Consider the following 72089-nt stretch of genomic DNA (forward strand, 5'->3'; position numbering starts at 1 on the left):
GTCATCAGAGGACGCCAACACTGTACACTCATCCTGGGTATTTGTTTTCCAAGTGTGTGTGAGATGTGATTATCTTTTAATGACCAGGGCCTGCGTCTCACCAATGCTCTGGCGTAAAGTTTATTTTATTACCTTGTGGGGATATATTTGCTCATCTTTTCCTTTTTCACTCTCTATGTTTGTTCCATTCTGCTTGAAGTGGTGTAATGTTACAAAGGGGATATCTGCGTAAAGAAACGGTTTGCGGAGAACATCACATTAGTGCCTTAGCAGAATTTCACAATTTTAATCAGAACCAGGAATTTGCATCTTAGAAACAGCATCAAATATTTTAGTCAAATATTTCCTTGAATGCTGAATAATTATAAATCCAATGTGCACACATAATATCAGACAGAAATACTCCTCAGTCAAAACCTAAAGATTTTGTAGGTTTCTTGTCCACAATAATGTGTCTTTGTAAATAGTTCATAGATACGAATATTATGACTGTTTTGGAGTAGTTTTAAGACCAGTTCTTTAGCCCACTTAAATTTACAGCTTATTATTCAGTTATTTATAATAAAGCATATTATTCAGTAACTACTATGAATTATTCAGCAACTACAATGAAACTAACAATGGAAGGTAATGAAAGTCCTTTCCTTTTTTTTTTCATCTGTCCTACATCCATTGCTGTCTCAGAGTCCTTCTGCCAGTTTTACCTCAGGACTGAGATGTTTTTATTGCCCCCTTATGTGCTTTTCCGCAATGGCCTCTATTTAGGACACCTCAGCCCGGGTTGTATAAAGCCATACAGTCGTTAGAGAGAGTAAAATTACATTCCTGCTTTACTAATGTTTAATTACATTAATGTGCAATATCAGTCGTTAACGGGCATTAATTATAAATGAAGACATAATGACGGCCATTAATATTTAATTAAAGGGCAATCAAGTGTTATTTGGCAGTGTTACAAAACTAGACACTAATAAAAGAAGATTCTGCCTGTAATGGAAGAAAATGGGGACAAAGGAACACTATCATTATTAGAAGTAAAGAAAATGTGAATACTGGGCAGATAGATTATGATTACATTTATGCATGCTTTTCACTTCTGAAGTGGTTTGCATACTGGGTTTTTTAAAGTGAACAGTAATCTATGTGAAAGTAATCAGGTTTGTATTGCAGTACTTAGTGCAGTAATGCAATATTTACTAGAACCTAATAGGTAATAATGTAGAACTTGCAAGTTCATACTTGTGCATATTTATACAAGTGAAAAATGCCAATTATGTTTCAACTTCAACAATGTTAAGAAGTAACATAATAGTGTTAACTACTACCAAGCTGCTTCAGTAAATACATGTGATTAAGTATTGATAACAGATGTGTAATAATGCTCGTAAATTTATTCATTCACCAGAAAGTAAAAGGTTATTGATAATGTCATTTCCTTATGGATCTTAGCTTCAACGAGTGCCAAATATTTTTTTTCACACCTTACTGTGTGCTTACACATATTTGTAAAGAGCACATATTTACTCAAGGTTTAAGCAATTATTGCACTGTAGCACCAAGTCCTGATGTACAAACTTAAAAAACTTATGTACAGTCCCGATGTAGTAAAAATCCAAGATGTTAATTGTGACAGGTTATTTAGTTTTAGTCTTAGACATAATAACTTTAGTCATATTTTAGTTATATAGTTATTGTTAGTTTTAGTCCAGATTGGGTTGATGAAAAACTACAGCAATTCTGGTCAAGTAAAACTGAACTATTTTAATGAATGAAAATAAAGGCTAGTAGTTATTTATATATTATTTAATTATCATTTAGTTTTCATAATACTCATTGACAAACATTTTTTAGATTTTTGTTAACACTGATACAAGTATGTATGAAACATGACTTATTGTAATTACTGTATATTTACCTGTAGTACTTACTGAAGAATAAACTGATACCATGCATTATATCAGTGGCTCTCACAGTGGGGTCTTGGGAACCCCAGGGGTCTCTGAGGCATAGCCAGTGGGTCTTTAAATTTTTTTTGTTACAATGATTGAAAGCACAATGGTAGAAAGAGCCCACTATTTTCAGATTTTATTATAGTTTTTGAGTAATTCATTTACTTAAATTGAATGGGGTTTATCAAAACCTCAATAACTCTTGGACCTAATGGACCTAATGGACCTAATGCGTACTATTGGTGGAATGTTCAAGAATAAAAAGCTCTATTTTCAGTATGGCTCCAATAAATAGCCTAAATATGATTGTATACATTTAAATAATATTTAAATATTTGTGTTATGTTCCCAAATAGATCTGTACTGAGGGGGTCCATGGAGTATATTTTACAGATAAAGGGATGCATGGCTGCGAAAGGTTTGAGAACCCCATTTTTATATTCATGTTATTCATTTTTCTATAGTCAAAACAAAATAAGTACTTTACCTAAGTGTAAAATTTGTTTAAGGATTAGGTAAATTCTATTCTTGTAATCCAAAATTTGAGAAAAATTAACACAGTAGAACAGAAAAAAAACTCACAGCAAAACTGAGTAAAGTGCTTCAAAAGCCATTTTTACTGTAATTGTTTGCTGTGAAGAAATAAAAATGAAGTGGGCTGTTTTTGTACACTCCGAAGTCTGTTTGACATTGAGCGAGGCCTCCGCATTTGCCTTGTGGCCCAGCCTGTTGTGCTGAAGAACACCCATGCAGCTCTATTGAGATGGTAAGCACAGCTTGTTTACTCAAAGTTTTCCTTTCTTCCCATTCACAGTCACCAGTTAGCAAAACAAAAGGGCCTATGAGGCAGTCATTTGTCGAGTGGGCTCACGAGCATGCTGGTCAAGCAGAGGAGGCTGGTTTGTGGTACAGCACATGTTTGTTAGGGTGGATCTCACCATTGTTTTAACCCAGGATGCCCTCCCTCTGTTGCTTGTGATGTCTTTGAGTGAGTTCTTGTGGCTTTTAGATGGTGCCCTCTTCCATTCTGGTGGAACACTTAAGAGGAAAAGTAAGCTTATTGTTTCATATTTATATGCATGTTAATGTACCTATATGTATCCTTGCTGTGAAAGCCTCTATTCTGGCAGTTTATTTTTAACGGAAGCTAACAGTTGAATATGGATGGGACCCAATCTTCTAAATGACCAACTTCAGTTCAATTTTATTTGTATGATGCTTTTAACAATAGACATAGTCACAAAGCAGCTTCACAGAAATGTATATAGGGATGTATATTTAGATCACTAATGAGCAAGCCATGACTGACAAAGGCAAGGAAAAACTCCCTGAGATGTCATGAAGAAGAAACCTTGAGAGTAACCAAACTCAAATGGGAACCCATCCTCTTCAGGATGACATTGGATAGTGGGATTATAAATTATTTCTCTCCGACATTATAAAGTCAAACAGTACTAAGTGTGTTGAAAGGATGTTTATTATGAGCATTATAGTCTTTATGATTACAGCAGCAGTTCTTCGGTACAGTTGTACAGGATACAAGATTATCCAGTAAGGGTGAGACTTATTCATAAACTGTTTTTAAGAAAAGTGCAAATTTTAAACTTAGAGTTCACAAACATATGCTTCCAAATGATTGTCCATGCAATTAAAATTCACAAGTCTTATTTTTTTTATCACCAACACTTAAATTTTGCTTTTATTGTACTATAATAAAAATGTCAACAAAAGGTTGTGTAAGGAGACAAGTAAAATTTCTTTGCAGCTCTAAATCAGTGGTTCTCAAAGTTGAGTCTGGGGACCCCAGGGGGTCATGAATTCTTTTTACTATTTAATATTTAGTTACATTATTCTTTAGTTCTTTTAGTTATTAGTAAATTTTAAAAATGGCCTATAAATAATGTCAACATATGTGTTCTGTTGTTGAAAAGTTCAGGAAGCTCTATGGCTTTAGTAAAGTGCCAATTAATTTATGTTCACATTCAAATAATGAGCCTAATATGAATAGTGGGATTATGTTCATAAAAAAGAGGTTCCTGGTTGCAGAATATTTGCAAACTCCTGCTCAGTGTGTGTATGTGTGTATTTACTTTCTGCTGAAGATTTATCTTCTTGAATTTCTTTGCATAATGTACATTGTAGATGGATTTAGGAGGGCCGGTTGGACTGCCGTTTCGTCTCAGATGATTCTCAGACATCACAGAATAGTTTAGAATGAAATTACATTTCTCATTAAATCTGACTCCAAAGGATGAGCTGCATATATTTTGTAATCTTTCATTTATCTCCCCACTGACATTAATGACCAAATGTTACATTTCATCTAAGCCATTATTACAGTCTACATTTCTTCTTTTTTAAAAGTTCATTTCTGTCTTCTTTCCTCCAACTAATATTGTGAATCTCGATTAGAGCTTTGTTACTGAGATTTTTTTTAAGAACTGAAACTGTAGCACATGTGACTTAGACTGATATTGTATTGTCCATTTTATTTTGCATCATTTTAAACTTGCTTCACTAATACAGTGATAGAAAAAGGGCTCCTTAAGAACTCTGTGGATAGTTACCAGTTCTACTTGGAGCTTTTTCTGAAAAAAAAAATCATCTGTTGTAAGGTTTTATATAGAACAGTTAATTTTATTGCTAATTTTAATTCCCTTTTTAATCTCTGCATGCATGCTTGTGTGAATATATGTGAGTATGTGTGTGTCTACATGTCCTCATGCATGTGTAATTGGAATGCATGTCTCAGCACTAGTAAAAGCCAGTGTGTGTTTGTAATAGACTTCTGGCAGTACATATCTGCCATTCCTCAAGTCTTCAGTATGCAGAAAACATGGTGCTATAATTAACCAAAATCTCCTATGTCACTCCATCGTCCATGCTGCACTGACCCTGTAATATTTCATCCAATTTGTGTGGTTTGACGGGCAATCCCTTTGCGAAGGCTTTTGGACTGACATTGGAGGTCTGGGGACGCCCACACCACGGACTGCTTTAGCATAGTTCAGAGCCTTCACATATAGTTTGTTGCAAGGATCACTCCTTTCAAGTCCAAAGCCTGGATGTGAAATACTTTTAGAAAATAATAAAAAAAAATCAGGTCCATTTGGCTCACAGAAGTAATCATTAAATGTTCCTTGTAGAACCATAAAAGGTGTTTCCTTTCTAAAAAAAAAAGGTGCCTCTTTATATAGCTGGAACTGTTAATCATCCACAGAGCTAAAAGATTAAAGAATTATATCAGATTTGCCTACTCTATTATATTCTATTTTTCTTTGGTTCCTAACTATAAACTCTCTTCATTTCACACTTGTGTACATCTTTTTAAGACACTGTATGGTTAATTCCACAACTGATATCTTTTATGTCCCACTGATACAAAATGGCACCCCGATCAAACCATTAGAAATCACTTTAATACTCTTGAAAGGGATCAGTCAGGATTTGGTTTGCGTTCCAACTGCACTATAACCTGAAATACCACTGTGGGTGTTTTCAAAAACATTAAAAAACATGAACTGTCTCTAACAGTCTTCTGCTGTATGCTTTAACATACCTTCCTGAAGGTGTGTATTGAGCAGTGTGGTTTTGGAGCTGATAGGAGACATAGTACAGTGTTGCTCATGGCCTGGAAACCATAAAGATGTGCATGGAGCTGACACTACACATTTAAAGTGACCATTAACAGACAGGCGAGTTCAGAAGCCACCTCATTGCCCTTATTCTCCAACCATCTTAATGTAGTTGTAGAGATACTGTAGTTGGATCATTAGTCAAATACATTCCATTATTGTTATTAGTTACACTCACTGGTGTCTAACACTGTGGAACTGGTTTGAATGGTTTCAGTAAGAATCTGTGAATTTCCCTCAAATGAGAAAAAGCATATTGCCATTATGAAAATAGTAACTTATAACAAAATAAATATTTATTACATATTAACAACACATGGAGAATTTTAATACTATTTGGAAAAAATGTAATAAGTATTCACCCATTAAAATGTCACAATATTCCGTTATATACTGTAAATAGTGTAATCATGGTCCCTTTAACCTCTGATCACAGACTGAGATCATCAAGTAATACTATTTTATACACGATAGTATTTACAAGTATATATGGTAATTGTAATATGCAATAAGAATACACAAATATGTATACTCAATATATACTAAAGCTTAGACATAATGCTAGAAAATGGCATTATAAGACTTCTCAATGACACAAAGAAACAACAGTGTATTTGTAGACTCCCTGATCAATAATTAACACAAAACAGATGAACACAATCAAGTAACAAACCAATGATAGGACAGGGTTCAGGCAGGAGTAGAAAAGGAAAAAAAACATAACAACATGGAGCTTGTTGCCATAGAAACTGTGACATAAAGAGGAAATCTGTGACAATAAAGTCCAAAATAAATTTCCAAATAAAGAATCTTAGCATTGCCATACACTCTTAAAAATAAAGGTGTCAAAACGTTTCTTTAGAGCAATACCATAGAAGTGTTTTTGTTTCCAAAAATAAGCTTTTGGCCCATGATACTTTAACCATTTTTGTTATTTCTACAATAAATGGAATAAATGTTTTTCACCACATAGTTCTTTCCATGTTTTAATAGCAGTAATGGGGGGAACAAAAAGACTGTTGACATTGATCAAAAGGTTCTTTAGGAAACAACAAAACAAAGTTATTCTCTCGTGCAATTCTGGCAAACTTATTTTTAAGAGTGTATCTGATTTTTATTTATTTACTTTTTTTAAATTTATTTTTATTTTTTCATATTAGACACAGTGTACTTCCACTTTGCAAAGTATATACCCCAGGTATAAGTCTAGTACTGCTGTACAAACCTAGTACTATTCACATCAGTTACTTGTAAATGCTGCATATTTACTATATAGTTTTTTGTACTGTGAAATTGTGTATAAAGTCTATAAAGAGTTCATAATTTTGCACTATTTGTTTAGCATACTTCTGGATTGAAAACCCGTGCTCAGCATTTACCTTGAACATGTGTTTGCATTGCATCTTAATCTTCTGCTGCTGACGGAAATTGCACTTAGCAAATGGCCATCATTTGTAAGTTGTTTTGCTTGGGCGCTTGTGCTACAGGTTTAACTGTAATATCATTTACACATTCCTACTACCACATCAAATAGTAACATTCCCTTGAGCACTTTGAATATCCCTGAGCTCTGAGCTTTGGGAGTGTCCATGCTGTGGTGACACATTACTAAGAGCTGACGCCAGGCCCTAGGAAAAGCTCACACACTCCTTCCCCCCCTCTTGCATCTTGAATGCACTGGCTTGTGTAAAGGGCAAAGGGGAGATATGAAGTTTGAGTGACACTGACTCTGCTTTCCCTCCTTATTACTCAAACATGATGAGCATCTCTAACCTGCAGCAAGAAACTCCATCCACCTGGTGTGAATTTCATGAGTTTATATTGAGATCTCAATGGTGATCAGGAATGCTGCTTATATTTCTCCTAATGGTCACCTGAGCCTTGTTCGTTGTATGTTGCTTAATAAATGCAAGACAAGTTGATGTGTGCCAGATTTACCAAGCGTGATCATTTCTAACAGATTAATCTTGTTCTTTGATTACTGTACAATCAAAACTAAAAGTTTTTTTTTTCATGCATGAAATGTAGTAAAAACCTGTGCATGACTTATTTTTATGTGGCAATGAGACACTAAATTGAGGTCATGAAATTTTAATTCTTACACATGGTTTATAATTCTTTATTTGTGCTTGATTTGTGCTTGATTTGTGACCTCTGATGTATTAATTAAATTGACAAACACACAAAAACATACATGATTTAATAGAAAATGTGAGTTTTACTAAGTGTAGTTCAGTCTCCTTCACAGACACACACATAGAAAAGATAAAAAATAAAGATAAACATCCAAAATACATGTGCAATATGGAGTCCTTTTATAGCAATACCATGGAAGGCAATGGTAATGCATCTCAAAACCTCTCCATCTCCATGCCAAAAGACAATTTTAATGAAGTAAAATTCTTTTCTACAGGAGAGACTCCATTTCTAACTCCATCTACTTAAACTGAAGTGTAAACTATTTGTTTGGTTTATCCTTTAATCCTGGGCAATTTTTTTTGAGTGAGCACAAATGAACTAAAAGTGGCCACAATTTTATTAATTTTATTAATTTATTAACTCGTAATAGCAAATTTACACACATCTGTGCCCTCTATTCAGTATCTCATTGCCACCTTAAACTAAATTGTGAGTGCATTTTACTAACTCTTACACATATAATGTACACAATGTTATTAAATACATGATGTAATCTAGTTTGCTAGCAGGTTTAAAAAAAGGATAAATCTGGGATGTCAAATAGTAAACAATGCAATCCAGCTAATTCAGTAATCCTTGTAAAATTAAAAATGTGGCCCTTCAGTGTCTGGGAAAAATTCCGGGGCATAAAAATTTATGGAGGGGTTGAGCTATGGGTTAATGATGATCCCATATGCTATAGTTGTTACTGATATTTCTTAATGGAGACTTACCATTGAAACAATACAATCTAGGCAACTAAGGGATAAGGGCCTGGCTCAAGAGCCATCCTGGGACTCAAACCTTCTGATCACTAGTGCAGAGCCTTAACCACTGAGCCACCACTGCCACACAGTTAAATGACCTTTCTGATTATATGATCGTGTAGAGAAGAGTAGAAGCAAGACATGGATTTGTAATGAGATGTGCAATGAAGGAAATGCCATTCCTCTTTAATTCTCTAGTTTGTGCCAAGCAGAGAGATAGGATAGCCTTAAGATTAGTAGGTAATAGGCATAACAAGAGCAGGAGTGATGTTCCCAGAGGTGAGAACTGCCCTTCCTTCCTCCTCCCTGTGCTGGAACGTCCTCACCTTATTAGCTAGGTGAGATGTGAAGGGGCGTTAGGGAAAGTGGCGAAAGTCGCAGCCCCATGCCGAGGGCTCTTCACTGGTGGGGAGGTGGATGAGCATGCGAACTGATCACAGGAAATCACACACACCCTGACTCTGTTTGTGATCTCGGGCCATTAGTTCTCACCGCTTTTGGCGCTCTGGCCAACACCAAGGGAAGTTCTTTGAGCGCGTTCGTAAAATACGTCAATTAGCATTGTCACAACAGCATTTAAAGCAGTGCTACTGAAAAGGCAGCCACGCACTTCAAAGCCAGCTGAGAGACTTTGTACAAGTGTACACATTAGTTTCAGGTAACTGTGAATGATCTTTCAGGGTACAAGTTATGGTGTTGATTACTGGCGTGACAGGAACCATGATTAAAACAGGGAGATGGTAATGGCAAAGCATTCGTAAATTGGCTCTGTGTGCCTTTCTAAAGGGTGATGTATGACGCCATTAGAATAACCTCATAGCCCTTAAAGACACCAGTCTTCCCACCTTGTCCTTCACACATGATTGTCTTGACATTTGGGAACCACAGAACAAATGTGTATGTACAGTATCATATATAGTGTATCAGTATGATATATATGTATGAGGGAGCTAATATGAATATCTAATCAAGTGGCAATCGATGTATATGATTAAAAGCTTTGCTTAGACTTACCTGTTATCTACCTCTTATACCTCAGCACTGTTTAATTCTCAAATCTGATCAGTGAGAAGCTCTGACAGTAGTTTTGACTCTAATTCAAATCACAGGTTTATATAATTTTAATATGTTATCATTTTTTTAGTAACAACTTATTCACAGGGACTTCTATGATGAACGCTCCATTTAATCTAAGTCTAATAACTAATGGATTAATGAATGTGTTGTTATTAAACAAAAAAAGAAAGAAAAAGATGGAAGGAGTCTCCAGTGTCAGCACTTTGTAATAGTGTTTTGTTTTATTAATTTTCACATAGAGAAGAATAGAGAGGCTAGTGAGGGAACAGCTGTTCATAGCTGATATAAGTGTTAAAAGAAACTAATTTGCCTCATGGATGTTCAACAATATTAGATGTTTCTATAAATGGATAGAAAGTACAATGTGTTGTTCATTACTAAACTTAAAATTGTAATCTTAGTTAAATTGATATGCTATCAAATGAATAAGATGTTTAAATCAATAAATCAAATTTGGGGTGTTAACAGTAACTCCTCTTTGCATTGGACACCTCACACCACCCCAGCATTGATTAAAAACATCATGTTTTATTCCTTACTTATTCATTTTCAGTAACCACTTTATCCTGGTCAGGGTCACGGTAGATCCAGAGCTTATCCTGGGAGTACTGGGTGCGAAGCAAGAATTCACCCTGGACGAGACACCAGGCCATCACAGTACTTGTTCCATATTTATAATAATAAGACGTGTGGTTAGAGACTAGGTCAGGCACACATGTACATTTCATTGCTAAACTATCTTCTTTAATACCAGTAACACAGGTTTTTAAACATTACTTCTCTTCGAATACAGTACACACACTTTGCTTGTTGGAAGTTGTCTGTGAGGCGTTGGTGTAGCAGTGGCTGTAAACACACTGCATTACAGTTTTCCTAGCTAGGCCACACTGGACAAATGTTTGCCAAAACACCTCTGTAAACATGTCCACCCCATCAGGGTCAGTCAAAGGGTGGCTGAAACTCAAGCCGACTCACTGATACCGCAGTCATGTCAACGGAAGTGTAAGCATATACTCAGTTTTCCTAAAGAGTCAACCTAAGACTACAAACACATGTCTTGTCCTCCTGCGTCCCAAAATACACACAGCTTATTCCAGCCAGCGAATTTGAGAAGATTATGTTCTGCTTGCTTAAGTGCAGAAGGCAGGCAGGGTGATTGAGTGATGGCTCTGAGAAACATGAAAGATGATGGTTTATGAGGGAAGGGATACGATGGGGTAGTGGGGAGGGGCTCTGATTTTGATCCCACTGGTATTTCAAGAGAGCAGCTCATGTTTCTTTACTCCCTGTATATCTCTCTCTGTGTCAGTCTGTCTGTCCTGATCCTGCTGACTGAGCCTGGAGTGTAGCGAGAGTAGATGAGAAAAACAGCTACAGTCTTAAAAGTCTTAAGTATACTTTGTTCGCAGAATAATATTTGTATGTGAGGTGCTTAGTGGAGGGTGTCAGAGGCTAGGATCATGGTGTTGTCTAAACTGTGGGGCCTGCTAACACTCGGCGGACTGTAAACACAGTCAGAAAAAGGCAGATCTCCTGCCTCAGCTGGTGTGGGAGCCTCTACAGGCAGGTGTAAGTTATAGCAGGATGTTTGCTTTACACTTGTAATAGTGTTATAGTGCTCTAAGACTATACTTTCAGGGATCCTATATGTACTTTCAAACACCATCTTTTAGGAAACATTTTAGATCTTTATATATCTTTATATATCTGGATATTATCTGTATATACGTTGTGTATTTTCCATGAATAATCTGGGTACTGTTGTATATACAATGTACATATCTCTTACACATATTTATGACCAATACTTGCATATTGTACTTATTTATATTTATTATACATTATACTTTTTTATACTTTTTATACTTATTATAGTTTTTCTATTTTAACATAGTGCAATTACTATTCATATCGTTGTCTACTCAGTAGCTACTGCACATATTCACCTCCCCTAGCCTTGTTATTTATTTACTATACATCGATCAGCCATAACATTAAAACCACCTGCTTAACTTTGTTTATGTCCCCACTGTGATGGCAAAACAGCTCTGAACCTTCGAGGCATGGACTCCACCAGGCCTCTGAAGGTGTGCTGTTGTCTCTGGCAGCAAGACGTTAGCAGCAGATCCTTTAAGTCCTGTAAGCTGTTATGTGGGGGCCTCCATGGATCGGACTTGTTTGGCCAGCACATCCCACAGATGCTTGATTGTATTGAGATCTGGGGAATTTGGTGGCCAAGTCAACACCTTGAACTCTTTGTCATGTTCTTCAAACCATTCCTGAACAGTTTTTGCAATTATCCTGCTGAAAGAGGCCACTGCCATTAGGGAATACTGTTGCCATGAAAGGAAGTACTTGGTCTGTAACAGTGTTTAGGTAGGTGGTATGTGTCAAAGTAACATCCACATGAATGCCAGGATCCAAGGTTTCCCAGCAGAACATCTCCCAGAGCATCACACTGCCTCTGCCTTCTTCCCACAGTGCATCCTGGTGCCATCTCTTCCCCAGGTAAGTGAGGCACATGCACCTGGCCATCCACAAGATGAATACATGAATGTAAAAGAATACATGACTCATCAGACCAGGCCACCTTCTTGCATTGCTCCATGGCACAGTTCTGATGCTCACATGGCCATTGTAGGTGCTTTCGGCAGTGGACAGGGGTCATCAGTGAGCATTCAACGCCCATGACCCTGTTGCCAGTTCACCGGTTGTCCTTCCTTGGACCACTTTTGGTAGATACTAACCAGTGCATACTGGAAACACCCCACAAGACCTGCCATTTTGGAGATGCTCTGATCCCCTCATCTAGCCATCACAATTTAGCCCTTGTCAAAGTTGCTCAGATCCTTACGCTTGTCCATTTTACCTGCTTCCAACACATCAACTTTGAGAACAGACTGTTCACTTGCTGCCTGACATATCCCACCCCTTAACAGGTGCCATTGTAACGAGATAATCAATGTTATTCACGTCACCTCTCAGTGGTTTTAATGTTATGGCTAATCGGTGTATATATTACATATTCAACCTGCACTTTGTTAATTTGCAAAATGCTTTGCACTTCTGGCAGATGCTAAACTGAATTTCATTGCTGAGTACCTATACACTGCAGTGACAATAAAGATCTATCCATCTATCTATCTATCTATCTATCTATCCGGGGACACTAGGCATGGGGCAGGAATACACCCTGAATGGGGAGCCAGTCCATCACTGAGCACCATGCACACACAGTCACCAATTCACCTATCAGCAGGTTTTTGGCAGCTAGATGGAAACCAGAGAACCCAGAGAAAACCAAAGCAGACGCGGAGAGAACATAGAAAACCTCATATAGACCTGAGCTCAGGACCAAAGCAGTGACCCTGGATCTGTGAGGCGGCAATGCTACCTGGTGTGCCATCATGCCGCCCAAAATTCTTACAAATTTGAACAAAGAAGTAAAGAAAATTTTTCAGACAAATACAATTGTAAGAGAAGGTCCAAATATTAACTCTATCCCTAGTCCTAACCTTTGTAGCATTTCATAGTCGTGTAATGTAAATTTCAATTAATTTGCAGCTGTGATTTTACAAAAGATGAGAGGGTATTTCTCAGATGAATCAAAATGCCGTCTACTGATTTTGAAATTTGTATCACCGGGTACAAGAATAGATTTTTCTGAAGTGTGGAATTGCTGTGGCAAATCTGTCTAAAAGCTTTATGGCTTTATAAAAGAGCAAAGTCTCCTCCTATTCAATCATTAAAAACCCAAAAGAGCATTATTACTCTGAATTTAGTTGAGTCCTGTGATGGGCACTTGACATTTTCAGAGCAACTGGTGGGTGTGTTGGTGGTTAAATATAAACAGCAAGTTTGTGGCATTGATTATTTGAGACAATCTTTGGAGTGGAGAAATAAGAGCCTGCCAAAAAGATAAATGATCTTGGGGTGGGTTTCATCACGGCAAAGGCCAACGCTCCCTTCTACCACCATTTGTGCTTCTAGTAGTATTAAAGTTTAAAAGTAAGTTGTACAAATGACCTGCTGGTGCTTCTATCTCCCAAATGGCAAGTCTAAAAGGAACAACTCTGATATATCACAGCTTGGGGTTAGAGAGAAACTTGATTCGCTGGGCTGTTACACTAGATTTATTAGTTGCTGTATTTTTCTAGCGTCAACTGATGTTCCATAAGCCTGAGCCTCCGGGGTTTAGGGTGGCCTCTTCCCCTCTGGCAGCTGATGGAAAAGTGTTTGGATGCCAGTCTATTCCTGTGAGGGTGTTAAACACAACAGATTAAGACGCTCTGCAAACCTCCAAAGCTAGCATTAGGCCACTTATCATATTAGTTTGGCTATACTAATCCATCTGATATCATAGTGTGTCTGCTTTAACTCCCACGCTCCACCTTCGACTTGGTAACAACTCTGTAACCCGAGAGGCATCAAAGCACGTAAACGTGGAGAACTGCAGCATCCTGGATTCCTGTGCTAAACCCGGTTTTGGCTTCCACTTTGTGCTGGGACGGGGAAACCTAAATCTGCACATGCCTTGGCATTTCACACAGTGGAAAGCTTAAACACTTGCTCAGCAGTGGTTGTTGTAGTGTGTGTGAGGTAAACAGGTGTAAGTCTGAAGGAGTTCAGAGTCTCTTCATATAGTGAAAGGTCAAATGACTGCTTTCTGTTAAAGGTGTCTGGTCTTCAGCTTCATGATACCATATAGAAGTGAAATATGAATGAGCATGGCTTAATGATTGGTTAACAGTTATATGAGTATGCTTTGGGATGTTACTAAAGATACTAAAGTATCAGTATCCACACATGTTTAGTCAGATATTCTGTATCGGCATAGTGGTCATAGTTGGAGGATGACACTGCTCACTGAGCTTTGCCTACTATATCAGATTGCAAATGATGGTGTCACACTAAAGCTTTACTGATTTACATCAGTAAATGTTGTTTATATTACCATAATATCCATGCAAAGCACTTCCAGATAAAACCTCTAACCTACTCTCCTGTTAAATATTGCAAAGCTGATTGCAACTTTACTTACTTAACCTTTAAGTTATTTTTCATTACATTTTCTATTGCAGCCACCATCTTGATCTTTCACTTCATTTTCATAGCAGTGTTACAAATAATTACAGACACCTAGAATCAGCTGAATGTTTTACCTGAAGCAAGCACATGCTTACTGATAATCAAGTAGGGTGCCAATATTATCTGTTGGTTTAAAGTGATATTTCTTGTTAAGCACGTCCTGATGTGCACGTCCTATATGATGAGTTCTTCTTATACCACAGCAATTTGAAAACAGTTACAATGGTGAGGTTTGGGACTTGTAAATACACATACAGTGTACATTAAATGGCTGCATTTGCACACCCATAAGCATGCCAATGTAAGTCTCTGTAATGCAGGATATGGTCCTAATGCATGTTTTTATAAGGGTTGGTGTACAATATCCCACACCTCGCACCTCTCCTTGTTTTGCGCTGACTGACACACAAGCCTCAGGACAGCGCTTTATCCGGCTTAGAAATTTTCCTGGGTCAGGGTCGGGGTTGGACAGACCTCTTGTCTCTTGTTCACACACACACACACACACACACACACACACACACACACACACACACATATGCACACACAGCTGAAGATTCTGGCAGGTCAGCTACTTTCTCCCTGTCGCGAACACACGTGCATGTTGTTGGTTGTAAAAGTAGCCGTGCTGGCAGATGCCTAACTCTCTATCCATATAGGAGCTGTGTGAAGCTTTCTCAGCTGTTACACTCAGATCAGTTGTAATTAACCTGTGCCTGTTTTACTTCTGCTGTACTTTCTCTATACTTTCTCTACAGCAACCTGATCTGTCAGTGCCATTGAGCGAGTGATTGAATATAGACGAGTGAGTACTGACAGATTAGACATTAAAATGTTTATATGTGAACAGTAATCCTCATTTGGATACAAACCAATATACCATATGCAGTTTATTTGCTTTTGAGTGCAAGTGCAATAAAATTTAGAAGGATCTCGCCTTCTCGGCCTTGTCAATATAACTATCATTTAAAAAAAAAAAGAAAAAAAAAGATTGAGAAACATTGAGAAATATATTTTATTCTTCCCATGATCTTCATGAAATTTGGAGTCATGATGATTCAATTTCCTGTTAAACATTTGACTTGCAGAATATTCCAAATAATTCATGGCGATGGACATGTTCAGGTAACAGGGACAAAAATGTAAAAAATTTCTCATAAGCTATGTATAATGGATGATTTGTGGAAAAGTATTCAGGCATGACATGTTAAATGATTTCAGACATGAATGCAAAACTAATACAATTTTATTTTATTTTATTTATTTTAATGATTACATTTCAAGGCAAAGTGTAGTTATAGTGGATAGGGATAGATAAAAGCATTGTTTTCTAAGCACTGTAGAGGTTTTCATTAATTAAAAAAGTTTTAAGTTATTTATCTGAAACATGCGTGTTTATTTTACGTACATACATGTATTTGTAACTGTAATATCAGTGAGACACAAATGGCATTTCATAGGGCATCTCAAGCACAATAATAATCTCTTCTTTTAGATACAAGAAAGAAGCTGAAAGGAAAAAATGTGTTGGAGAAAGAAAAATCAGTCGGCTTTGTTCCCTGGCCATGTGATAAAAAGTTAGTGGTGAAGAGTGAACTCCATGACACAAGATGTACCATCTAATCGATCTAAGCTGCATCTTGCCAAGACAGTAAGGTAAGCATTGGTGTTAGGATCCTCTCTCTCTCTCTCTCTCTCTCTGTGTGTGTGTGTGTGTAAAAGATCACTACGCTCTGTTCCCTTGTGTATGTCGCATGTGCCTGAGGGATTTCTCTGAGATTGAACAAAGTGGTTAACATGACATTGTACACCGCCATTCATAAAGTATTCTTAGAGTGATTCTTGGCCAACTGCTGTCTTGTGGCAGCAAACTATAAAACCTGGCAAAGAATTACTGTAACATATAACATTGTAAGACAACTTAAGTTATAAATACACCATAAATGAAAAGGCGATAGTGTTTATTGTCAGCAAAAGACAAAGTAGAAATTGTAGACTTATGGAAAAACTGCATACATTTCTAATGTGAGAAATATGTGATCACGTTTAAAACGTGAATGTACATTTCAATGTGTTATGCTCTGAAATAGCACACGCAAACACATATGACATCATGTGAATAGTGTGTGATCAATGAAACCATATTAAAAATAAACATGTGAAAAAATAAGCGTATGTAAAAAAATCATGTGAAAATAAATGAATCGTGTCGAAAAATAATGTGAAAATAAAGGAATTGTGTGAAAAATCATGTGAAAGTAAATTAATCGTGTGGGGAAAAAAATCATGTGTAATTTTCACATGAGAATCATGTGATTATTCACATGTGACATTCATATGTTTTTTCTGTAAGGGCATCTCCTAAACCCAAAGCTTATTGTTGGTTATAGGATAAAATTGATATTTCAGTTTACTCAAATAAATATAAAAACTATATTTCAATGTTAATCCTTGTTGTTTTTCTAATTAATGTTTCACTGCTTTAGTATTAATGCATCACTGCGTCAGAAGCCTTGTGATGTTGAATAATCACACATTCGACTGATTACACAAATATATTCTAAATTGTTCAAAAGGCTCAAAACACACTTCATCATTCTTTCCAAAGCACTATAATAGAAACATTACCTAAATGGCTGGCAAGCTGTGGCTGTTAGCTGAATGCTAATAGGTGTCAGAAAAGGGGGCTAGAATTTATGACACACCATCTGTTCTCCAGCATGCAGCTCAATGTGTACTTCCAATGTTAGCTCTGGTAAAGACTTCCCATTCAAACTCACTAATCACTTCTCCTAACAAGAATTAGCTTTTGGTTCACTCTGCACAATAATGTTTTCAACTCCTCTCCTCGACGGAATTAAAGTGTCATTAATTCTCTTTCGGATGTCTGTGAATAATCTCCCCTCACATCCGACGTCATTGTGTAATTAAAAAACAACCATCATTAGCATATTTTGCTCATTAAACATGTTATTTATATTATTTTCTGAGCACTACACTTCGGTGTCATTGATAACACATAGACAACACAAACAACATAATAGAAGTAAAATAGTATCAAGGTTCACAAATAAGCAATATACTAATACTTGACTAATATTTTCATAATGATCAGATATTACATCCTAATCCTAATCCATTAAGGCTATATAATGAAGTATATAGTGCATTAACAGCCTCTGAGTCATATATGACTAGCCATTAATAATGCTAACAGTTATGTATTACTGTCTTGTTACCTCACTCTGTTAATTAATCTCATGACTTGCAGTGTTTTTGTACACAGTGTAGCTTAACCAAATCTTTAAGTAATTCACGGTGCAAAGCCAAAAAAAAAGTTCTCAAGTTACTTCTAACAAGTTGCTTTGAGATCATATGATCCAAATCAAACCACTTTATCAGTGTGATGTTACAAAAATATTCAACAGGGCCTCTGTGTGCTACACATCAATCAAATGGGCTCGAGTTAGCATTCATTCATTTCTCTTTAGCATCCAATGTAGAAAAACCTATTAATATTTCTATATTTAACTAAGTTAGCCTCTTTTCTTTGCTAATGCCAGGTTAGACTAGCATCGCTTCCAGTGGCTAACATATATTGGCTAGGCAGCGAGTGAGATTTTAGCTAATAATGTTGGTTATTTATATTAGATTTTACTTCTGATTCATTAGCAAACTACGTAGCATTAGTCATGCATGAATGATGGTTTCAGACAAACTAATGTAGTTGCTTTCAACTGAAAAGCATGTTTAAAAGTAGCAACTTTTTGACTTGAGTACGTTTTTGGCTTCATACTTCCACTTTTAATCGAGTAAGATTTTAATTGAGTAAAATTTCTCAGTACTTTGTTCCACCCCTGTGCCGCATTACTTCCTGATGTGCTAAGTGCATATATTAATTCATCATTATGAGAGCATTAGTTAAGTATTAGTATATTGCTTATTTATGGACCTTACAGTAAAGTATTACTTCAAAAATATACAGTATATAAATATAGAGATATTTAATGAAAAAGATTTGCAAGTAGAGAACTTCATCCAATCCATCTGTCCAAACAAGTTTACTTTGGCATTCGTCTTTTCCAGATTCCCCCAGGTCTAATGATGTCTAATACAGTCTGATGAAGCTTTAAAGATTTCCCATATCCTAAAACAGTAAAAAGCTAATTGTGGAGCCTTGGCCTGATTTAGTGTTAAGTGCTTTATATGGCTGGCATCTGTAGCCCTTTAGCCAGGTCTCTACAGAGGCATATGTTACGATCCTGCTGTCAGTGAAATCAATCCTTATCAATTTTAAAGTTCAAATTTTGGTTTCATGACTTTCAGGGGACCAGCTCAGAGTGAAAATAACTGTTTCGCCCGCTTTTTCTATTCTCCATCTGCTTGTGTATTGATTGTCTCTCGCTCTTTGGCTGCGGCTCAGCGAGAGAGAGAGACTGAGTGTATAGAGGCGAGAGAGAGGATAGAGAGGGTCACAACAGCTGAAGGTTTAGTTGAAATAAATACTGCTATATAGAGTCGGGGTAAACCTGTGGGTAAGCTTGAATGTGACAGACAATGTGACAACTGTGATTACATTTCTGTGTATAACTATGAACCTAGATGTGTCGTGAACTTTTATATGAGCGAGCGTCTTTACAAGCGCATGTTATTTATCCTCGGATCGATCTTAAGCTCGGGTTACTGTCTCTGTGGAGTTTCTCCCCATGTCTATGTAGGTTCCCTCTGACTTCTCTGGTTTCCTCCCACCTTCCCAAGACATGCCAAAAAATGCCTCTAGGTGAGAATGAGTGTGTGACTATATATGTGATTAATGCTCTGCAATGGACAATGGATCAAAAGCATAAAAACCAAAACTGGAGGAGATTTTGTACTAATTATTATACAATACAATGCCAGCTTTTAGCAAAATATGTCTAATGTCTAACATCAGATCCCCAAAAATCATATTATGTAATCATATAAAATATAAATTTTCCAAACAAGGCATATTTGCAAACCTTTATCACATTATCTTAACATAATCACATTTTTAAAATCTCTGTACATTTTTCCTAGCAACCTAGCTGCAAACATCGCATTGTGGGTAATATATTGGGCCAATGATAAACCAATGCTCCTGCGCTAACTGCCCACTAAGTGGGTGGGACAAGGATGCCATGACCCTGCTGGCCTTCCCACCAGTCCCTGCTAACAGCTTTGGCCCAGAGGTCAGCCCAATTTCCCCAGTGCTGAGTGCTCATTACACACGCGCGCAGTGATAAATGCCCACAGCTGCACGTGGCTGCGTTGTCACGGCGCACGTCGCTAGGGAGGCCTGCAGAAACGGATAGGCTCGGGGTCTGAATGTCAGTGTGGGAGCCGTTACCTAGCAACCCTTACCTGAGTCCCTCTCTCCTATCTGGCCTTATTTCATTTTCGCTTATGTGTCTCACTCTTTCCACGTTTTTGGTTCCTCAGTTTCACTCTTGCTAGCTAATAGCACAGGCCCTGCCGTTTCTATCTCATATGTAGAATGAAGAATTGAAGATTAGGTGCAAAAAAAAGATGCTCTGTAATTAACTTGCTTGTACACAATTTCAGGTTGAGCCCTTGTGTAAAGCCACATGGTGTGATTTTTTTTTTTTTGTACATCATGTGCTCATTGAATGTAAATGTGGTCTGTAGATTTTCCCAAATCATTTCTTCAGCTTTCTAGCAAAGGAAATTTGTACATTTAATGACAGTCATTATTATGAACAGATTGTACTTTTAATTTGGGCTTGCAGCTCACCTCTGTTTTATTTAATTTCTTGTGCAACTCTTGTATAATCCTTGTAGCATTAAAATGCAAAAACAATTTGCTCGTTCCACCCTAGTGGCCAGTTTATATGTCACTTAAACAAATGTAAATAGATTCATCTTTATGTAATTATATGTTAAATAAAAGTATATGTATTTTGCATAAACAATGCCTAGTTTGTGCAATGAAGCATAATACAATTACAATGAGCTAAAATTAGAGGGTGGGACTCCTGACTCAGGCCCTGGAGGAAGCCAGTCCTTAACCAGCTGACTCAGAGACAGAATGGGAAGCTAACCTTTAGTCATTTCTATGTGTGTGTGTGTGTGTGTGTGTGTGTGTTTGTAGAGGTTTATCCAAGGAGCCATCCTTCTATGTGGGAACTTCAAATAGATACAGAAAACCATCTCGCATACTTTAAGTGAGGGTTTGCAAACCCTTTTTTTTTCTCTGGGCCCCATCACATTACCACATCCATCAGATTAGAAGAAATCGAACTTGTAAACAATCCTCAGAGTAACTTTCATGTAGCCAGCAGTGCTACAGCACAGAGTAAAGCATATTCTCTCAGACCTACACTGACAAGCACTTAGAAAGTATGCTAAACATACAGTATACTGCATATTATGCCTAATGTTCCCTCTAATTTTTTTCTTGCTGAGCAAAACCTATTTCTCTTGAGCAGACCCTTCTTCCTTTTGAGCAGAAATTCCCCATGAGCTGAACTGCCTGGTTAGCATTAGCCAGCTAGCCTGGGAAGGCAACTCTCGGCAGCACCGCTATGCTAACAAGATTTAACAGGGGTGATTTTCAGAGGTGTTGCTCTGACAACTTCAACACCTCAAATCTATTCAACAACTAAGATGGTGTGCTAAGTTCACAGTTATTGTAGCTAGCTTGCATAATTTGTGGTTGGGACTGAATTTTAGTGGCAACAGGACTGGCTCTTTTTTGACATGCATTCCTGTTTGAGCTTATAACAAAAATGTAATACTGTTGTGAGAAGTGTACCTGTGGCTTGTCAGAGCTGCACTGCAACTATCTGTCACTTATTCCAACTGACTACCTTTTTTTATACACATTTCCATGTCAGTGTTCTGTGCTGATCTTTTTTTTCAGCATGGGAGAATCATCAGAAGTGCACAATCACACATGCACACAGCTTAGTGGGAACAATGGTTGTACCAATAGTTAGTGCAGTACAAAGAGCCACTGGTAACACTTTATTTGAAGGGAATTCATAACACATTTGTAAAAATTGTTTGTGTCAGTGTTTGTGTATAAATGATCGGAGGCAGTTTGGCAAGAATATGTGCTAAAACATTTCCTCACAGACCTCTATTCATCCCAGAAGAAACAAACACTTCCTGTATTTGTACTGAAGATGCCATTGCAGACCTTCAAAGCCCAACACTCTTTGAAAGCATGCGTGTCTGAATGTGTGAATGAGTCTTAAAGAATGTGTGCCAATATTTACTTTTCTTGCATCTACTAAGCGCTTAATACTCTGTATCAGGATCTGAAAATGTTTAATGCTGTAACATGGAAGTGTAACATTTAACAGATGTTAGAACTGCTTGGTGCGAGTCGATGTAGTATATATTGGCCTTTTTTCATTGGACACTTTTCCAGTATCAAACGTCAGAGTTGTATAGTTTTTGGTAACTCAAGATTGGTATTAAAAGGAAATAACAGTATGTAAGGCCAGAGCTAGCAATATTCCTTCTTCCTCATTGATTACACATAACACATTACACAATGTTCGATGCCATACACACTGACAAACAACATACAAAAATAAAACAAAATAAAAAGACTAGGTTGAAAGTTGGTTGTTTGTTCCATCAGAAGCAGTATTGTACCATTTTATTTTTTTCAACCTCTTACAATCTTTTCTTTTCTCATACAAGCACAACAATGTCTATGGCACACACACAGCAGCAAACAGAAACACTTTCATTTTCTGATCATAATGTTAAATGAGAATTTACAAATGTAATATGAGATTTTCCAGTGTGATTTTTATTTTATATTATTAATTAATTTTTGAAATGTATTATATGTTATTCATTATGTATTGAAAATTGTATTGTATTGAAATTAATATTTATATATTTATGTATTTAATGCTCTCATTCTGGTACATTAGATTTTTATAGTAACAACTAATTCCCAGGGTTTTGTATTGAGGGTGCACCACAAATTCAAAATGTGTGTAGCTGATGATATGGTGACATTTTATCTTTGAGGAGACATATTAGTTAGCATTTTTTGGACGGAGTCTCCAGTGTCAGCATTTTGTAACAGAGGTAAAGCTGTTCCTTTAAGTCATGGGAAAGTCTTCATTACAGTGGGTTTTGCAGTTCCTAATATGAGCTAACTTGCTTTCCTGGATGTTCCAGAACATTAAATATAACTATAAATGGATAAAATGTACAATGAGTCATTCTTTAATAATTAAAAAAATCTTTGTGTTGGCAATTTTTTGTGGTTTACAAGGAATTAAACAACTTTGGTTGATTATAATACTAAAGTACTAACAGGTATGTCATTATTTTTGCCTTGTTATTTTTATATTATAATAATAACAATAATCAACCACACTGTTGATTATTTTTCTAACAGCACAACCCCAAGTGTTTTATCCCTTACTTATTAAGTTTGGATTAAAATGACAACAATAATTGCATTGAATCTTTGTCATGTTTTTCATCTTTTTATTTCTGATTAAATTTCAAAATACTCCAATCACTGATCAAACAACATTGATCTATAAACTTTTTTGATTGTGTTTTTTTTCTACCACTGCGAGCTGAAATGATGCAGTTGCATTTACTGTCGCCATGGTAACTGTTCCACTCATCTCTCAAATCAGTGGAAATTAAAACCAAGGGTTTTACTTCTAAAACCAAGTTGGTTACTGCTGGTTGCTTGGGCCAGTTGTTGGTTCTGAATGCACCAACCAGTAGAAAACCACCATACCTTCATTAGCACAGTTCACAAGAACACTGTGTTTTATAAGTGTGACTAAAACACACACAGCAACACGAGTGAGGAGAAACAGATTGCTGGTGGAGCAGTGCAGAGTATGCCATCCTACCCATGATGTATTGGGAATCAGTCTGACACTAATTACCTTAGATTAACAGTAGAGCTTGGTGTGACAGTTCACGTAACTGTTTTTTCTTTTTTTTTTTTTTTTTTTTTTTTATCAGTTTCAGATGAATGGGTTGGGGGAGTTTTGTGAAGGATGCTGTTGACAATTGGATTCCACGACATGTGCTGTAATCAATTTTTTCCCTCCTCTCCTCCTCCTTCTCCTCCTCCTCCTCTCTCTCTCTCTCTCTCTCTCCATCAGTTTTTCATCTATCCTTTTCTCCATCTGTGATGTGAGGGAGGCATAGACAAAACCACACCAATTGAGATGTTCTGTGTTTCTGTGTGTGTGTTCACTAGGTAACAGTTATGTATCCCAGGTCACAGTTAGACTTGCATTAGACTCGCATTGCTAAAGGCTTATAATTTTAGGGTGTTGTTTAGAGAATATTCTTATTGAGGATCGTATGAATCAAAAAGGGCTGATGTCTAGGTAAGGAATAAAACATGACACAGTGTGCTGTTATAGGAAAATAATCACTGACTGGGTGGTGTCATGTGAGCTGAGGCTAAGAGATGGAGTTAACGTTATACCTGAAGTTGATTATTGTCCTATAACAGGACATCCTAAAACATTTTATTCCTCTTATACCACACTGATTTGCCAATGATTACAGTGATTTTTTTATTATTTAAAGAATGACATACAGGTCTTTTGTAAAAGTTGTAATCACCCTATTTTTAAATACAAATTTTGTTTTAGATGTTTATATCAGTAAAATATAAGTAAAGTGTTGATAAAAGAGCAATTTTGATTTTATTTCCAAATATTTTTTTAATTTAATTTTACAGAAAAAAATTTGTATGTCAATAAAGTAACATAATACATACCAGACCACTATTAAGACAGAAAAGTCAGGCAGATATCACCTGCAAAAACAGAAGCAAGTGTAACAGTCAAAATCTCCATAAGAACTGTGGCAGGTTCTCCAAGATGCTTAGAAACACTTACCAGCCAATGTTCTCATAAAACTCTACGAACTGTATGTTCCTGAGACTATCGATGCATTTTTAAAGGCAAACTGTTGTCACAACAAATATTGACTTTTTTTTTTCATTTATTGCTGTTTACTGCTGTTTATGGTATATATTTAGGTTGAAGATGTTTAATTTCATTATTTATGAAGCCATATTGCTTTACAGCATCTCTTTACATGTACTTGCACAGTACTGTATACTTTGTTATCAATTTTTAATTACCTTAAATGTTATGGAACATGTGTGAAACAAGTTAGCTCCTGTTATCACTTATGTTATGTTATAGCAGCATAATATGATCTCTACGATATCTATAATATGATCATTTGAATATCATATTTAAATGGTTATAGTTCAAGGTAAATTGTAGTTATAGTGGGCTGAAGCAGGCAAAAATGCTATTTTGTAAGTGCTCTAGATGTTTTATTCTTATACAGTACAGACAACATGCAGATAGGTTGTTGTGAAGTGTATGTAAGTGCCTTTTACCTTTACCTACCTACATATATATTGGTAATGTGATATTATTTGGATACAAATGGCAGCCTAATCATGGATTCACTCTAATGGGAAGAACTCCTTAATGACTACAGAATCCATACCGGATATGGACTCATGTATAGTTAAGTGTGACAAAAGCCCTAATTTACATTAAGTTTTTTTTTTAGGTACAAACATACATACATACATACATACATACATTTGTCTCTTTCTCTCCAGTCTCTGTGTATGAATAAGTGCTTGTCGTGGTTATTTGTACATGACGACTGAACACTGAGGTCTAACACAATCATTCAAGCCCTTTCAGTCAGTCTGTTCAGCCTAGAGACACAGGAATAGACTATGTGCTTCTTCCCTTGAGAAGCTTAGGGAGGATTTGTGGCTCAGTGGAAAGGACCAAGAAAAATGTTTTCTGATCAATTATTCACCATTTCACAATCCCTTTTGGGCAGAGTGTTGCATCTGTAGCCTTGTGGCACATGATCCTTTTTCCTCTCTCCCTTTCTCCCTCATTCAGGAGCTGCAGGTCTTTCCTTCATGCCTACAGAGAGCAGCTGAGCTCCCAGCCAAGCTGCTGTGGATAATGGTGGCAATTAATAATGTGTCATAATAGCCACCACTGAACTAGCGTGGGATCAGGGTGTGTGTTTGCATGTGGGATGTGTGTGTGTGTAAGAGTATGTGTGCGTGCCTTTATTTTGTATGTATGTATATATATATATATAAAGGGGTATGGGCTTTACCTCTAAGCCTTTCATTTTTGATAGGACACAGGTGGCGCCCACTTCTGAGTATTTTGGGGCATATCAGAGGTGTGTGTGTGTGTGTGTTGTGAACCAAGCCGCAGTTCAGCTCACACCACACTGGCACATAGCTGAGAGCCGAGGCAGGAACTCATCCAGGTGCACAGGCCCTCTGACACAGCTAGGCTATTGTACAATGCTGAGGCTGGAGTGTAAACCGCGTCACACAGGTGTGAGGCAGCAGTAACCCACGCTAACCCCGAGGACGGCACACACAGAGCTGAGGATGGGGGGTGGTGGGCGGAAGAGAGCGTCCTAAGACAAGCACAGCATGTTTGTGTCCTTTAGCAGGTTTGTGTCACGGGAGAGAAGACTAACAGTTATGTTACAAACAGGGACATGTTCAAACGGTGCCGGTGAAGGAATCATGTTTGGCTAAACAAATCTCTTTAGTAAGTAAGGCCTAAAATTTTAGTCTGAATGTCAATTTTCAAAAATATGTTTAAATTTACATACAATATGAATGCCCCATTCTAATCAATCCTAGTGGGTGGGAGCTTGGTTTATTCAAACGGCTGTAACTCATGATTGGTTTTAGAGATTTGCATGAAACCTGAAAGCCCTGATCAAGACTCTGAGGATGTGTACAAAGGCTGGGGTGTGGTCATCAACCGGGGGCACTATAACACCCAAATTATTGTTTCTCAAGAGCTGCAAATCTGATTAAACTGAAATTTGGTCTACTACACTAATCTTTGCGCTAATCTGTAAGTGGATTTCTAACAATAGCATGGCAACCATAAAAAAAAAAAAACATGGCAAGCAGTGGTCAGTCAGGTTTTAGCAGGCATGTCAAAGGGTTAGCACTGAGCTATCATCAGCTATCACTTGCAACAGGTGCTTGGACCCCACAGATCGCTGCTCATGCTACTATTATTGTTGCTATTATTATTATTGTTGTTGTTGGGTCCCTGAAGGACTAGTGGTTAGGCCACAGCGCTCTCACCACCATGTCCTGGGTTTGATTGGGGAGGGTTGCATCTGGAAGGGCATCCGGCATAAAAACTGTAGCAAATCAAGTATGCGGACCAATGATCCACTGTGCAACCCCTAATGGGAGCAGCCAGAAAGAGGAGAAGAAGAAGAACAACATTATTATTATTGTTGCTGTTACTAATATGGTATAAAATTATAAAAATACTACGTGGCCTATGCTATTTTTACTCATTCATTAAGAGGGTTGTATATCAGATTCTGTAATGGGAAGATTTTGATACTTTGTTTTAATCTAACCACAAGAATACCAGGTAAGAGAGAGTGCTGTGTGCTGGAACATGCCCAGTTCAACTTAAAACTCTCTCTCCTCCCTGCTCTTGTTCTTGTTAAAAATCTAAACTCTCACTGACTGTGTAAAGCAGTTATTTGTCTCTCCTTTGTTCCTCCCTCCTCTCTAAGTTCATCCGCCCTGCTCCATTTCCCTGTTCACAGCGTCTGCTCAGTCTCTGTGGACCCACTACCTGACGTCCATACATCGAGGCACATGTTGATTTAGTCAGCATTTGCAGTGCCAGACACCCTGGACCAGGAGAAGCAGGTAAAGTTTACAAACCTCTCGCCATTTGTACAGTCCTATTACCCGCGATAGCCACCACATTAGTAATTGTCAGTGGGCCCGGCCCTTGTACACTGTTTCCATTTGACCCAATTCATTTCAGTGGGTGTGTCTGGCTGGCAGTGATATATCCCCCTGTGGTATTTTCCTGATGTATAATCTTTCAGATCTTCTGGTGCTAGGGTTACCTTTAGCTTCGGTTAGGGCCAAGGAAACAATGAAAGGGGGGACGCTGTTATGGGGTTGATTTCTGCTCCGCTAATATATACACAAGATTAGATCACAAGGATTCGCTGGAGCGCATAATTTATCTATGGATAAATCGTATTCTTTCTTAAATTGTTTGGATTCACCTCAGAAATTTTGGACAAAGGGCTCTTAAGGACAACTTCCTTTTTTTGGCTAAAAATGAAAAAGGATGATCATTGTTGTGATCAAAATAAATACTTCAATGAATAGCACACAAGCCAAATTTGTTCCTATTTTATTTCTAACTCAATCAGGTTTGGAGGGGAAACTTATCTTGCGAAGAATGATGACCTTAAATGGGGTTATATAGTGTATAAATAATTCTTCATCTCTGCAAAGTAAAAGGGGTTTTGTTTGTGAGCTGGCAAAACACATAGGCATTGTGACTGTAGTGCGGTATGCAGAACACTCCAGAAACTTCCCCTAAATGATTTAAGAAGAAATTGAATTTCTGGGAGATCTCCTTTTCAATAACTGATTTATGTTAATTTGATACATAGACTGTACAATTCTGTACAATTTACAGAGTGGGTATTAAAAAGCCATACTCCTGGCTAAATATAGTGTTTATCAGGCAAGTATGTCTGACTACATTGATGGCAATGATCTAAAAATATTATTAGGCTGAGGCACACTTAAGTGCAGTTTAGACCCCTTGTTGGTTAATCAATAAAAAAATGAAGACATAGCTCTATTTTACAGCTTCTCTACAAATGGATTTAGCCATTTAAGCAGTTAACAATGCAAAGACTGCACCTACAGGTTATTAGATATCATTTGTATTATGTTAAGAAAAGGAAATGTAAACTATTTAAGGAAAACTCCACCCTGAAACACCTTAGATATGTTTATATTGAAATATTTGCAATATGCTTAGTGATTGTGGTGCTAATTTGTTGGTTGATGCTGTATTTTTTTTATTATTACCATGAGTAGGTTGTGTGCCACACTGCTTAATAGGAGAAAAAACTTTAAAAAAAACTTTAAAAAAAAGGATAATGGTCAGGTTTCACTGTTAACACCTAAACAGAGAGCAAGAGCTTCCTGCTGAACGCCACAGTTTTTAGTGATGTTCAATATCAAATTAATGAGAAGTCCATTAATAGTGGAGTGGAGACAGCAAATACCAGACTCAAAGTTCTAGAGTTCGACTAGTTAGCGATGTACGAGATGACAAACGTGATGGCTTTGACAGAGTTTGGGCAGAGTGAACAGATGAGAAGGTAAGAGATCTGGACAGACTAAAGCACTAAAGCACCACTGCATCACTCTCTTCAGGTGCCACTATGAGCAGATAGTCGAATGGCATTGAGGGGAATATAGGAAACTGTTAAGCAAAGTGAAAACAGACCAACATGTCAACAAAAGACTTTTCAAACTAAAAAAAAATCAACTCAGAATTTCTTTACAAAATACATCTCTGAACCTGCTGAAGATCACATATTAATTATAAAAATTAAAATACATGTCATTCAGGGTGGACTTTTCCTTTAATAGCTTAATATTTTTAATGATATTAGTGCTTCAATTATTTGTCATCCTGGCTTCTTCATAATTTATGTCTGACAGTACGGAATGAAGAAATGCAGCTCTTGGCTAGTCATCATCCTTAGCTGACCTTAAGTAATGACCATTTATGCCCAATTACTTAGTTGCGCTTTGGCTTTATTGACTTTTCTGAGACAGATTAGCTGGAATGTAAGCTGTCACGCTAGGACAGTCGGTCTATTTATGTTTGCTGTTTGTTGTAAATATATTAGTTTAAGTGATGGTAAAATTTGAAAGCAGATTGGAGAATGGAGTGTTATTTTTTTAGTCCAGCAGAGATGCTTGGACAAGACATATAACCAGAACAACATAATACAGGAAAGACTGCTATAGAGTGATGGGAGGGCAGAAAGTCAGGAATCAAAGATTCTTGAAAAGCTGTCTTGTCTCAAAATAAAGTTTTACACACTATGTGGAGCTTTACATTGAAACAAAAAGGAAAATAAATAAATAAATAAATAGTATGAATATGTTTCTGTCTTTCAAATAAAAAGATGAAGAGGCAGGAGAGAAAAGAAGGAGTGATGAGCCTTAGGGTGAGAGCAGATGGAGAGAATGTAAAGGAGCAGGTGGAGAGATGAAAAGAGTGAAAGAGTGCAATAAAATGGATGCAGAGAAGGTGAGATGGAGAAAATGGAGGTTGCCGTGGTGTGGGTTCTGCTCTCATTTCCTCTTCCTCATCATCAGCCCAGGGGAATTTTTTTTAACCACATATCCCTCTTTCCTCGATGCCATGTTTTTATCTTATCTGCCTCTCCTTTGTTATTCTTCTATTCCTTGCCAGCACCTGGTCAAAAGCAGTGACAGAAATGAATGAGATTTCCCCCTGATGTCTTTTCATCTTCATCCGTTCTGCTGCTCACGTTGACCTTGTGAGCTTTAAAATAGCCCTTGATCACCGGTCTCTTTTCCCTATTTCGCTCTGCATAGCTAGGCATAAATCATTTGGGCTTCCTTTATGTGGAAAGTCTTCTTTTTCTCCATTGGACTCCCAGATTTAGTGGCATTTCAAATAGATAAACACAAGCAACATTTATCAGTACAACAAAAAGGGGGGCTTAATCAAAGGGTCCCGGTCCTCGGCCTGCAGTGTCTCCATTTACCTTGAGATAAATCCATTGGGGTGACCAGCACTGTAGCGGGGCACCTGACAAATCACCACCGTCAGCGTGTTCTGTGTTGCGGCTTATTGGCCTTTCTCTAAGTGGTCTTACCCTTCACCGAAAAGGATGGTGCTTGTCAGACAAGGCCAGATTAAAGTTAGACAAAAAGAAATGATTTGTTATTAGAGAACACCCATTGTGAATCTCGAGAAGGGAAACAAATATGTATGAGAGCTGGATATTCTCTAGACAACAGTAGGCTGTGTGTGTGTGTGTGTGTGTGTGCGTGTGTGTGGCAGAAGAGAACAGAGGCACAGAAGGATGGTTGGAGGTGAAGTGGATGAGTGTAGGGTTGGAGGGATACGATTAAAGAATGGAAAATGAGCGTGTGTGAGTGTGTAGGGTGGGGTATTACACACAACCAGACATCGTCATTTAAAGCTAGAGAATGTTAAATGCTGCTCTCTGTCTTTTTCAGAGTGGAAGAGAAAATATGAGCATCAGGAGGAGCGAATCTTCAATGTGCTCCTGTAAGAATGAGGTTGTGCTGACTGATAATGTAATGCAGAGCAACAGTGGAGGTCAGAAAGTGGAAAACATCTCTAAAGTGTAATGCGGAGTAAAATAACCAGAACTTCACAGAAGAGAAGAGTAAAACTTAAATATACCAGAAACTGAAAGCAAGGCAAAAAATTTATGATTTTTTTCAGGGACATTTCAGGTTTTAAACTTGAAGTTCATAATATAGCAAATGTTAAGTGTGATGTATAAATATCCATGCGTGCCCTAATATATTTTAATAATATAATAGCAATGATGTATGATTTTAAGAAAAAGTAGTAGTAATTAATAATAATAATAATAATAATAATAATAATAATAATAATTAGAAGAAGAAATTATTATTATTATTATTATTATTATTATTATTATTGGTAGTAGTAGTAGTAGTAATTCTAAATTACCCCTAGAGAGGATTCTAAGAAAAACCCTTTTAGGAAGCCAACAACCCTCAGCTATATAAAGAACCCTTCAAGCATCCTTAAAAAAATAATTAACAAGCAGACACTCTAATTACAAGATTAAAGACAAAGATTTTTTTAGATTGATGAGATAGAAGAACTATTTTTGATTTGTTAAAGAACTGTTTGATCGATGGAATATTAACCACTTTTGTATGTATCATAAACAACTAAAAAAATTCACCACAGTTGCTACCGTTATATGGTGTAAAATGATTATTCTGTTTATTGTGGTAACAAAAATTTGCTAAATAATCAGGGATCAAAGGGTTCTTTAGGGTACCAAGAATAATTTTTATGACATCACTCTAAGGAACCGTTTTAGCACCTTTATTTTTAAGAGTGTAGATGCTTCACAGGTCAAAGGCTATAAATACTACAGTTAAATCCCTGAAGTATAAGCGTGAGTCAGATGAAAACCTTAATTTTTGATATATATGAGGATAAGAGGACCAAAACTCCAGCTAGCTTATTCAAGGATCTCTCTCTCTCTTTCTCTCTGCATCTACTCATCTTACTAAATACAGCACCTACAATCCCTGATAAAACTCACAACATCCTTCTTAATGCCCTCCACCACCTATTTGTCATGGCCTCATGTCCTGCCATTCAGAGTACACCTTGAGACAGACCATCAGGCCCGATGATGAAGAATGTCACATCAGGATGACCCACTCTTCAGCCCTGCGCCTTGGCTGAGGTAATATTAGTACAGTGCACTCTCAGCTGCTGGAGATCTGCGTCTGATGGCCATACAGAACAGAGCAGGGGTGTTACGGGAGGAGAGAAAGTGAGAGGATAGAAGAGAGAAGACGAGAGAAAGACAGGGTCGGGGCAGAGAGATGGAGAGAGGGGAATAAGAAAAAAGCCAAAGAGAGAGAGAAAGAGAGAGCGCCTGTCAGGTTAATGGCCCCTAGAGATTGGCTGTGTCTCTCTTTTTTCCAAAAGTAATCTCCACCAGCTCTAAGCAGGTGTACCAGGGCGCCGCCACACCATAAATAAATGGGATTGGCAACAGAATGGGGAATCGCATATAAAGCAATAAAGCAATTTTCAATCACAGCCTGCAGCCTGGGCTTCACTCTCTGCCAGGTAGACTTCAGTCAGTCCCAAGGTTATGGAAACAGTTAGTGAGACATGGGGTGTTCAGACCCCTTTCACACAAACAGATGCACACACACATACACACGTACCACAAACCACACAACACTGGAACCGTGCTGCACACACAGTTCAACTGCCAATGTAGTCACACCTAATACATATCACACTAAGCCTCACCTGGCCATGGAGAATTCTGCTGTCCATCACTCAGTTTAACTCTACACAGCTAAATTGTACAGCAATTTTCAAAACTTACATTGATTTTGATTTTTTTTATGTGGCACCAAGTTCACTAAAATACATACATTCATTCATGCAATCGCAATTTTTTTCCCAGCTATGGGACATTGTGGATGTGTGTGTAAATTTCCAAATGTAGTTTTTAAACTTGATTTTCTGTAAATAAGTGAACATTAAACACATGTGCCCCTTTTTGCACTTAACTTTTGTCTGGAAAAGTTTGTGAAAATGTTTAAATTTTAAATTAATTTAAAACCATATAAATGCAACTTACATTTCTCAGAGTGAAAAAAAGACAAAGGAAACATAATGAATCAAAAATCAATTTTAATCTTGTGTAAAACTTTTTTTTTAAACATTTAAGGAATAAAATACAGTATAATGCACACAATATACAGGCATATACTGTTATAGGAAAATACTCAATGCCCCGATGCAAAGCAGAGTTACTCTTACCCCTCCAGTGTTGATTATTTTACAATAACATTACAGATTTTACATGACAGTACAATCTTATTTCAATATGAATAATTCCCTTAGATATTATATGCCTCAAATAAGGTGCTTGTAATTTTTTTTAGCATGTTTACTGACTTTATTTTCTTAGGTTTTTCTTTAACTTATTTTCTTTCTGAGATGTACGTTTCAAGGAAATGACACTGGTCATGTGACCAATTCCAAATAAAAATGATCAGGTCTCTAATATCTGTATAGTTACACCTAAACTATAAACGTGACTGTAATGTAACTTCTGAGGATGTTTCATTACAGAATACAGGAGTACAAATAGAAATATACTGTATTTTTTTCATTCAATTGAGGCTTATGTAAGTTTATAAGTATATATTGACAGCTAGTGACGTGGCTAGCTGTTGAAATAAAATAAGTGGATAAAATTTGGTGATAATCCATCTGATTTTGTTGAGTTAGCACTTAACAACAGAAATATGGTAGAGGAATTATACGAAAAAAATGGCATGAGGCAACACTGAAGTTGATGCATGTAGTTATTTATACAAGATGTACTTTAAATCGGTAATAAATACTCAGTAGATACATTACAGTTGCATGTATAGTTTAAGAGTAACTACACGGATATTAGAGACACAATATGACGTGCAACCTGAGATGTCTTGATTTCATGTGAACATTTTTATGCAGGTGGTGTAAATGGTCACATGACCAAAGCCATGTCTGTAGTAGTTAGTGAAGCTTAGTGACTCACTAGCAGACAAATACCCAATAATCAGTGTTTTACAAGTAGTTTCCAGCCTCTTTGGTGGTGCAGTGATTGTGTCAGTGCTGTGTGTAATGTGTGAATGTGGGTGAAGTGAATGAGGTCTATGTGAGGTGTTTGGATTAGGGCTGTGCTCTAGGTGAGTGTGTACATAGCGTAGGGGCTGTGAACGCAGCTGTGTTGCCTCTGTGTGACGAGGTATGTGTGTTGTACTTCGAGGCCAGACAGTGATAAAAAGGCCATGCTCCCGACACCCCCGACTAGCCCAGCTGTGACAAATAGTTTCCCTCGCACCCCTCTCATCATTGCCCTCGACCGTCAGTGCGAATTTTTCTTGTAAACAGCTCGATTGGATGGACAAATGTTTGAGCAGCTTCGAAAGAATATTTGGTCTGAATAGTTTTGAGCAAATGTTAGCACAGTTGCATCGTCTGGTTTAGCACTTTTCTTCTTTTGAGTATTTCTTTTTCATCGATCAGAGCAAGGTGGTAGACAATATTGTGTTGATTTGTGTTCAGTTTTCCAAAGCTCTGTTCTTCCACTGGGATGTTGTTTCTCTTTCACCTGCTGTCATTCTTAAATTTAGAGCACAGATGATGAGATGGCTTTTTGCAGAAGCAGGAGCAGCACCGCTCTTCCCATATGCAAATTGTAGTTAACCCATTTAATTCCACTGGATCGAAGTAAACAATGTGTCAACCTGTTGCGACTAATTTTTAACAATTATCTAAACTGAAAAAAAGCTGTGATAAATTGACGTGATTTTTTTTTTTTGCTTACTTTGACCAAGGTTTAATTTTAAGTCCATACGTTCAATTATAGCTTGTGTTACTTTAATGTGTAAGGAATAAAATGCAACAATGCATGCTGCTATAGGAAAATAATCAAGAATGTGCTGGCATGATGCAGTTCAACACAAAGCAGAGTTATTGGAACCACTCTGAAGTTAATTATTATCCCAAAGTGTTTTATTACTGTTATACCACAGAAATTTGCCGTCAGTTAAATTGTTATTTATTAATGAATGATATATGTCATCTGTTTGATCAATTTATAATTACATTTATTGTTGTGGAACATCTTAATGATTATACATTTTTGTCTGTTAATGCATTTTTAATCTATTTATTATTAGGCTTAGATCATCATGGAGTGTCCTTGTCTAAGTTGTTACTATAGAAACGATAATGTATAAGAGTAAGCACATTGATATAAACCTGGGATTGGCCTTGCAGCTGTCAGAGCTGCTGTTAGAGTAAATCAGCCAACACCTTCTGATCAATCAGAATTAAGAATTCAACAGTGTCATGGTACAGGAATATAAAACAAGTTGAGCTTGTGAACAGTCACACTTAGGACTGCTTGGGTAACATAAAGCTCTAATTGGCTGATCCTAACTTTCCATATTGCATTAAGATTTTGAAGTAAAAATAAAGGTGTCTTTATTATATTTGCCTCAATATTGCTTATTTAAACAATGGAGAATGTTTTATGTTGCTTTATTGCCTTAGATTCTGTTTAAACATGTTTCAATAATTTGGTCTAATTTTGGTTTAATTTTGTAGTTTCGCATCAACTGCAAACAGTTTGTGAAAGGATATGGAGTGTGTGTGGAAAAGGCCACAGAGTAAATTCATGCACTCACAGAGCTGGGATTAAATGGGTTAACTCAGTTAAATATAACGATGCAAATATTTCATTCATTCATCTTTAGTGAGCACCGTGCTGGATCCAGAGCCTATCCTGGGAATACTAGGCGTGAGGTGGGAATACAACCCGGATGGGTCGCCAGTCCATCACAGGGCACCATGCACACCGCGTTCACACACACTTTCACCCCTAGGGGCAATTTATTGTAGCCAATCCACCTACATGCAAACAGAGATACACACTTTTAGTCTGTCCTTTCTGTGTTAAATAGTTTTAAATGAAACTTGAAATTTGAAAATCACCCACCCACACCCACACCCAGACACACACACACACAGACACACACACACACACACACACACACATACACATTCACAAAGCGTAGTATTTCATGCTCCTTCTATATAACAACAACCTTCAGATAATTTACAGCTGGCAAATCGTGCACAGTTAGCCCGAGAAGTGTCTTTAAATCTTTGCCTTCAAAGTCAAACGTCAGATAAAGCACAGAGAAATAATGTTTATTTTCCATTCTGTGTCTGGCCTCAGTCAGAGAACAAGTCAGAAAGGTCATAAACAATCTTTAATTTATTACAGACTGTAGTGTTTTAGTGCTTGAAGGAAAGTGTTGTGTTCTTCCACTTAACTCTTAAGGGCTTTTTAAAGGTGAATATCATGTTATTGGTGTAATTATGTAAAGTGTGTATAAATCATATTTGGAGAATAAGGATATATGGTTACTGTTTTTGTCTCTACACATTTCATTTCAAGTTTAGAGGAAAGAGCTATGAAAATCCTCGTTTTCCTGATCCTAAACAAAAATAAAAATTGCCTGTATAAGGCCGTGACCACAGGTCATTAAGATGTACATCTTTACCTGTACAGGTGTTTCGTTCGAGGTCTCTGACTTTATACACACTTCTTTAAAGTGAGATGGAATGGGAAGAGCGAGAATGTATTCACTTATTAGTCCATAAAATCATCATCTCTTGTTCCTCTGTGTTTGTTTGATAGCATTTTCCCGTTGTGTCGCCGAAAATATGTGAGATGTTATGTTACACCCTATTGATTACTGCTGTTAATTAAAATTTTAATTAAAGTTTTTTATGGCGTGCCTTTGCGCTTGTGATAATAGTAGAGAAAAAAAAGAGCACAGGGCCAATAAATTGCTGCTTTATTTGCGAGCAGCAGCTATCAACAAATACAACAGTGTACATAAAATTTTACTAACATTGATTTTAAAAATATGAATGTTACTTTAACATCCGAGATGTATTATTCAATTTAAAGCCACAAAGCATAAAATCCAGGACCTATAAGTCAGTTAATGAAGAGGAAAAGTCCATTACAAACCTATCAAAATCTGGATCCTCTGATTCACATAAGTGCCTTGGATTATAACCAGAATCATTTACCTCAGCTGCTGGAGGCTTTTTAGAGTAATACACAGTCAGCGGTGAGGCTCGCAGCTTATGGAATGGATGGCTAGTTAGCCTGATGGATGGAAGAGCACCGTCTTTGATGAAAGACATCATCTTTTCATATCCATTCTCTGTACATTTCTAGGCATAATATGATATTCCACTTAAAAAAAGGAAAAGAAAAGGAAAGCTATTAGGATGTTTCATAAAAGATGAGCGATCCGACAGAAGCCTCAGACGTAACACAGGAGAAGGCTACATGTTCAGTAGGAGGGGTTGTACTTGTTTTTTTTTTTCAGTGATAATTTTTTTAATGTAAAATGACAGTTAATGTAAATTTGTACTAGAAGTTTAATTGCTTGAGATACTTGAAGTTTAATTCCTTTCTGGATCTGATAGAAGCTTCAGAGTTAACTCATAAAAAGGGTTCATGTTTAGGTGGAGGGTTTTTTTAGGACAATTATTTTATATTTTAAGGATCCTTAATGTAAATTCGTACCAATAATTGTTGTTTGAGAAATGCTTATATGAAATTAAAATCTAGTTCAGTATCCTATTTTATTTATTTATTTTTATTATTTCCTCTTATTTATTTATTTATTTATTTTTATTTTTATTTTTTTAAATTAGGTTTGAGTTTTGGCCCTTTTTTAAATTTGACATACAATAACAACCTAAAGATGAAGGTTCTGACAGAAGTTTCAGACTTTTGAACTCAAGAAAAAATTGGTTTAAGTCCAATAGTGGTTTTTTTTTTGGGGGGAGGGGTAGGGGGAGGGGAAGGAGGAGAAGGGGGGGGGGGGGGAGAGACAGACGGACAGACAGACAGAGATGCAGAAAGTCCAGATTGCTCTCATTATAAGACTCATCTTTACAGGAATGCTGATGAAGTAAACCTGGAATGTTAAGACTCTTTTAATGAAGCTAGATTGATGTGTGAGTAGAAGATGTGCCCTGCGGTTGCTGCTCCTCCTCCTTAACCCTGTACCTAAGCCGGCCACAAAAAAGAACAGTTGGGACAAACGTGTCTTCAATGGACCAACACCACGGGGCCATCATTCTGCAGAGCAAGCCAGCCGGCCCACTGGGGATTCACTAATGTGTGTGCCATTGTTTCTCTGAGTATGATGGTGCTGCATGTTGTTTTAAGGGCTTAAACCTTCCCAATGAGCTCTTTGTGTGAGGATCTTACCCTCAGCTGGCTCTTGCCCTCGGGTGATGTTGGACAAGATGGAGTGCTTTAAAGCCCTGGGCTCTGTGGCAATTATAGACCCTTGAGTCTATTATCCTCTGATTGAAAGATTTCCCAGAACTGTCACTAAATTCTAAAATGAAAAATACTTTTATAATTAATGGACATTCAATGGCATCTTATTTGTTGTATTTAGGGCTGGATTTCCTCTATGTAGCATTGCGGTGTTTTGGGTTATGATAATGTAACGATGGGCCATAAGAGACTTCAATCAGCCAGTCGTTCTGGGTTTTTATAGCCTACCACATTTTACAGTCCTCATAGTTCAAAAGGCCATGGCCCTTCACCTCCAGTTTTGTGTTTTGTGCCTTCTTTAATCGAAGTGCCATGTTAGGCATTGATCTTGTTGCGCTGTATTGATTTCATTTTTCTCATCCTGACCCATATTTTTATTCCAATATTAAAATTTGTTTCAAAGAAACCACATTTTTTTGTTTTGCCCATGAAGAATGTGTATGTGCACTACTACTGGACTACTAAGTGCAGTCCTGTTCTTGGGAAAACCTGTGAAGAATATCTCCAGTGCTTTAAACATGGATTTGTTGTCTAGGATTTGTCATAGGTCACTAGCCAGGAGGCCCAAGATAACCATTAGACCAAACACTGAAGCTGTTCTGTCTCCTCCACTGTGTAGCGATGAGGGAATATCTATCACAAGGCAGGCAAAAGATGGTCACCAGCACCATTTTAAAAATGTGGTGATTCATAACAGGCTAAAAGGTCATGTCAAGTGGCATGTTAGTATTTCACTTTAAGTTTGATTAAAGATTTTTTGAAAAGATGGGGAAAACGACTCAATAGCAGGGCAGCCCTCCGTCCTCTCCAGAGCACCACTTCTATATTTCTTGCAGAAATCGATAAGATGAGAAGTGAAGAAGCGATTGCAGCTCACCTAGGGCACACAGTTCTTTCAAGTATCCTCCTCCTGTAGAAGTGTCAAGAGTGCCTTCCTAAGCATACAAATACAACTCTCACTGAACATTTAAACCCTTTAATGAGTCATTCAAATCATTGTATTTTATCATAGAGTGATTAGCACTGCACATGAAAGTTTATGTTTGTGATCCATTTAAACCATAATCCTTGTTTTTGGATAGATGTCACATATTAGACACTATTTTATAACTCAAAATATGGATCCCAGTAGTGAATAAATCAGGTATGGTGAAATAGTAGCTGCTAATATCCATTGATTTAGTGTTATACAGCAGCAAGGTACAATTCTTGAATCTGATTCATCAGAAGGTGTTGATTAATTTTCTGTAACAGCAGCTCTGACAGTGTAATGTGGACTGCAACAAATCACAGATTTATATTAATGCACTCAATTCTAAAAACTTTTCACCGAGTAGCAACATATTTGGTTAATGTGATTAATTACTTATTGACCAACATCATCAGACACCAGGAGTCTAGACTGATACTTTTTTTTTTACTTGATCGAGCCTAGACTTTTTACTTTCAACGAAAAATGCTAGATGCATTTTAAATTTAAAAGCACACACTATGCACAAAGTGCACAATATGACAAGGCCGAATCTCATTACATTACCAGAATTAGTCGATGAAGTCTACAGAGGCTTGTTCTTGTTTTACTCAGATGAATATTTACTCCTGTCGCCAAACAGCATGTCGTCCAGGCAGTAATATGAATGTAACTGTACACACACTCGGGGGAATCCGATCACAAGCCGCAATTACTGCTGGCCCTGCTGTAATGGGAAACAAATTTGTGGGAATATTGCTGGCCATCCGTCTTTATTTACACGCGTGGTAATGAGGCTCAGTGTTAATCTGGCTCCAAGGAGCTGCGGTGTTCAGACCACGGCACTGCCTTAAGCAAGCAGCGGCCTGGGGATAAATCAATCGCTCACTCCTCTCCTCTTCCTCATATTGATCAGCTCCTCAGCTAGATGGATGCTTTTTACAAGTAGCTCCTGATACTTCGAAAACTCAATTACCAACAGAAGGACAATGGCTTTTTTTGTGTGGTCTGCCTCCACAGATTAAAGAAAAGGTATTAAAAAAATACAACTTAAAGGGATGGCTAAATGTCACGTTAAGGGAGCTGTGCTGCTTGGACCACTGTAGTGAATCCAGACGGCTGTAGACTGGGCTGCTCTGTGTTGTGATATATGTGAACATAAACTAAATATTCTCACATTTTTCTGTCAGTGTATTGCCTTTCCACACTTCAATGCTGGGTGGATTTGCAATATGTCATGCTGCATGGGGAAGAGGATTATTGATATTATTATGTGCATTATAACACAAGAATTATTTTATATGGAGGCTGCCATTCATTACATCATTAATCATAGATATAGGTTCATATTAATTATATGAAGCCTTTTTTTATATAGAGGAATTGTTGGATTTTAAAAGGTTTACATATACGCTTGGCCAAGCCCAGCAGTGATTAGTCAGCTAAATATTCGGTTACTTTGCTAGTATGGCATTCCAATTCTTCCAATTCTAAATGTTCTTTATATGTCTTTTTTCTTTTGCTGGCCTAACATCCTTTTGATAATGAGTTGTCATGTTCGTCCTGTAGGAGTTTTGATTGCTATGAAATCCAGTGACTGCATGGGCCAGATCATTTCTCATAGTACACCCTGTCTGTGTGTCAGTAACTATGACTATGTGACGACGTAACTGTGTGAATATTCTATTGCTGGCCTCTATGCACACACACATTTAGCATAGTGAATCCATCTTACAACATGTTCATGGGAGGTGGCAGGAAACTGGAGAGCCAACTCAGGCAGGAGAGGAAACTTAGGCAGATCACCCAGATTGGGATATTTTTAACTGTTCTAGTGAGAATGCCTTTATTTATCACTGAGGGTTTGCGTAGGCTCTGCTCTTCTATCTTCTATAAAACATTTAATGTTAAAATCCTAAAATATGAAGATTAAATGGTATAGTTAAATATAAATGGTTGCTTCATATGATTAAAGATGATACTTTAGGATAAACGCTAAATGTGTATGCTTTTCTTACATTATTAGATTATTACATTGTTTACAGTCAGAAAGTGTGCTACTATATTTTTAAGAGCCTCTTGCTTATGCTTCATATAGTTACTCTGCAGTTTGCAACAATAAACACATTTTAAGCTTTGGTTTGTTGTGACTGCAGCTAATTAAATATCAATGATTCATCTGTATATGAAAAAGCATACTGATAACCATTAGTGATAACTCATTAGTGCCACATACTGGTAAACTCCTGACAGTGTTTTACCAAGCAGGAAAAAGATCAGAAAACAATGGTAATAGCTGTTAATCAGCTTAATAAGGCATGACAACACTGTTATGCATTCACGTCCTAAAGCAAGAAAGATAGAGATAGAAAGAAAGACCCAAACTGGATTACTGATTAACCACGTTTGTGGCAGGGCCAACACAAAGGTGCAGTGTCCCAGTGGCCTGGACTTCCTAAGAGTCAGGATGGGATGCAGGGGGTTGATGGAGAGAGAGAGAGAGAAATAGAAGGATGGGGGTGTCCCAATGGCGTCTCCCAGGAGGGATGTAGCTACGTCCCGTCTGGCTTCCCCACCGAGCTCTAAAATGAACAAGGATCTCTGCACCTGAGCAGGACAAGGAGCAGCCTTGGGCATTCGAGAGATGTTTTCTCTCTTCTCCTCTCTTCTAGCCCTGTCCTCTAGCTCTCTAACTCAACACCTATAAATGGCCGTTTGCAGTCTTTCTTTAACTCGCTCTTTCTGCCAAAACCTCCCCTCCTTCTGTCTCTTGACCCATATGGACTCTCACTGCAATATAAACTTGGCTGTCACAGGAGCTTTTGTGATGTGGAAAACTTGCCATTTTAGGAGACAGCTTGATAAATGCAGAGAGTGGCAGAACAGTGTGCTCCTCCAGCCAGACTCTTCCCCGAGCCCGCTGGCCACAAAGAGGAAGGGGAGGGAAGGGGGCACGCAGTGACTTTCTCAAGGATAATGAGCTACTGAACGATGGCTGAACTGTTGCCGTCAACCTGCCCTTCTGCTATCGGCTAATTAGATAATTAGCGAGGTCCTAATTACAGGATCAAGGTGCAGGGAAACAATTAACACAAAGTATCGCCACATAAAACCGAAATGTACGTCCTGCCGGAGCATATTTAATTCCTCCCTTTATCTGGGTGCAAGTCACCATCTAAATAACTACATCTCACCACAAAAGACTATTTAACAAGCCCTAGATTTAGTGGATGGATGATGCCATTTGCAAAAGGTTAATGTTGCGAACAGATAACTCAGTTTAGGCTCGAGAAATATCAACCGCAAGGGCAAGTAATCTCTATGTGCAAATTTTGTATGTAAATGTGTTGCTAAGTAGCCTCATCATCTTTGTAAATAATCATTACATGCTGCTGCATCCTCCTTTTCTCTCCAGCGTGCAAGCCTCTATTATCACACCGAGGAAGAACGGCTTAAATACAGCAAAGACAGAGAAGGAAAAATGAAGAGCACATATCCACATGCTCCCGTAAACACAAAACGTGCGTGGCAGAGAAAGAGAGCATGAGTAAGGCGAGAAAATTGAGCCTAACAGCCTGATTCTTAACTATTATTTATCCATTATGGGGAGCGAATAGAACCCGTGTGCTGCTCAGCGGCAGAGAATTAGAAAAGATTTGTGGGCTTTACGAGGCCCTGTCCTCCCATCCACAGCCTGCGGAGCTCCCAGGGGCTGCCTCAGTACCGCTGCCTCAGCTTGTCTGATCATTTATCCATAATTAGAAAATTAATATTTTAGATGGCGCTATGATGAACCCATTATGGTGATGGGCCCTGATATCAATTATAACTTCAATTTCAATTTCACTTACAGCCTCAGCAAATGGGGCCTGCTGGTCGGGCGAGCGCTGATGGGGGCCGCGGCTCGCTGAGCGTGACGAATACAGATCGCTGCACATTAGGATGAGCAATTATTTGAACATGTATAAAAACTATTTACAAGCAATGTAATTGACCGGGGTCAGAAGGAGATGCCGGGTACAGAAAGAAAGAAAAAAAATGGACAGGTTGACAAATTTTTGTTCCAAAGCAAGAGAGAGGATTTATTAATTTCTGTGTCTGTAATTGAATTTTTGAAAGGTTCTTGTTAAAGCCTGTGCAGTTTGGCTCATCACGCCACACTGACCTCCCATAGATCTCACCCTCGCAGTCCTCTCAGCCCACAGATAGCCTTTGGCAGGAAGGATGCTGAGAGAATCTGAGCAGAAAAGAACATCTCTCCCTCTCACACAGAGGAAGAACGGCTTAAAAACAGCAAAGACAGAGATGAAAAAAATGAAGAGCAGCATATATCCACATATTAGCAGCACATAATAATCATGTAAAACACATAATAGTAATGTCATGCAAAAGTCATGTAAAACACATAATACTTTATACTATATAGACTGGCCTATATTATATTGTATTATATTATATTATATTATATTATATTATATTATATTATATTATATTATATTATATTATATTATATTATATTATATTATATTATATTATATTATATTATATTATATTATATTATACTATAGATGTAGTTATAGATGCTGAAACTAATGGTACCACCTACTGTGAATCCTGTATTCATAATGCATTATAGGGCATACATCTATAATAAAGCACATAATACTTTACAACAACTCACATAAACTTGTATAAATGCTTATAAGCAGTTATAGGTACTGACAATAATGGTAACACTTCCTGTGAATCCTGTACTCACAATGCATTGTAAATATATATAAAGGTATTTATAATACAGTATAAATACAAATACAAATAATGCATTGTAGAATGTATACATATAATAAAGTATATAATACTTTATAAAGATTCACATAAACTTATATAAATTCAATATAAACTTACTTGTATAAATGCTAGTAAAAGTAGTTATAGATACTGAAAATAATGATAACACTGTCTGTGAATCCTGCATTATATATCATCAGTAATACTCTGTATAAATGTTCATAAGTAGTTATAATTACATGTATAACTCTTTATAAAACATGAGTATATGACTTCAGGATAAAGTCAGGATACATAAGACATTATAATTGCTGTCCACAGGAATGTTGTAATTCACTATATACATGGTCTGGCATGGTACCTGTAGTGTATGTTGTACTACTTTCCTGCACAATATATATTAAAATGCACAGCTTATGTTATGGTGCTTTATGAAAATATACATGTTATGTAAACTCACATTAAAAAAGACATAAGCTCATTGTATATGTGTTATTTATTAACTATAACTGTGCATGAGAACTTATACAGGCTCAAGCCAGGTGTTATAAGCTATTATGGATGCTATATAAAAAATTAGAAATGCATTTATAAAGAATGAAAAGAGAATATATAGGAATGCCATTATTTTCTGTGGTATTCCATTAATTTATTCATATTCAGTAAACTCTTTATCTTGGTCAGGAGCCTATCCCCGGAACACTGTGTGGAAAGCGGGAATGCTCCTTGGATGGTACACCTGTCCATCACAGGGCTGTAGTAATCAAACTTTACACTGGGTCATTTTTAATCCAAAGAGAACATAAGGGTCAAACAGGTAATGCTGTTTTATTTATTGTATTTGAAATATTTCACAATCTCCCTCATCACTATAAAAAATGAAATATTGAATCAAAATTACACCAAAATTATATAAAACTGTCCACATTTTCTTTCATTTGTTGCACTATAATTTCAAGAAGAATAAAGTATCTCTTATATATCCTGAACTTTCTCCATTCTTTGTTATTTGTTAGTGTATCTCTAAGCTGTATTACAAACAGCATCTTTAATTTGGCCAATTTCCCAAAATGAACTGTGATTAAGCTCTGCTTATTATTTACACGTATTTCATAACACACAGCTTATTGCTCAAAGGCATGCCGTGCTGTCGTGTGTCTCATTCATCACAGGGCTTTAGAAGGGAAGAAAATGTTCCTTGTAAAGGTCTATCGTTTCAGGCAGTCATTCTCTCAGAGGGGGACTGATGTTGCTGTTTAACGCACAAATCCCCTTCTCTCTGCCCAAATGTCCCCCACCTGGGGCTCTAAAGCTCCACACACAACCCCCACCTCCTTCCTTCACCCCTCAATCCTACCACACGCACACGTGTATACATTCACACACACTCCGACCCCCGAGTACACGCAACTTGTTTTTCACATGTCAGTTTAATTGTTCACTGTCAGGGGCAGAGCAGCGGATAACAAGCTTAGCAAATGATGTCTGCTGTTGCTACACATTGATTAATATTTTACATGTTATTATCCTCTGTCTATTACAACAGCAAATTAAACTATAAATCACCCCCTCCACCGGTGTCACCCAATCATAAATCGTGGCTCTCTCTTCGCCGTGCCTGCCACTGTGCACTGGCGTGCAAGGTCCCTCTGCTTTTCACGAGACAGCAAAGTGGCGAAAATGGGCCTGTGTTCTTTGGACTGAGTTATGGACCAGTCACGGGCACTGTATACATCGGACCAGTGAAAAATGGTGAGTTTGTTCTGCTATTACAGAAAAGAAAAGCAGACACCCTTATGTACAAAATCTGTAGTGTTGTATATAGGTTGTGCATTTCATTTTAATCTGAATGATTATATAACCTGGGCCAATGCTCTGAATGAACAGTTGTTTTTTATATTATATTACAATATGGCTTACACATTTCATTTTCTCAAATAAATTGTAAATAAAACAGCATTACCTATTTGACCCTTATGTTCTGCTTGGATCAAAATAACCCAGGGTAAAATTAGAATACTATAGCCCTGGAGTAGACTGTCATCCCATCCAGGGAGTAGTGCCGCTTGCCGGTATAGGCTCCATATCCACTGAAATCCTGACCAGGATAAAGCGCTTACTGAATATGAATGAATGAATGGAATACTTAAAAATAATGATAACACTTACTATAAATTCTGTATTCATTAATTATAAATGCATTTCTAATTTTTATATAGCATCCATAATGCCTGGCATAAAATTCTCATGCATAGCTATAGTTGCATGCATAATACTGTATAAAGCCTGAGATTACATCTTAATGTCACTCCACATAACGTCTTATATTTCTGTAAAGCACTCTAAAACAGGCTCTGCATTATAACATATACTGTGCAGGAACCTAGTACATAGTGAACTACAGATATAATGCCAGAAACTGTTTATAATGCATTACAGCATTCTTATGAATAGATATGATACATATGAAATACATATGAAATCTTATGTATTTCTGATGTTATGAAATGTTAACCATGGATATATAACTACTTCTGAGCATTTATGCAAGGTATGTGAAGGTATTACTCATGCTATTTAACATGTTTTTAAATGCATGTCCAATGCATTATGAATACAGGATTGTTACAAAACAAAATATGTTTCTGTTAATTTCAGTATTTATGACTACATATAAGCATCTATTCAAGTTTATGCAGATCAGTATAAAGTATTGTGTGCTTTATTATAGGTATAATGCTCTATAATGCATTATACATGTATTTCTAATACATTATGAATACAGGATTCATCTAAAAGTGTTATCATTATTTTCAGTATCTTTGACAGCTTTATATGACTTTATTCAAGTTTATGCCAATTCTAAAATATTGTGCACTTGTTTACATGTACAGTATATGTTCTATAATGCATTATAAATGTATGGATACAGTTTTCATTTAAGATTTCTCACTTTCTGTAATCAACATTTAAAAAATAGAATACAATTTTTATTACAGAAATGATTTTTTTTTTCCATTTGGGACTAGTACGGTCAAAGACATATATTACAATGAATAGTTTTGAAGCAATAAGATGATCTTAGTCACTGTTATGTTCCTTATCTTTTACTTATGCTGCCACATGTGCACACATCTGACATAAGGAGGATACCCAAACATGTGAAAGAGGTTTTATGTATCTATGTACATAAATATTACAAATGTATTGGAATGCAATCAAAAAAGCAAATAGGCCATTTACTACTACTTAGTAAATAGAGTGTGAGAGCTAAAAGAAAGAATTAATTTGTGTTTATATGTTGATATGATTCCAATTGTAGAAAGAATTATAAAAGCAAAATGTGATGCCAGCTGCAGACCAATCCTGTGGTGAAGTAAATAGAAATTCAGATGGGGTTGTGGATAAATAGTTTTTACTCCCACTTTAGGATCCATTTCTCTTGGAAATCCTCAGAAATATCAGATGACCTTTTCACTGTCATTTCCTTCCTCATTTTCACTCACTGGCCAGCATATCTGTTGGCCCCTGTTCCTCTGACAGCTAAAAATCAATTTATACAGTCGTCGTGCATGCAGAGACAGGGAATGGGACGGCCAGGCAGCCATAATGACATGGCCAATTGCATTGTGTTAGGCGACAAGGGGTCAAGAGGGATCTGTGCACAGAGGATGGGGTGCTTTGTTCACTGTGGCGGCATTAAGGGGGTATTACACGCAGGGTCGAGTGACCGCACCGACAGGGGGCCGCATCAGGCCCATCCCATCATCACTCCAGGAGATGAGCGTGACATAGATACTGACATTACCAAGAATGGGAGAGGGGGTGCACAGAGATCTAAATCCACGGGACCCGCACCACCTCTCTTAAAACGCCCCCCAGTTCACCTTCTGATAGGAGACAGTGACCTCTCCTAAATCCCATTTTCAGAAGGGCAGGAAGAGAAGCATTTTCATCCGCAACTGCCCTCCATAAGTTAGCCCCTATTCACGCGTGAGGCGAGGCACTCTCATTTGTATATGGATTCACGGAGCATCATTTATTTATTTATCTACCAAGCGGATGTCGCTGAAGAAGGCAATACTCACTGGCTGATCCTCCTTAAGCCCCATGGATCTCTTGCAGATAAAGTCCCATTGGGCTCCCCAATGATTTATCAATTTGCAATGTTTATTAAGATGGCTTTGCTGTTCCTGCGCAGCATTTCACTCCACCTGTTGCTAAGACCTGGCGCGTTGTGAAGGTCAGTCAATGTAGGACTTGGGGCAAAGTGCAGGTGAGGTTGTGACACGCAGTTTGTCCAGTGGAGTCCATAGATCTGGGGTTAAGTCATCTGCCCTGGTCTGATCGCATTCTCTACTTCACAATAATTACTGCACACAAATTGCAACTTTATCAACTTTCCATGGAGATGCCATTGAGAATCTATTGCTAAAGGTTCATGTCATGGCCTTGTGTCTGACAGCATATTGGCCTTTTTCACTGGAGCTTGGAGCTTGGATTGAGGTTGGGATTTATAGAAAATTATTTGCGACTAGAGGATCACAAATATTGAAATGTTCTAAATTTTTATTATTTTAATCCAAAATAAACAATATTGCTTGTATGATCATTTAGAATTTTAGAGTTTGATCTCTAGTTTCATGTGTATATAATGACACAAATGAAGCTCTGTTTTACATTCTGCCTTAAACAGTAGGATGTAGGCTACGGTGGAGATGTGACGGGCTGGAGTCATAGTAAAGTGGGCTAGCAGTGGTGACAGACTGATGAGCTGGTGTTTTGAAACAATAGCCGGTCAGACCTCTGTGTGAGGTGGCTGTCAAAGGACCCGTGATTACACACCTGACCCCTTCATCCTTGCCCGTTCTCCACCACCGACACTTCTGTCACTACGCCTGCCATTCTCCTTTCCAATGTGCCATCCAGGGCAAGTGCAGCCACATTTTAGTGTTGTTTATTGATTTCTGACCTTGCGCTTAATAGTTTTCCCAGGCCCTCCAAATGGCTTTTGTAAGCAATAGGGTTTGTACATCTCTCCGATCAATACCTTTTATATTTACAATAAAATTGAAACGGCTTCTAGCAAGGGGCTGCTGGCCCGGCATTTGTCATCCTTCTGCAAGGGAAAACTATGTCATTATCTGAATTAAAACATTTATTTCTGATTAAGAGAGTGTCCTATCTCATTAATTTTTCCCCTTCCAATACTAGGGGAATGGAATCCTATTGATTTTTGCACTTTTTACACGTCTCCACTACTGGGAAGATAATTGAGAAGTTAGCCAGAATAAATGAAGTTTCTAGTCTAGCAGAGGCAGCCAATACCTTGGAAATGCAAGGTGTTTTTGTGGGGCAAGGTTTTTAATTTTGTAGCTAGCGAGGACAAGAGGACTGAACAAATTGGATTAAGGTTTGGGACATGGGCCTGGGGAATAGGGCCTGATCCCACCAGGTGACATGAGTAATAAGACAAGTTTCAGCTTGTTCCCTAACCTAAAACCACTACCACCAGAGGAAGTCTAGACTGAAGAGCCAAAAGCCTATTGATGCTAAGTTGGTTAACTTATTGTTGAGGCAGAATTGGGGATAGTAATCAATGGCTGAACTAGACCTTTCAGCATCTCATGGCTATTGATTAAGCTTTACTAAATGAATGAGATTAGATTAAAGTCCTCTTAGTCTTCATTTAAGAAGAGCGAGTTACAGCTATCCTACTATTAGATGGTTTATGTTTGTTTAAGTTTGAAATTATTGAAATTTATTTATATTGCACTTTTCATACACATGATAGTTCAAAGCCAAAGTGCTGTACAATGAAGTAAAAGAAAAATTCAAATGGTAAAAATAAATGCACAAAAAAGTGAATTAAAAAAAGATGCAAAAAAATTTGTGTATACACAATGCATATAAAGATAATATAAAGATTATAAAAAATGCAAATACAATATAGAACAAGATTTCACTCAGTATTATTTTTTGTTTTTCATAAGAATCCTTGCTGATGCATTTTGTGCAAATTGTAGGAGATGTATCTTTTGGAGTCTGCTACACAGAGCATTACAATAATTAATTCATAGCTTCTTATTATTATAATCAAGGTGCATGTGTAACAATGTCAGCAGTGTACTACTCAGAAACATACCAGACTCAAGGTAGGATCGCATGTGAGCTTGTTTATTTAGGCTCATGCCTTAATGGAAAAATTTTCAACACTAATAACTTGACAGCTTTTCAGCTCACTCATCACCTTCTACCTTGCTCTGCTCACAGCCACATATGCACATGTGTATATACCTGATTTAGTTTGTTTTTCCAAAAAAACTTTACCACTCAGAACTAATTAATTCTTAATACAACAGTCTTACCTTCAATAAACTTGTGCATGTTTTTTGTTTTATTTGTTTGGGTCCATCATGTGTATTTGTAGTAATGTTCATACTACTATCTGCTACAGGTAACTAATCATAGACATTATACTAAGGCTGGAGGAGTCGAGTCCAGTCTCGAGACATTTTCTGTATTGACTTGAACTTGTCTCAGATATATTGACATTTGTACTTGGATCTGTCTCAGTCTTGGGCATTGGTCTCAACTAAGACTTTATAAAAATAATGTTTGTGTTGTCTTTTTATTTTTGCATGCACAAAGTTTAACAAGAAGTAATGAAGCCAACTAGTTGAAGTAAAGGCTTGGCCTCAAAAAAGAAATTTGTCTTGATCTTTATTCAGTCTTGCTTTCATTTGGACTTGATCTTGGCTTGGCCTTAACCCCCCCTTAAGACTCAATCTATACTCAATAGTCCTGGTCTTGGACTTGACTTGGCAGTCTTGAGTACAGCCCTACTTCCTACCCACAGTACATAGCTGGCAACTTTAGATCTGAGAGAAAATGTTGTCTGAGTTTAAATGGACAGTGCTCATCATGGCTTCTCCCAGGCTGTCAGCTAACAGATGAGCATGTGGAGCAGTACATGCACCACCACCCCTCCCCCACCCCACCACCCCCATTCCCCCTTCCACTCTTTCACTCCAGTTTCCCCCTTTCCCTCTACACTGACCGGCTCACTGGCCAGCTGACCGGACACCTCTCCGGCTCCGGCTGAGTAGTTGATCGGCCAAGTAGCAGGGAACCTGCCAGCCACAGTATCTGCCTCCGAAACAAGCCTGACAGCACATTAATTCGACCTGCGGAAATCACTGCAAATAGGCAGGAGACATTGTGTCCACTGAGAGCGAGAGAAATGAAGAGAGAGAAAGGGGGAGGCAGGGAGAGAGATAGAGCGAGTGTGTAAGAGGAGCCTTTTAATGAGCTGCTATAAGTTACTCTGTCTGACTTGACCATTAGAAGACTGTAATGCGCAATTGGTTGAGAAAATGTGTTGCAACTGTGATAGGCACCCATGCCAAAGGTGGTTTAAATCACAGGGGGCATGTGGAGTCTTTCACAGTGGTGAATTACATTCACCAGATACTTTATTGCCATATTTGGAAGTACTGTTGAGAGTTAGACTGATTGATTTGGTGCTTTAAAAGTAGATTTGCATATCTGTATCAGGACTATAAAAATATTAAAAGGCCAATCTGATAAAATGTGTTTTAGTGGTCTGGACTAGCACAGACCTGCAGAGTTGCATTCACAAGCCATAGAGTTGGTTATCACAGGGGGACAGCACACATAATGACATTATAACATAATAAATTACAGAATATATTTACATTATAAAAGCAGTTGATGATTTTGTTTAATTTACAGCCATGTTTAAGTAAAAAAAAAAGCATGTAATATATTAACTGCTATTGCTATGATTTGCTTTGCAGTGTAGCACATCTTGCAAACTAAATATTTATTAGTAAACACATTAGTAAACTCAATTAGTTTTTATGACAGCATGTTATTATTAAATTGGGCTCTTTTCACTGTAGGATCTCATTTACTTGTGTGTAGAAACACAAGGGAAGAGAAAAAAATGAGGTAAGAACAGCTTCATTTGCGCTTGCATTTCCATGCACAAGGCAGTCTGAGGAGAGACACATGAAAGGCTGCGAACATTCATCACAAACAAACCCCAACATCCATGAAAAATTACAGGATTACCGATGACCTTCCAACCAATCAGCCTCTGTAATTACACTCGTTTATTATGGCCAGCAGAGACAGAGCAATACAGAGATGACCCTAAAGAGAAGCAAAATGTTTATAAATAGTCGACCAAGAGAAGAATGCTAATACAAAGTCATTCGATTTAGCAGCAGCGATTAGACGCATATATTAAATAAATATATAACAAAATATACATATATAGTGTACTGTGCAAAACTATCGTACACATATAAGAAATTCTGTAAATCAAAGATTATTTTAAACATAATGAAAAGGTCTATCAATATTTGGTTGCTTGAAAAATTAAATAAAATCTGTCATGAAGTGTGATAAAGAAATCAGATGCTAGGTTGTTCTGAGCATCTTGGAGAACTTGCCACAGTTCTGCACACTTTGGCCCTCACTTGCATCTGTCTTTGCAGGTCCCTGAAAACCTCCATGATGGTTTTTATCGAGCAATGTTGAATTAGTTAATATGTTTTAACTAATATATTCACATCAATGTAATTATCTAATCAGCCAATCATGTGGCAGGTCAAGAGCTTCAGGAAATATTGACTTCAAACATTAGGATGTGAAAAAAATGTGATCTCACTGACTTTAACCGTGGCATGGTTGTTCGTGCCAAATGAGCTGGTTTGAATATTTCAGAAACTGCAGATTTCCTGGGATTTTCATACTCCATACTCCACAGTTTACACGGAATGGTGTGAAAAGCATGCAGTGAGTTCTGTGGGTGGGAATGCTTTTTTGATGATCTTATCTGCCTATATCTGCCTATATCAACAGTTCAGGCTGGTGGTGGTGGTGGTGTAATGGTGTGGGGAATGTTTTCTTGGCACACATTGGGCACCTTAATACCAGTGGAGCATCTTTTGAATGCCACAGCCTATCTGAGTATTACGTGCATCCTTTTATGGCCACAATTTACCCATCATCATAAGTCATCTCAGACTGACTACATGACAGTGAGTTCAGTGTACGTCAATCACCAGATCACCCCCAGTCACCAGATCTGAACTCCAATAAAGCAGCTTTATGATGTGGTAGAATCCAGTAGAGCATACTTGGGATGTGGCAGCTAACAAATCTGCAGTAATTATTTAATGCAATCATGCCAACATATAATTTTACATGTAAAATCTGCAGTTAGCTTGAACTGCATGTTATTTTATTTCTCTGATTGCTAATGCATGTAATCCAAATCCTGAAAAGATAACTATATCTAAATTCTGTTCCCTTGCTATGATATTGCCCTCCCACCTGGTAACCTCTGGAATAAGATCAGGCATGGTCCAAACATTGTTGCTCTCTGCACACGTGTATTTGTATTTGCAGCGTAAATGAGTTTCTCTCCATCGCCTCGCTCAGCTTTGGTAAGGGAACACACATCAGTTCCATTCCCACAGGAAGACTACAGCTCCTGACATCTCGGCGGTCAGTAAATGGCTTTTCTGCAGGTGGGGGAATAGGCTGCTGCGGCTGTGATATGTGTGTGTGTGTGCGTGTGTGTGTGCTTGTGGCTGTTTACTAGAGGGCACCCAACTGCCTTGTTGTATTCTACCTGCCTGCAGTGTGCTGTCATTATTCCATGTTCATCGACACAGAATGTATAGTTGGCAAAAAACCCATCAGGTGGGCTGGACAGCAGATAATTGAGGTGATGATCAGAGCTGCTCAGGGACAATTGATAGTGATGGAGTCAGCCTGGGAGGATTTTCGAGCATCCTAGCCAGCCGAGCACCTCCTTCGCCTCCAGAGCAGCGGACAGAATGTGGAATAACATGTACAGTGCTGTGGCCTGACCGCTGGAGTCACCGGGTGATGCCTGGCTCTAATGCAGCTCAGGTGGACTAAGTCCCAGCTCAAGCACAAGGCTTATTACAAGTCACATATCACATTCTGAACACAGGGAGCAGGAGAGAAATGACTCTGACTCCATATCTCTGTTTGATCCATCTGTTTGACAAGTTGCCAAACTGACCAAATCCCCCTAAGCTGGTAAGGCAACGCAGGAGTGATATTTCATAAGCGCAGTGTAAGGCGAGGAAAGGCATGGTGGGGGTTATTACATTTTTTCCCCCTCGAGATGACTTTGCCTGGATTGAATGTGTCAAATGAGATGTCTTGATAGTTCCGATACATAACTCTATTTCCTTTCCTTTCTTATGTTTTACCATTCTTTCTTGCACAAAAGAAATGCAGTACGTGGTTTCTTCTTGTATTTTTCATCAGAGCACTTCTGACTGGTTTTCTGTATGCATGTTGCATGAATCCCCTATCACAATCAATGAAGTTCTTCGACACACAGACTGTTACTGTATCAATAACTCAATAGTCAAGCGTGAAGGATGCGCCTGCCATGCTCATGATCACTAACAGGATCAGGCTGCTAACATGAGAGAAACACCTGACAGCCCATCAGATCCTTCCATTCTTCAGCATCTTGTCATTGTGTAGACAGCAGCAGCTGAGAGGCTGGGGTGCGTGACCTGCGGGCCTCCAGCTGGCACAGTCAGCAAAGTCCAAAGCTCACTGTCGTTCCAGCTTGCTGCAACTCCTTCAATGGAAAAAAAAACTGCCAACGTCTTAAGAACCAGCCTTAATCCTCAGCATCCTGAGTCTGAGCCCTTGCCTGAAGACCCCTTGAGCCCTTCTCAGCTCCCCTTCTGCCCTCTGTTATTGACCTGAGCTGTCATCTAGCCTGCTGATGACCTCAGTGCTCAGGCCGATCTATGGTGGATCATGGGTTCAAATGATTTTCCTCCCCTCTCCCGCCCCTGTTTTCCTAGTGAGCTGATTGCTAATGACAACATTGGAAAGGGCACTTTCATGGGCACTCTACAAACAATTTGCACCTTGGAATTGTACATTTAATATCAGACGTTTCACATGCAAGCAATTCTTACTGATATTTGTGTGGGAAAATGCATCGAATAATGCTGTCAAACTATTGGGTAAAGAGCTAAAACAGTCATCCTGTCTAAAGATGTCTAAAACTAGCTAAGTGTGATTTCTTCACACAGTAAATGGCATGCTTTGATCAAGTTATTGGATAGCTATGTGCCGTATTGAAATGTACATACGTGTAACAATTTAACTTGTAATCAGATATTGGCAGATATCGATTTTCTCAATTCTCTTTTGGGGTAACTAAATTTTTTTTAAATGCTAGAATTTTAATTCTAGTTGAGATAAATTCAAAATAGATATATATTTCAGTTTTCAGAACTACATATAGTAGAAAATGTCAAAAATTTCACTATGTGAAGGATTTTCCCAGGCTGCCGCATATATTGTATATGGTCATTTTGGAGCAAATACAGACATAGCATAAAAGTTAGGGCCCTAAAAGAAGGGGAAAAAAACACAGAGATTATTTTCCAAGCCATAACTCTAATAAACAAGGATCCACATCCCTCATCTTGGCTAGTTAAATACAGGCACTTATAATGGCTATATACCAACTACACAACCTATTACTATATACCAACTGCACTTCAACTGTATTTATACCACAGCACTGTTGAATTATCAGTTCTGATTGTCCAACTCAGTCTTACAGAAAAAAAAATATTTGCAAACAACTTATTTGAAGCATCTTCTATATACATAAAATGTCAACATTCTGCCACAAGCTTGCATTGCATAGCAACATATCAAATTTTGACTGTAATGCTCTGTATGTGACTTTCTGCACCAATGTATTTTAACCACACCCATCTCTATCACTACGCTATTTGAATAAGATCAATATTTAATAAATAATTTTACCTCTTTTTTTAAATGTATCAAGCGTAACCCACTTCATGCATAAAGTTTGTGCTTTTCATGACATATGATTAGACTTACTGGGCTCATGAAACTTCTCCTCTTACCTGCAAACGCAAACAGACTTACATGTCACATGGTAATGCAGTACGGAAATGCAGGTATTTTCAAAAAATGGAAAGTCTCTATATTCTCAATATGCTGAAAAAATTACAAGGTAAAAACTATCAGCATTTTGAAAATACCTAAGAATAGAGAACAGAGAATACCCATGAATACAGAATAGAGATGTAATAACTTAGACATTTTATCAAAGTATATAATTCATCTTTAGATTTATCCGTCAGCCATGTGACGATGAGAAACTACTAATAATCAGGATGATGAGGAAGAAGGGAGCGACTCGGTTAGGCCCATACAGACTACGAGCGGTGTTCACAAATTGGTTCAGCTACAATCACACAGCTAGTGCGCCAAGCTCATTGGGCCATACCTCTCCTGCATTTAAATGAACATTTGCGGTTTAACCCCCAAGTCTAACACTCGGCTGCCTTATTCTCAGTTTAGCCTGCGGCAAATATTCCATTAATCAAAAGTTACAAACAGACTCTGCACTGTCATAACTCTTTGCCATGGTTTTCCTGCTGATTGATTCCTATACACACATACTGTCGGATTACCATAATGTGTTCTTGTGGCAAAAATTCAACTTGGGGGTTTTGGTGGGAGTAGGTGTGTGTGTGTGTGTGTGTGGATGAAGGTTGAGGGGAAGGGGGGGTTGTAAGGTAATATGCCTGGGGAAGTAAATAACAAATGGTGGTGGCTCCTCCTCATCGGGAGTGATTTCAGTCTAATGCTCCATCATGGCAAACGCGTAAAGAGAGTCTTTGTGGTTTGGACTATCAATTATGAGCCTATGTGAGGAGGAAGACACAGTCATTTCACTGATTGTCACCCGTACCATGCGGTGACACAAGGAAGTGATCTATCAGTCCATTTCCTGTGACACAGGGAGAAAGATGATGAGGGGGCCGGCAACTCATGCCAAGAACCCGGCAACACTCACCCACAGATATAACCCCATACCACCACCAACCCCCCCACACACAGACACACACACACACACACGCACACACATATGATACATCCTTTAACATCCTTTCTTGCCTCTTTTACATGCTCCAGGGAACACATTTTAATCCACACTCTTAACCTTTCCTGTCTTACCATTTTTCTCCACACCTATTGATTTATACATCCTGACTGGCCCTAAACAGGTGCTTGTGTTATTGATTAAACTTACTTTGTCCAAGAAGTGTTTGCCACCTCTATTTGTTTTTGGGCTGTGCAATAAGACACACTCTTTGTGAATGCAATCTGATGCTATTAGTGCATTGCCAGCTAGTGTTAACAGACACAAATTCAATGAGAGAGTCACACTGAAGCTAGAGAAGTCCAAATATTAGTGCACTTGCAAATACAATGTTATATGTTTAGATTCAATCTAAAAAGGCTTTTAGGTTTTTTGTTCATGGGTCCTTATTTATTACTACAATGTGTTTCTAATACATTTGAAATATGCCTAATAAAAACAGAGAAATGCAAATGACATGCAAATATTTTATTATATTTCTAAGTTAAAAAAAAAGTGATGTGGCGATATTCATTCATTCATTCATTCAATCATTCATTCATCTTCAGTAACTACTTTTTCCTGGTCAGGGTCATGGTGGGTCCAGAGCCAATGCTGGAAACTCTGGGCACAATGTGGGAATGCGCCCTGGATGGGAGGGCAGTTCATCACAGCACACACACACACACACACACACACACACACACTCATTTACACATTTAGGGGCAATTGAGTGTGGCCAATTCACCTATTGGCATGTTTTAGGAGGACAAACACCCATACAGTCACAGGGAGATCTTGAGAAACTCTACACAAACCTGAGCTCAGGATTGAACTAGACACCCTGGAGCCATGAGGCAGCAATGCAACTGCTGCATGTGACGATATCATACCGTACAATAGAGCAGAATTGGAACGTCAGTATGTAACAGTGTGAACCTCATTAGCAGTGTGACCTGCTACTTTAAAATTACGGTTGCATGAAAATGAAGCTTAAACATACCATTTCAGATTTTTTAAAACTTTATTTCTATTTGTTCCTGCAACCATTTCTGGTTTGGCTTGTAGATGTATATATGAAGTCAGTTTCTTGTTAAAAGATACATTTACAGAAAGGTCTTAACCTCCTGGCAGAGGCAACCATATTTTGGGCTCATGCATATTCTCCTTCTCATTCATCTTTTTAACAAATTTTCAGCTGTTTCAGAATTTAAAACTTTTTTTTGCTATGAATTTGTTTGTGCTCAATGGTATTTAAACTGCTTATGTAAATGTTATATTCATTAATTCATGGTGAAGGAAGACATAAAAACATAGATGTTCATTTTTTATTAGTATTATTGCCTATTCTTGTTTTTTTGCCAATTAGTCCCGAAGTATATCTGGGACTCATTAATAACAGTATCTGTTATGTTCTCACAGGAGCTTCTTGGAGGACATGTGTGCATGCTTAAATAAAGATATATCTGCATAGTGGAGGAAAGATATATAGTTTCAAGGAAGCCTTGTGTTTATACAGTAGCATAGGAGAAAGTAAAGTGCAGTCACAGCTCCACAATCTACAAGAAGCGCTCTCTCTCTCTCCTGGTAAGGAGCTGTAGAACAGATTGCCCAATCTGACAGTGTGGGCAGCGTAATCTATCTGGCCCTCATTGTGCATCTGACTGGCCGAGGGTTCATTACCATGATCGGTGCTGTAGCTTGCCCTAATATTATCCCACCTCATCTGTAAACAGTGCCATCCATCATACACTTGCCTGCTGCTTATCCAAACAGATAAGGAGTGTGTTCTAATAATTTGCTCATCTTGAAGAAAGGAGGCGATGAAGATAATCTTGCTGTGATGTACAACGATTCCCCCCTCGCCTTCGCTCTCAGAGGAGACAGTCATTATGATCTCGGTGTTAGTTTATTAATGAAACAGGCTGTGATGACACCAGGCAGCAGGGTTATGGATTATAATGGGATCAGCTCATTCATCTGTTGAGTTACAATAAACCAGGCAGGATAAATATTGTAATTCAGATCACTGGTAAGAAGCTTGATGCTGCCTCACATTCAGCTTTCTTTAATCTAAACCCTGCTATTATGCAGATTGAAAAAAGCTCGGAAGGCAAGATGAGGCTGTAGGATGTGTTTTCATTTCAAGGGGTGTGTGTGTGCATATTTCTCTTTGTGTATGTTTGCGTTTATGGTCTCTTAACAGCTTTAAAGCTGTAGGTGGTAGAAAAGACTTCCAAATTGTATATGAGCATTACGGCAGCCTCAGTGTGTTTTGTGAAATTTTTATGACTGCTACAGGAGATGTTCTCGGGAACGGCACTATTGAAATGCTGCTTGAGAAACAATAATGATCTCCCACAGCTATTTTAACAAAACCTGTACGCCTGGCATCTTTACTAACAGAATTATTTTGATATATTTTGGTAAGTTCTTTTCTTCCCTTTCATTCTATGTGAATGATAGCAGTAGTGCAAATGAAATTTTTTTGTACTACATAACACACTAAGGCAAAAAGTATAGAAACAAGTAGTGATTTATTAAGGTTTTTAGAATAAATAAACACAACATTTATTGACTTTAAGACATTCTGTTAATCATGCCATCAGGAGCTTCTGTGTGTGACAGTGAGGTGTGTATATATCATGATGAAATTGAAAATGATGATGAAATTCCTTATTTTATATAAATCTATAAACGTATTAACCTATCACTGTCCAATATCGTTTGCAAAAATAAAATGTTTACAGTTTATATTAAAAAGTTAGTGTTGTTTCCAGATGTTTGCCATGTAATATACTTCTACTATACTCTAAAGTTAGAAACTTATTGTATGTATGGGTCGCTTTCCAAATGATTTTGTTGAAGATTTGCAAACTGATGTGCTGTGAAGCTGACGATATGTAAGACATTCCAATTCGCAAAGGAAGTTTCTATGGGAGCTTCTGAGTGTGATTTCTTTGCAGGTTGCCAAGTGTTGCCAGTTGCCAACTTATTTTAAGTCAATACAGATGTAGCTTAGACTAATACAATGACAAAAAGAATCCAAATAAAATACTACAATTCTACAATAATTATGATCTACAATAATTACTTACGCTGCAGATACTCCCTGGCTACTGCATATTTATACATTACATTTGTCTGATGCTTCTACCTAAAGCAATTTACAACTGAGACAGGATACAACTGAGCAGATGGACGCTTGCTCAAGGATCCAACAGTGGAAGCCTGGATATAAACTCGCCAATCAGCAGCCCAGGACATACATATATATATATATATATATATATATATATATATATATATATATATATATATATATATATATATATATATATGTATATATACACACATTTCCACACATTTCCCAAAACATGTTGTAGTTTAAGCACTTATAGTTACGTAGTGATCAGGATAAACTACAAGTCTGCAAACCTATGTGGGTGTTTCTTGGTTCTATATGACCAGAAAAGAGATCAGTGTTCAAGCTGATCAATTAAAGATGCCTCTTTGTGCAGGGATCCAAAATCAAAAATGTTTCCTTATCAGTGGAAAACACATCTATCTGTATGGCACCAAATAAATAAACATTAGGCTTCTGGTGTTGTCTATACAAGGGAATTGACGTGATCTTGGTCTTCAGAGTTCTCCACCTGTTTTCTTCAAACGGCAAACAGTCACATTTGCAATGCAAATGGCCGCTCTCTGGGTATTGAATTGTTTCTGTTTCTGTTGCGGCCATGTAAAGGTAATAGATAGTGAAAACACAAGATATGCCAAGATGCTGCTGCTTTAACAACAGCATTTATATGCTACTAACAATCTGTGGTGGAAATGGGAGCACACACATTTACTCCGTGTGCTCAATTTTTCTATATTGTTCTGATAATGTTTATAACTGCAATATTCCCATTTATTCCCTCTGGGTAAATCCTTAAAGAATCAGTGTAGAAACAGTGTAGAAATGTTCCATAATGACTAAATATAGTAGATAACTATCAAATTGCTTTTGAATCACATTACTATGTTTTAAAGTTTTCAAGCTATTCATAAGTTCTCCTTAAACTTTGTTTGGTCTTTTGCTTAGGTGAAATGAATGAACCAGGATTTTTTATAGCCAATCCCCGAAACATATCCAGAGAATATGTTCTAAGTAATATCTAATAAAGGTCTGAATCATCTCCATATTAATGTAGGCCTGTTAGCACAAGGAACTAATGAAAATTTCTTTTATAAATATGAAAGAGCCCAAGTCACAATGTTATAGGGGAAGGGAGAAAAACAGGAGCCACAATGCTGAGCGATGAAGACGAAGCCCTGAAGAAAAGAATGTTCCCCCGCAGAAAATTGGTTTAATTAATAGCACATTTTACATAATGATTACAGTGTAATTGCGCCGACTAGCAGAGTGTCATTAAATATATCCTTGCTCCTTTACAACACCCTCTGGCGAAAAATAATGAGTTACATTGGAAATCACTATGCAACAGGTTCATAAATAACATTTAAGCCCATACAAGGCAAGTACTTATAAATAATAAATATTTGCCTTTTGTAATTGAACAAAAAATGACTGCCTCTTCTCTTTCCAGTGCATGCTGTTTTGTCCTGTTATGACCGTGGAAAGGAGAATTTTCTCATTTTTTCTCCCCTTGTAAGTGGTGAATAATTTATTTCATGGCTAATAGTCAACACTGTCAATGCGGGGTGTTTAAAATATACCAGTGTCCAGATAAATGTCATGACGGTGGGGGAAGTGATTATTCCCTGCTTCCAGATATTTTGTTGGATGCAGGCCCTGTATACACTGCAATAAATCACCTTCTTCCAATTACCTGCCTCCATAAAACAAGCCTGTATTCAAATCAGGCCTAAACCTGAGCCCAGAGACCAAGCGCAATGCAGTTATATCTGTCAGAGGAGGGGATAATGGAGAGTGTGCTGCCTCCAGGGCTGTCTCGTCTCAGGATGTAGTAGAGGATAAAAGTGGAGAGTGCAGCTGGCATGGATTTGGGTAGGAGTGTTGGTGTCACTGGGGCGTGAGAATAAGCTTTTCATGTTCCAGTAGCTGTTTAGGGACTTGTAGTCTAACTACACATGTTGAAAGTATTGCACAGGGTGATTCCATGATTAGGGTGCCATTTCTATCCAACTGATATTACAATCACATATATGTGTGTTAAGTAAAGGAAAGTAAGTGAGGTGTTAAGTAAAGACATTTTAAACACAGGCAAAGTATCCTCTACAACAACATATGTGCATGTTTCTGATAAATAATTAAAACATTAATAAATCTTAGAAAACAGCAGGCACGTACTTGTTCCAGCCTACTATAACTCCAATTTACTCTGAAATATAATCATTAAAATATTTAAAAATCTAATTATTTTTCTATTACTGTCTGAATGTCATGCTTGAATCATCATTTTCCATGACTTATCCATTATAAGTTATGAAAAAGTTACATTTTCTTGTCCTGTTACATTCACTCAACCATGTTACATGAACACATTCACCCCTATGACATATTTGGCATATTCCACAAGTCACATGAGCAAGGAAGTTGCATCATCCAAATTTCCTGAAGATCATAAGAAGAAGAAAATTACATTATCTCATTTGTTTTCTTTTTTTTCCTTTATTAATATTGTTATAATTACTGAAGACATCACTTTGAAATGACAAGCCTGTAATTTTTTCCCAAACTGTAGACTGAAATTAAACTATTCATTTAAAACATTCATTTAAAGTAAATCATTAGAATGTCCTTAAGGTCTAGAGCATTAGCACGGTTGTATAGTTAACCACATTTTGTGTATTTGCTAAATCTATGCTAAAAGGTGCAGCTGACTTGTCTGAGATGAGTTAACACATTTTTTGTATGGTTACATGCATGTTTTCTTACATTCAACGTGAATTTTCTTTTAAAATCAGAGAATCACACATCAACTAATGTATCGGGTGAATTATCCGATTTCTTTGGAGTTTAATATTAATAACATGTCTAACATGTGAGACTCTATGCTGTGCTAATCATTTATATAGTTAATAACTGAAATATATCTTCTGTCATGTTGTGTTACCATTCAGAGATATTATGACATTGTGACATCGGTAAATACTTTCCAATGCTGTGTTCAATAGCACCATGACTTTATGGATATACTGTAATGTATATGCCTATAAGATCATATGGCGAGTGCATGCATGTGATGAAAAGAGGAGATATTTCTTCTCCACTCATCTCTCCCTGTGATGCAGTGCTGATGAATGTCTGACAGGAATGTATTATCATCACCTATGCAGATCCTTTCCCTGCAATGCTATTGTGATCAGCTGTGCCGTGCAGCATTGGATAGAAATGCTCAATGTTCTTTCACTCCTATATGCAGGAGGAACATATTACAATACATACCTCATATAGTCCTGCACCTCGCTACACACACATTTCACGCACACCCACACCCACACCCACATACACAGGTCGGATTGCATTTATGCAAAGTTCATTAATAATGGTAGGTACCTCTCAGGGTAGAGGCCTGCTCAGGGATCAAAGTTGTCACAGGCTCAGGCAAACCATCTCACACACTGTGTGTTCATGATCGGCCACAGTCACGTCCTAATCTGACTATACATCAGAGGCTGACGTGCTATTCCCTTACACCTCCGTTCCCATCATCACACACAGTAATCACCACAGAGGCGCTCGACCTTTGCCAAAAATGTATAAATAATTTTCATTCAAACATATTAGCAGTCAAAATACAGGCATCCATCATGATGCTGTGTGTGAGGACTTCCTGAGAAGCAATCAAAGCCACGTGGATGTGTGTTCTTTGTCTTTCTTGGCTGAGGGAAAAGGCGCAGATCACCTGCGCAGTACTCTTTTGCATAATGGCCTTCTTCCTCTCCTCCAGCACAAACGGACAGCGCTTTGAAACCTTTGCCGGCAATCCATTACATTTACCAAGCCCGAGCTCCTTGTTCTTTAATCTAATGCTTCCCGGGGAAAGGGATCAGGATGGGGCTTTAAAGACCTTTTTATGAAGGCAAGCATGCAGGGCTCCATCTATCTTTGCCAAGAGGCTCCGACACATTTATGTTCCATGGACAGGTTATGTGCCGCCATCTTAAAGAGCAAAAACTTGCCATTTTTACCTCATTGGCAAAGAGGTGACTGGGAGAGAGAGGCCATCTGCCAAGGCCACACAGTAAATGCAAGGCTGACCAACCGAATGACCAAGTCTAATTACCTATAACTTAACTTTAAGCTTTATGAAATATAATTGTGCAGGGCTTTCATCAGGACCTATTTAATGTATAATATAATATAATATAATATAACTATGTTATATAATATAGCAATTAATAATTATATCATATTAATTGTCATCTCAAAATAATATAACATAAATAATTGTGATAAAATATAATTTAATATTTATATAAAATAATAATATATAATTTACATTTAATAAGCACACTATATATATGTGTGTGTGTATATATATATATATATATATATATATATATATATATATATTTTTTTTTTTTTTATTTAATTTTTTTTTTCAATATTAGATATAATATTAGCAGAATTTGGTGTCTTTTTGACACCAAATATTGTTTGAATTAACATAATGTAGTGTTTTGCTGATATATTTATCCTCATTTTGCACACCTATAATAGATAAAGGTCAGTAAAGGAAATATTCCAGTCATGCAGCAATTTTAAGAAGAAAATGTGAAAGCTATTTGTATGGCTTGAATTCTCTCTCTCTCTCTCTCTCTCTCTCTCTCTCTCTCTCTCTCTCTCTCTCTGCTTGGAAGCTACCCAAGCTTGACAGGACATGGACTGCAGTTTTATGTCAGCTCGTTTATCTGCAGTTGATATTTTCTATGACCGCACTGTCTCTTTCAAGAACCTTCAGAAATACACTGGCAGTAAAAACAGCCACCTCTTGTCCAGAGTATACCCCAAATATGCTAATGTTTTTCTAACTGCCGGGGCCATAAGTTGACTGATATACATGTTTTGGCTGCAGCTTCACATCCTTAAATTCATTTAATCTCGGCTACTTTCCCATTCTGTAATGTGCAAGTCACCATAATTCCGACCGGGTGCGCTGTAAAACATGAGTGATGATGAACTGTCGAGGATGAGTGACAAAAATGATTCCAAGGATGCCCGCAGTGAGAGCTATAAAGGATACTGAGGCAAAGCAAGCTCACACTTCATAACATCCCTTATTACAATCTGGAGCATTTTACTTTCCATATTTTGACGACTTTTGTAATAAAAACCAATACTTTCGTGTTGGGTTTGGTAATTTAAAGAATAATAATGGCCCTTACTCTCATCTTGACTTTACTTTGCTATTAATGCTTTCATGCTTCTGTATTTAATGTGACTACTGTATAATCCTGTGTCCAGCTAATGCATAATGTAATATACATACAGAAATAATACACTTAGAAAGAATTCACAGTACAATTCTCAATGTCAGAACAAAACACATAAAAAACATACACACATATATATGAAAAATATACTATTTAACTATAATTATATCAACTAATTGATACAGAACTGATCGGTTTATTACTGCAGTGTAAAAAGTCAATTTATCTTGTACATATTATACATAACACTTACATATAAAACTAATGTAAAAGAAGAGTTAGTGCTATTGTGTGTTCAATTTCTAGAGCATTTTTCATTGTATTCCATATTTTGATGATGTTTGTAATAAAACCAATGCTTGGATTTGGTAATTTAGAGAATAATAATATCCTTTATTCTCATCTCGACTTTATTTTGCTATTACTGCTTTCATGCTTGAGTATTTAATGTGACTACTGTATAATCCTGTTATTAATGTGTCCACCTTATGCATAATATAATATATAAATACAAATCTGAACAAACAGTGTTAAAACTGAAACACATCTGGGAAAATACCACAAAGACAAAATATAAAGAATATAAAGAATAAACTGCTTAACAAAATATAAAGAATAAATTACTTAAATAAGTATTATACCAACTAGTTGATACAGAAGTACAGCATTGCAATACACAAAAACCTATTCGTGTTGTACATTTTCCACATATAAAACATATATAATGTATAATGTACATTATACATTTTATATGTTTTATACGAAAATAAGGATTTAGATTCTAGAATTATATTCGTATAAAACATTTATATGTTTTATACGAATATAGTATTTAGAGTTTGTCCTTATATTCGTATAAAACATATAAAATATAATTTTATATGTTTTATACGAATATAAGGACAAACTCTAAATATTAACACTCAATATCTTGATTATAATCTAATTTATCTAGTATTTCCTTAGTATTAAAAGTACAATAAACCAAGTATAAGACTATTAAACCTATTTAAAGACTTTTTAAAACTAATTTCAAGTTCAATATGGTCTTTTCTATTGGCAGATAATTTTACTAATTTTATGCATTTATTTTTTTTAGAAAGAAGCAAAATCTGACAGTAGAATTAAGAAATTTAAAGATTTAAATTAGTAAAAAAATAATATTTATACTGTCAACATTTATAATGTTATATTCAGTATAAGGTAATCTTATAGTAGGAATTACTAGATAAATTTGACAATATATTTTCACTTGCTAAGATGTCAATTTTGCATTGTTCTTATAGTTGTGCTTAAATGTTGAAATCCTATGTTTATGGAAAACGAATTTACAGTGAACCACCTGTGCATTAAAAAAACATATTGCATATTAAACACACAGTATAGAATATTAAGCACATTATTTATCACTGTCCTCCTGTGCATATTTTGGTCAAGGCTAAATGTTTGAGCAGATGCACATAGAGATGCAGTGGGGAAAATGGCTGACTCTAGGCCAACTGTGTGCACGCTGTGAAAGTGTTTATTAAATTGCAAATCAGGGCGAGAGCAAATTGAAAAACCCATGCTCTTGTCATATCAGTTCAGTCCCTATGCAACTCCCCCTTGCACACACACACACACACACACACACACTCACTGCCCCTTCCGAGTGTGCTAGGGCGCTTAGGAATTATAGCTCACTGAAGTGCAATGGCAAAACCTGCGAGATTCATAGACAGTGCGAATGATGAAGTCCGGTCTGGGAGAAGTGCTACCAGTGCAATAACAGCCTCGGAGGGTCACAATAAAGTTTAGTTTAATGACAAGAACAAATAACTCCAGCATTTGGCTGGGGTGCTGAACCCTGCATGGAGGGAGATCACATCTGATATATCAGCGGGCAACTAGCCGTGACTACTGGCCGATTGTCCTGGCCTGCGTTCACCGAGGCCCCCCGGTGATACATGTGGCCGCCATGGCAGGTGTCCATTTTATAGAGTTATTCAGCGGACAAGACTGGGTGCTCGGTCAGGTGGCCAGACCCTGGATTATTGTTCCTGCGCAGCTGACGCATCCCAAGCCCCCCTTCCTGAGCCCGCCCTGGCCCGAACCTCTGACTCTCATACAAGCGATGTTAGCATCACTGTCTCTAAGAGTCTGCACTACAGCAATAACAAACCTGTCAAGCCTGGACACAATCCCAGTGGCTGGAGTTACACTTTCTATAAAGCACATATTCATAAATCATTATAACTGGGCTTCGTAAGTGAGTAATGTAAGCGTTCTTATAAACTCTAATAATGCCCCATTATATCTGTATCTTTTTTCACACAGGATTCATTTACACATGTGAATTTGTTACACATGATTCATTTATATTCACGTGAAAACTAATGAATTTTCGTGGTTACACAACTGCAAATTTTGACCATTCAGTACACAATTATAGAAGGGAATTATTTACCCAGATGAGGATGGGATCCCGTCTGAGTCTAGTTTCTCTCAAGGTTTCTTCCTCATATCGACTCAGGGAGTTTATCCTTATTAGGGATAATTTCATAAATTTAAAATTTATATCCTGAATTTATATCTTTCTGTAAAGCTGCTTTGTGACAATGTCCATTGTTAAAAGCGCTATACAAATAAAATTGAATTGAATTGAATATTCATACAACTTTTCACACAATTCATTTATTTTCATGTGACTTTTTTTACATGATTAATTTATTTTTATGTGATTTTTTTTTTTTTTTTGCACAGGATTCATTTTCACATGTGATTTTATTACATGATTCATTTATTTTAATATGATTTTTCACGATTCATTTATTTACATGTGATTATTTAACACGGGAATCATTTTCACAAAGTTTTTACATATTATGCTTATATTTTCTCATGTGAAATTTATTTTTTTTACATTACTTTTATGTGATTCGTTCATTTTCACATAAGATTTTGTTCATGATTCTTTTATTTTCATGTGAATTTTTTTTGCACTTCATTTACTGCATTTTCACATGTTAAAAACATATGATCTTGTGAAATTTTATATCCAAGTGTTAAGCATTTTGCTTTATAACATATTATAATCACGCTGTAAAACATTAGAATGCCATGTGCTGTATAGAACAACTAGTAATGACCTGTGAATAATTATAAAGCAACTGTAATATTTATTAATAAATATAAAAACATTTTCTCGCCAGTTCGGTCTTGCCAGTTTCCACCCACTAACTAACACTCCACTATCACACGCCAGCTACCAACCAAAGAGGCAAAACATGTGCTTCCTGAGTCAACCTCTGCATCTTTCCAAAATGCCGCTCATTGTACGTCACAGAGCAGCATAACACACTCAGAGGAAAGTGCTATCTACCCTCTTCCACATACCTGAGCGATTTGCTAGTGTTGCTCTGATTGACAGAAGAGAGAGACAGTATGCCATCCCTTACACCCAGACACGGCTAATTACTCAGCTGTGGCATTTTAAATGTTAATGGATATGACATTTGCTTTATAATTATTCATAGATGTTTATTACTTATAAAGTTTGTGCAGAACAGTGCATGGGATTATGAACAATAGTGACACTTGCATTACAACATGATTATAAGAGATCGAGGAATAGCACATTATAAGGGTTTTATGAGGCATTATGAGCATTTGTAAAATTGGTTACAAGAAATGATTACCAACTTACAGCGTATTATAAGCACAGTCATGGACTTAGAAAGTGTTCATCGTCAAGATGGACAACCACCAAAGCAGTATTACCTTACCTAAATGAAACAAGCAAAAAGTTTCAGTACAGACACAGACAATTTTGCTAACAGGGCTAGTAAATATTTACAATTTTTTCATGTCTCAGTTTTTCAGCATTTATCTTTTTTCATCTTATTTTACATATTTGTATGATTGTGAACATATATTTATACTCACATACATAGGCTATGAGTTTTTTTCATTTAGGATTCATTTACACGTGTGATTTTTTCATTCAGGATTCATTTACACGTGTGATTTTGTTTTACATGATTCATTTATTTTCATGTGAATTTTCACACGAATTATATATTTTCACGTGATTTTTCACATGATTTATTCATATTCATGCGACTTTTCACGTTTAGCTGCACAAGAACAAGGCTCCAGTCTTCATAAAGATCAGCCATCTAGCAAGTCCGACTTCTTCTCATGAGACACTGCCATTAGTGTGGATGGGAAAAGTCCACTCTCTATAAGATTTCACGTGAAAACTACAATGAACTTTCTTGGTAACACAATTGCACTTTTTTGACCATATAGTATACAGTTACAGAAGGAAATTATTTATAATTGCACCCAGATGAGGATGGGTTCCCTTTTGAGTCTGGTTCCTCTCAAGGTTTCTGCCTCATTCGTCTCAGGGAGTTTTTCCTTGACACTGTTGCCTCTGGCTTGCTCATTAGGGATAAATTCATAAATTTAAAAGTTAGATCCTGAATTTATATGTTTCCGTAAAGCTGCTTTGTGACAATGTCCATTGTTAAAAGCACTATACAAATAAAATTGAATTGAATTGTTTTTAGCAAACACAGCATTCTAATAATGAACATCTGCTCATGTACTGTTACATTTTAGCACACATAACGTCTGTTGGGGCAGATGCTAATTACACAACAGCAAATCCGTGTAGTGACCCTCTTACCCTCACGTATTTGTTGCCACATTTTCAGTTTACACGCGCTTCAAAGATCCATTTAGTCTTTCTATTGTCCAGTTTGGCCTGCATGCAAATCCTTTTCAGGATTCATTGCTTGAGAAGAATAGGAAATACAAAAGGAGGACAAGTGTTGACAAATGATCCTTCCTCAAAGTAGGGTATGATAAACTGATGCCAAGAGCACAATGTGTGAGGAAAAGTGGGTTGACTTTCCCATTAAAAATCAAACAAAGATCTGTGATTATTTAAAGCTGTCATGACATTGTTAGCATTTTAAAAGACATTAGCATGCATGGTGCTAGTCATGAATTTATATTTCGCCTAAATCTTTTCACCCAGTCAGTAACAAAAAGGAGCTCTTCATATGATTTTATGTTATTTGCAAACTGATCCGGCATAAAATGGGAGCTGGGAGGGCAGTTGATAACCTTGGCATGTAAGTGCAGATAAAATGTTATGCTAATTCTTGACAAGTTGGGGTAATACAGTGCCTCGGGGGACTGTTCCTCAGAGCCTGATTAGCGATCAGTGTTATAATTAAGAGTCACTTTGACACGGGCGGCGTTCCAAAAAAACCCCACTCGACTGCAATCTCCCCTCCTGCTGCAAGTGTCCTAGCTCACCCTCCCTCGTTTCCCCCGGCTCTCCTCTCAAAAGACCCTTGAGGCCACTTCACAAGGCTGTTTATGGCACTACCCCATTATTTCCCAACAAAAGCCAGCAGGGCCACCCAAGCCCGAGCCAGCTGTGATGAGAGGTTCACTTTTGAGATCTGCACCGTCTCTCCAGTGACGATAAAAAGCAACTTGAGTTTAAACAAAAAAAGTTACACCATATTTGCTCAAACTAACTATGATGAAAGGCAATGAAGACAAGGGCTTCTCATGTAGGTATCAATATAAATATTACTGGAAGGTCAATTAATATGTAAATTAACTCCTCCATTTAATTAGCTATTTAACTATTTTCTGAGGCATGGACATATTAAATCATGCTTAAAGACCTCTCTAACTAGCCTCTTGACAATAGTGCTAGGGAGTCGCAGGATCATAAAGCACCGGCTTGACCTATAAAGAGCCCCGAGTCTGCTAATTCCATCCCAGGCTAATTTTATTACTTGCATAAAATAACCATAGTGCTGCTTTGTGGCTGTAAAGAGGATATGGGTGATAAAACTAGCTGGGGGAAGCATCTGAAAATCTCCTCTTTACTAGTGTCCTCATTTATTATTCTATTATTCTTTGCCAGGTACCGAGCCTGTATGAAAGACAAATGACCTTATTATATTAAATAATTTGTGAGGATATTAACAGTTAATCACACATAAACATCATTTAAAAGGTATTGATTTTGCCGCACTCTCAACAGCTTGTAAAATTTACGCCCAATAACAAGATAATAGATAATCAGCACGACTGGGACAGTCATGTGGGGGACAAAGAGAAGGTGAGCAGTAATACCTGATGTGACCTCTGTCGGTGACCTCAGGCTCTCATGCTAGTGTGCTTCTGTATCTGATCATTAAACCATATATCTTTTATTGTTTTGTTTTGAAATACAGGCTTTGCCTTGTACATTTCAGTGATTTTAATGAATGAATGGGTAATGAATGCATGCTAATAAACATCTGTGCACACATATGGGTTAACAGGTATTCAGATAATATTTGTGTGTTTGTGTGTTTGAAGACACACCTTGTTTCTCATTCCAACATTACACCAGTTATAGCATTAATATTTAGTTTTATGGAATGTTATGGTAGACCATATACACTATATGGCCAAAAGTATGTGGACACCTGACCATCACACCCATATGTGGTTCTTCCCCAAACTCTTACCACACCCGGCGCACATAGTTGTGTATTATGTCTTTGTATCTTGTAGCATTACAATTTCCCTTCACTGGAACTCAAAGGCACA

At 37.4% G+C, this 72089-nt stretch overlaps 1 long non-coding RNA gene across 1 annotated transcript; it reads left to right on the forward strand.

The window, feature by feature from the left end:
- Positions 1-10920: 10920 nt before the first annotated feature.
- LOC128317969 (uncharacterized) lies at positions 10921-31148 on the forward strand. The gene is made up of 5 exons (XR_008301371.1): positions 10921-11175; positions 15453-15499; positions 16190-16350; positions 27343-27448; positions 30845-31148. It is a non-coding gene; the product is annotated as an uncharacterized LOC128317969 (long non-coding RNA).
- Positions 31149-72089: the final 40941 nt, after the last annotated feature.

The sequence above is a fragment of the Pangasianodon hypophthalmus genome, chromosome 2, assembly GCF_027358585.1.
Source record: "Pangasianodon hypophthalmus isolate fPanHyp1 chromosome 2, fPanHyp1.pri, whole genome shotgun sequence".
Lineage (NCBI taxonomy): Eukaryota > Metazoa > Chordata > Actinopteri > Siluriformes > Pangasiidae > Pangasianodon > Pangasianodon hypophthalmus.